The sequence below is a fragment of the Plecotus auritus genome, assembly GCF_963455305.1.
Source record: "Plecotus auritus genome assembly, chromosome: 1".
NCBI classification, from domain to species: Eukaryota; Metazoa; Chordata; class Mammalia; order Chiroptera; family Vespertilionidae; genus Plecotus; species Plecotus auritus.
The window spans coordinates 25,796,206-25,857,153 of record NC_137770.1 but is presented as its reverse complement, the minus strand read 5'-3'; the positions used below and the strand labels follow the sequence as shown (position 1 = coordinate 25,857,153).

General features: G+C 40.8%; 1 protein-coding gene and 1 pseudogene across 2 annotated transcripts; both read right to left on the bottom strand.

Moving 5' to 3' along the window:
* Nucleotides 1–423: 423 nt before the first annotated feature.
* Nucleotides 424–42,717, bottom strand: TMED10 (transmembrane p24 trafficking protein 10). The gene is made up of 5 exons (XM_080678021.1): nt 42,426–42,717; nt 21,423–21,534; nt 14,360–14,433; nt 4,508–4,634; nt 424–3,826 (listed from the first exon to the last, which is right to left on the bottom strand). The coding sequence occupies exons 1-5, from the start codon at nt 42,651–42,653 to the stop codon at nt 3,705–3,707; spliced, it is 663 nt and encodes a 220-aa protein (XP_080534147.1). The 5' UTR covers nt 42,654–42,717; the 3' UTR covers nt 424–3,704.
* Nucleotides 10,878–12,537, bottom strand: LOC308253013 (eukaryotic translation initiation factor 1-like; annotated as a pseudogene). Its single transcript has one exon. The product of its transcript is annotated as a eukaryotic translation initiation factor 1-like (transcript).
* Nucleotides 42,718–60,948: the final 18,231 nt, after the last annotated feature.

Below are 60,948 nucleotides of genomic sequence, written 5' to 3'. Positions count from 1 at the left end.
TCATCATTGATGTTTCTCTTTCTCCCTCTTCCTTCCTCTCTGAAATCAAGAAAAATATATTTTAAAAAATCCAAATGGCCCTTGGCAGAATAAAGGTTCCCCACTCCTACTCTAAAGGAATAATTTCAGTAGCAGTTTCTAAAAGAGAGAAACTACGGAAGAATGCCTGGCTTTCAGAACACTATTTGGTCTTTCTGAAGGTGTATAATTATTTTCATATACATTTATAATTTATATATAAAATATAATAAACTTTTGCTAGCTCACATAAACTTTATCCGGAGTAAATTATAGATAATTATATTTTTTCTTTACTTTATCACATATAATTTGCCATATGTTAAAACTAAGGAATGTGGAGGAATTACTGCCAATTCAAACAAAGAGGTCCTCAAGAGTAACAACAGAAAAATACACCTACAATGGTTTCTGCTAGCCTTTATTTGAGAAAATTTACACAAAAATCCCCATCCAACACAAGTGAATCTGTATAAATCCCACATGCTTCTTTCCATTAAACGAACAGAAAAATGGCTTATGACAATGGTATAACAAAGCTGACTTAAACTGCATCACTCATCTATATTTTATACACCCTGTTAACAGAAAAATAGGCTCAAGAACAGAGGAAACCAGATAACATCCTCATTTTAAAATCTAATTTGCTCTTGATAAATTTTCTAATTTATCAGAGGCAAATAAATTTACTTTTTGATAACATCAAGGTGTAATACCAATGAACTTTATACCAAAAACACAAATGTTCTCGTTGATAGTTTTGGCATGAATAAAAGGAAAGGACATGAAAGAATTTTAGTTTCATAAATCACATTTGGGAACAAAAACATCAGCAAAATAAAATATTTGCCTATTCTATTTTCTTCTTTGACATTTTGTCAGAGCAGAGTACTATCACCAACTAAGTAGCTTTCATTGCTTGTAAAAAGAGGAAAGGCACCAGTCAGAAATACGAAAGCGTATCTTATTAGACCAATGGTACAAAACTTCACCATTAAACGTCTAAGGAAATTTTAACCCACAAATTTGGTCATTCTCTTCACTTGGATGTATCTTCTGTTGTTTAGTAATGTAATATCACAGATAGATTTCCTCTACATCTGCTGCCTTTATGACAAGGATTTCGCTGCAAGGTCCTCAAAAGTAGTTCTTATCAATTCTTAACAGCAGATGGCGATGTTGCACAAATTAATGAACCACTTTTATGCCACACCAGAGAAATGCATACAAGGAGTCAAAAGAAGGGGGGAAAAGGCTTTTGGGTTCACAATAGCTGGAACATTAACAGAACTGCCTGAGATTTTAACAACATAACTCACTCCCTCTTCCACCTTTGGACTTCATCCAGGTCATCACAGCAGTGTTGTTCATTCCAACATGCTGCTGCTTAACTGCAAGCTGCACGGCCCTAAGTCCTATAGTTCTTGCCACTGTGATTAGCCAAGCCCTGTAACAACAGTTAGCAGGGTTTTAAAAAGACAGTACAGAAAGGATGAACTCCCAGCCCCTTTCCTGGGAGAAGTGGGGAAAATTTCAAGTGATAGTATTTTTCATAACTGTTTACAAACATGGTCATTTGTTTCCACATTCTCTATTTATATCAGTATTGGCCTTTAGGTACCTCATACTCATAGTGATTCTTGGCTTTGCTTTCGCAACATGTATTCTCAAGTATTTACTGTATTCATGATGATCATTCCAGTATTGTTTTTTTAATACATCATATGTCTCAGGGACATATAAGGTCAGGAATTAACTCAGTGGCTGGCCATATAAGAAGATTTGGTAAATTTTCTAATTTTTTCCCTTGGTACCTGTTATGTTAAAAATTCAAGCAACCACCATATCTGACAAAGGAGCCATATGTAGGATATATAAAGAATGCTCAAAATTCATTAGTATAAAGAATAATCTAATTAGAAAATGGGCAAAGAACCTGAAAGATATTTCACTGAGGAAGCTATATATGGCAAATAAGCTCATGAAAAGATGTTCAACATCATTAGCCATTAGAAAAATGCAAGTAAAAATCATAATGAGGTCTTATTACATACATCTATCAGAATGACTAAAATAAAAACAACAGCAAATACCGGTGATGATGTGGAGAAAACTGGTTTACATTGCTGGTGGGAACATAAATAAAATGCCCTCACTCTAGAAAAAGAGTAGGGCGGTTTCTTAAAAAAATTAAACATGCTTACCATACAACCCAGCAATTGCCCTCTTGAGAGCATTTATCCCAGAGAAATGAAAATTTATGTTCACATAAAAACCTGTACATGAACATTCACAGAAGATTAGTAATGGCCCCAAACTGAAAATGACCCCAATGTCCTTCAATGGGTAAATGGATAGACAAACTGTGGTACATCAATACCATGAAATACTACTAAGCAATAAAAAGGAACCAACTATGAATCCATGCAACAACTTGCATGGACTTCAAGGGCATTATGCTGAGTGAAAAAATTTAATCTCGCCCTGGCCGGTATTGCTCAATGTTTAGAATGTCAACCCTTGCACCGAAGGGTCAAGGGTTTGATTCCTGGTCAAGGGCACGAACTGGGTCGCAGGTTTGATCACTGGCCCCAGTTGGGGCACATGTGGGAGGCAACCAATAGATGTGTTTCTCTCACATTGATGTTTCTCTCTCTCCCCCTCCCTCCATCCCTTCCACACTCTCTAATAATCAATGAAAAAAAATATCCTCAGGTGAGGATAAAAAAAAAAAGTTAATCTCGAAAGGTTACATACTATATAATTCCATTTATATCAGCGGTTGCCAACCAGTGGTCCAAAAGGTTGGCGACCGTTGATTTATATAACATTCTTGAAATGACAAAATTAGAGAGATGGAGAACAGATTAGTGGTTGCCAGAGGTTGGGTCTTGGGAGTAAGGAAGGGAGGTGGCTGTAGCTATAAAAGGGTAGCAAGGGATCCCTGTGATAGAACTGTTTTGCATTTTGTGGTGGTGGTCACATGAATTTACATATGTAATAAAAACTGCATAGAACTAAATACACATAAATACACAAAAAGAAAATTCAAGCAGTTGAGCACAAATGTTTTAATTCTCTAAAATGAAAAATTTTTTAAAGAGTTATCTATAGTTCAAAGCTCATTTCTATGAGGTGTCACATCCATCACCCTTTTACGAGACATAAAATTAAGAAAGGACACCTCCAGAAGCTACCTAAACATTTCAGCTAACGGTTAAGATAAAGTTAAGGGTGTTTTCACACAGAAATCCAAAGAGGACAATGAGAATGAAACAAGTTCCACATGGTCATTCAAATCTTGGTAAAGGAACTAGAGTGGAAGCCCAAGCTGGTGAGCAAGTGGGAGAAGGAAAGAAAACATGGTTCAAACAGATCACATGAGGAAACCCAGTACAAATGCTGGCTTTGGCATTATCTAGGTAACCCCTATTTTTTGTCACAGGTGACTCTATTAAGTCCTATTGTTGCAAAACCAGTCCAAATCCTATCAAGTTAAAAAGAAGTCCCTCAATGACTTGTTGGGTGTAGGTGGTAACCCATGTCCTCCCACACCAAGAGACATCAGTTCTGGCAAGTAAGTTCCAACGTGCCTTTATGGTGCTGTGGATAGGATGCCTTAGGCCAGGCACGTCCCAGTGATGTTCTGCTGGCTGAGATACAAGGTGGGAGGAGAGCAGGCGTTATTACTCAATCAACTTCTTGGCCTTGAAGAAGCGGCGAAGGTAGAAGACCTGCCAAGTGGCTAGTCCAATGAGACAGAACATTGAAAAGATGCTGAAGTATAGGACCCGAGTGTTCGTTGATTCTAAAAAAATGGTAACAAAAACATTGTAAATGTAACGAAATAAAGCTCAGCAGGCTAAACAATGGCCAGGGAGGAAAGGCAATTAATTAACTTCACTCTGTCCCTAGGCCTAACAGTAGGATTTCAGTTAGCTTTTTCTTAAATTTTCATTATTCTATATATAAATGTTAAAAATTGCAAAGATTAGCCCTAACCGGTTTAGCTCAGTGGCTAGAGTGTTGGCCTGCGGACTCAAGAGTTCCAGGTTCGATTCCAGTCAAGGGCATGTACCTTGGTTGCAGGCACATCCCCTGTAGGGAGTGTGCAGGAGGCAGCTGATCGATGTTTCTCTCTCATCGATGTTACTAACTCCCTATCCCTCTCACTTCCTTTCTGTAAAAAATCAATAAAATATATTTAAGAAAAAAAATTGCAAAGGTTAGTCCTATCAGTTTGATACACAGTAAGCTAACTGAGAATATGGTCAACTGCATATCATGGAAGCAATTTCTATTTCCTTGAAAATCAAACAAGGCTCATTTACCTGTAGCAGCAACACTGAAGTTAACAATTATCTTTCCACACACCACCCCTCCCCTCACCCTTGGCAAAACTGAGAAAAGAGTACACAGAATTTAAAATCTGGTGATCTGATTCCTTTATGGTTCTCTTGTTGAGAAACAAGAACTGCCCTCCCCTCACCATTGGTATCGCGCATCTCCTCCTCTCGTTTCTTCATGTAGGCAAAATCATTAACGATAGATTCTGACAGGTCTTCTAGGCGTCGTAGCTCTACCTCTAAGGGTTTGAGCTTCTCAACTTTTGCAATCTGGAAAAGAAAGGAATCATGAACCCACTCCCTGAAAAAAATCGCTCTGGTCAAGAACATAAGACAACGAGTCTTTTAAAATATTTTACCAAACTTAAAAACTCTTCGATCATTCTAAAGTTAGCAGCTCTTCCCTTCCCTACAAATATTTATGTTTCCATCTCAGACTTTCTTATACTTTAATTTTGACTAAAACCTCGGAAGTACTGTAATGTGGTAGGCTATAAAGATATACTATTTTCGCACGATTTCTGACTTTAATAAAGTACTTTACCTTTCCAATCATGTCTAAGAAATAAACAATATTATTAGCATAATAAGTATGAGTTAAAATATTAGTCAAATGTGTTTTTAGAAGAAAACCACCAAATTCCCAATAGGGAATGCACAGGAATGAGAGAGAAGGCATAACTATAGCATTAAGATAATTAACACAGACTACAAAATTAGAGAATTCTGGTTTGCTCATTTAAATGCCACAATTTTAGATTTAGTGATCCAGAGCCCAGATGAATCTTAAGTCTGCTAAAATAAAAAATAAAAAAAAAAATTGCCCTGCATTTTGTTTTTATTTATTTTTATTTTTTAATTGATTTGAGAGAGGGAGAGAGAAAAATCATTGATCGGCTGCCTCCTGCAATGCCCCTCACTGGGGATCGAGCCTGGCAATCCAGCACGTACCCTAGGCCAGAATCGAACTAGGGATCCTTCAGTCCAAGGGGCTGATGTTCTATCTACTGAGCCAAACCGGCTAGGGCTGCATTTGTTTTTAGAATGACACTGCTCATTATCAAAAGAAATCTCCAGGGACTTCCTGGTATGCTAAAGAATGAGGAATGTGAGAAAGAAATGAACTGTCTTCCCTTCTCAACCTAGACATCTGAAATCCCCAAGATTTGACAAAAGCAAGGATTTTGTTATTCTAATTTTTTTCTTATCAATTTTTAAATTATTATTTGCTTTAAAATGGGGATACTCCGATCTTAAAACTCAAAACCAGCTGGTCTTAAATTTTTCTATATAAAGAATTCTTCAAAAATTCTTTTTCTCCATCTGCTGCTTTACTCCCTAATTCAATATACATTATATCTACAACTCCTTACTTTTTCTTCTCTCTTGTCCAATTCGCATTCCTTGTTCTTTTTCTCTGTTAAATGTTAATAGCTGTTAATATGGAATGAATGGGAAGAGTTTAAGAGTGTTCTAATGTTCCCTTGGCATATCTGTAATCTTCACTTAACTAGAAAACCGCTGTTAGGATAAGGATATAAAAATTGAGTTGATATTTAAGGTACTTAAAATATAGTGATAGATTTGCAATGACCCACCTAAGTTGTCTTTTACTGGATGTACATTGTTTTACATTTGTAAAATGTTTGCTCGAGTTAACGGTGGGACTGACAGCTGCAGAACAGAACTAGGCTAACTGGGTATAAGATCTAATTCTCCTAGCTGGAACCCCAAATGCCAGGTTTTGTCATTAACATATAATATATGTCTGCTGATTGATTTCACCCAGAGCCACGGAACAAGGAAAATTCCCCAGGAAAAAAGATACCAATACAAGAGACATATAATAAGCTGAACCTTAATCTGTTTACCATTTTGTTTTCCCTCCTGGTCTATAGTTCCCGCTCCAAAGCTTCCTATGAGATAGTATAAAAGCAATGGCATGATACTTCTTTAGAGATAAATGATTAAAGTTCCCTAAATAGTAACTTGCAAAAAGAACTGGAAGTGAAACTATGGCTGTGCCTCTGCCAGCTGAAAATAATACCTGTAAAAATTACTCTGAAGACTACTTCTAAGCTCCTCCCCCACTGTGTGTGTGTGTGTGTGTGTGTGTGTGTGTGTGTGTGTGTGTGTGTGTTTCAAATGGCAATAGCCCAAAGGTCTAAAACCTGAAATGGATGATAGAATTAAAATTAATTTGGTATTGAGGTTGCTTTTGTAGTTTAGAGCCCAAAAAACGTGTCCCCAATGCTGTTCCTTTCTGGTGTTTCATTTATTTTTTTAGTTGTACAAGCTACACATAAATATGTTCTCCTGCTGAAGAATTTAAAATATTCAGAAGCACAGGAAACAAAAACAGCAAGTCCACTTTCACAGATCCTCAATTCTCACATCCACATATTCCCTCTCAGTGGTAACCATGATTATGAACTTGGTGTATATCTTTCCAGACCTTGTCAGAAGATACACACTATTTATGCTTTTGTATGAACATAAATGTACACAGAAAAATTAATTTGAAACTATTATAAATAGGATCATAATGTATGTATACATTGTTGTACTTGCTTTTCTTTTCCCCACTTAAGATCTTTCCAAAAACTCCAGCGCCTGCAGATTCACCTCCCTCTTAACTGCTGCACAGTATTCCATACTGCATCCAGGCCATTTTCTATTTAACCAATTTCCCAACCCTTTTCTAGTATAGGTCCTACTGAAGACTCTATTCATAACCAAACAGCCCAGTTCCTATCATCCAAGTCAATTTTATTACCTCAATGAAATCCCTACTCAATCCTGTCCTTAATCCAGTAAATTATTTTCAGACTTCTATGGGTGGGATAAAGGTCTCTTTTCCTGAAAAAAAAAAAAAAAAAAAAAAAAACAAAACCCAAAAAAACAAACCTCTCTGCCTAATAACTACCTTTATTCTTATATTAATTTAAGATTTGGGAAGCTTAAAGAACCTAAATACTGAAAACCAACCTGCTATTTCAATCATCTAACATATGGACACTCAATAGGAAAATCCAACAATAATGAATATATTTGTATGCTTAATCTGAATCTAGAAATCAAAACAAATGTAAAGAGGGGTTTTTGTTTTTTAACATTTAAGACCCTAACAACAATGCTTTTTTTAGTGCTTACTGTGTGCAAGGCACCAAATTAAATTATGACCTCTTCTCAGAAGCCCACAGTCTGGTGGAGAGGCTCACATGAAAAGCTGTAACCGTAATACAGGGCCTTATATGGTAATGTCTACAACAAAGGCACACATTAAAAGTGGAACAGGAATAAAGTAGCATGAGATTATATAGCTGAAAGAATAAAGGAAAACTTAATAGAAGTGGGGAGTTGGTCTCACAAGTTGTGTAGAATTTTGAAAAAAGATGAGAAGGAAAGACATTCAAGGCTGAGGGGAACCTGCAAATCAAAACACAAAGGGAGAAAAGTGCAGGCCATGAGTAGTCTAATTATGAGTAGTCTGATGTGCATGGATATGTATGTTTATGCATGCACTCATATCAATACACACATGTGCTAAGAAGATGGTGGTGGGTAATAGCAAATATAAGTCTCAAAAGTTAGGTTGGAGCTAAGATGATGAAGAAGGTAGTATAATGAATTAGACCTATTAGTATATACCCAGGATGTGATATACATATTTTAGAGCATGTAACCTCACTTAATCCTCATAACCCTATACAAGGTGAATATTATTATCCTTAAATTTTTCAGATGAAGAAATTAAGGCTCAGAGTATTAAATACTTTCCCAAGGTCTCAGAACCTCGTGGAGCTGAAACTGGAATCCATGTCTGACTTTACATTGTATTCGGTAGGCACTGAAATTTGATGATGAAAACCTGATGACCACACCACGTGTTTTCTGGATCAAAGTGAAGTGAATGAGCTATATTAGGTCACAAGGATCTGGGTAGTTGTCCAGTTTATTAGTTAAATTTCCTAGGTTTCATGCGGTTATTCTAATTTTTATAGATTAAGAGAATAAAATTTTAAAACAAATTATCACAAGTATTCTCAGAAAAACCCTCTTTGCTTGCCCAGGACTAAGTATTCAATGAATATCATCAATACTTAATAACATAGTCAGTACAAGCTAACAAAAAAACTTCTATCAAAATCCCCACTGACTGCTGTGCTCTTCTAAACATCTGTTTAATGTTCAAAATGCCTGTAAGAATGTTAAATTGTACATGTTTCATGAAGGCAGACCATTTTTCTGTCTATCTTCTCTCTTCCACAGCTGGAAGGACGGTATGTATTTTGCCAACAGCTTGCTAAGAGCAAGGCTTATTTTATTTGACAGTGTGGATCATCGGTTTTCCACTAAGGGGTAGCATTCCCTTTGCAGGCTGCATCTAGCTGTTAAGTAATCAAAAAAATATTAGTACAAGGGACTTCATTTTGCAAATGAGGAAACTGAAGATATTACAAAATTACTAAGTCCTTTGGGGAGAGGACTACGACTAGCACATCCATGGTCTTTTGACTCTCTACCCATGGTTACCAAACCATTTATTCAGCATCAAAACTGCAAAGCTCTGCTGTAAAATGCAAGTAAAACCAAATCCCTGACCTGCAAAAATACACACACTTAGTATATTCAAACCCTACCTATCTTTCAAAACTTCATCCTGAAGACTCCTTTAGCCACTCCTGTCCACACGGATTTCCTCTTCCCTAAAGCCCTACAGAACTTACACTAGCCACACAATTCAGATTCAATCCTACATTGTCATATTTACATTGTTTTTATTTTTATCCTTTCCCCCTACACTAGTTTGGCCCTGAACTCAAGGACATTTTATTTTATTTATTTTTTTAAATATATTTTATTGATTTTTTACAGAGAGGAATAGAGAGTTAGAAATATCGATCAGCTGCCTCCTGCACACCCCCTACTGGGGATGTGCCTGCAACCAAGGTACATGCCCTTGACCGGAATCGAACCTGGGACCCTTCAGTCCGCAGGCCGATGCTCTATCCACTGAGCCAAACCGGTCAGGGCTCAAGGACATTTTAAAAAGGTATACTTTGTATAGACCCACACACCTGATACATGGCAAACACTTGTAAATTACCTGTTCTGACCATTCTATGAATTCTTCAAAGGAGCCAACTTTCTCATAGCAAATAAGTGCAGGTGGTCCCCTGAAGCAAGCGTTTCCTGAATGTTAAGCACTCTACATCTATTTTCAGGAGGCCCACTGTCTAGGAGTTCTCACTATCAACTCATTGGCAGTGTTTGGAAATGTTAAAAGTTATAAAGTCTTTCCCTGCATATCTACAACACTTCCAAAATAACTGTAAAATTACTCCTTAACCCATTCCAAATCTTGCACTCCTCAAATGATGATTTGAATATGAAGAGTACAGTTATATGTAATTGTACCACTGAAAGGTGTTAACTCTAAAAAACTGCTTCATAAAAACACACGTGAAACCAGCCTCTAGAGCAGGGGTGGGAACCTTTTTCTGCCAAGGGCCATTTGGATATTTATAACATCATTCTGAGGTGAGGCCATACAGAATTATCAACTTAAAAATTAGCCTGCTCTATTTGGTCAAACATTTAATTAACTCACCCCTACTGCCTTGCAGGGCCAGACCAAATGATTTCGTGGGCCTTATATGGCCCGAGGGCTGGATGTTGCCCACCTTGGTCTAGAGCAGTGGTTGGCAAACGCATTAGTCAACAGAGCCAAATATCAACAGTACAACGATTGAAATTTCTTTTGAGAGCCAAATTTTTTAAACTTAAACTATATAGGTAGGTACATTGTTATTAACTTAATTAGGGTACTCCTAAGCTGGCCTTTGCTAAAAACGTCCTCAATCTGATTGAGGTACACTCAAGGGGCCAAAGAGCCGCCTGTGGCTCGCGAGCCATGGTTTGCCGACCACTGGTCTATTTTCCTTGGTAGAGCACTGAGACTCAAAAGAGAAGCTTCTTGTGGTAAGCCAAATTCAGTCAAATTACTTTGCTACCTCTACACCCTCTACCACAGCCCCTGAAAATTTGAGAAGCACGGCAATAAATTTGAAGATCATCCAGTTTAACACAATGAAGATAAAGAAGACAGAACCACATTCAAGGACAAGTCTACTTGCATGTGGGGTATGTGAATCACAGACCTCTTCACAGAAGCTGCAAAGGTCAATGTGCCAAAATAAGTCCAGATAATACTGCCAAACATAGGACTAAATGAAATTTATTAAGATCCTATTTACTCTCTCATAGCCATTTGGCAGTTTCCAGAAAGGGTAGGAGAAGGAAGCTTTTAAAATCTACTGAATTGACTAAATATGTGTCAGGTACCTTACCCATGTTATTTCATTTAACTTATATCAACAAAGGGATTTTGGATCTAATACACAGAACCAGAGTTCCTCCTTCCTGAGGGCATTCAGAAAAATAGACATTTTGGAAAGTCTTCAGCTATTGCTCCAATGAGGGAAACTGTTTTTTTTTTTTTTTGGTGTATCTGTTGATAGCAAATGACTGACTAAAAGAACCCCTGGGCAAAACAGGATTTATTTTGTAAATCATCACCCCAAATTATGTTTTTTTAAAAAATTGATTTTTAGAGAGAAAGGGAGACCCAGCCGGTGTGGCTCAGTGGATTTAGCGTCATCCATGCACCAAGAGGTCATTGGTTTGATTCCCGGTCAGGGTACATGACCAGGCTGCAGGCTCATTCCCAGTGAGGGATGTGCATGAGGCAACTGATCAATGATTCTTTCTCATCACTGATGTTTCTATCTCTCTCTCCCCCTCTCCCTTCCTCTCTGAAATCAATAAAAACATATTAAAAAAGTAAATACTGATGCCAAAGGGCCCAAATCCACTGGAGACAAAGCCTCTCCATTATCTCAAGGGCCTAAAATTAAATGTCTCAAAACCTCTACATATGCTCAGTGCTCCCTGGTAATTAACCAGGGAACAAGTAGTTCTATTGTCCATTTTCTTGTCATAGTCATTAGCCCAGAGACAACTAACAGCTATATCTAAGCAAAGTTCAAGAGAGCGTAGCCATACATTGAGAAAAGGACTGGTCTTTGGCTGTGTCATAACTACTTCTCCTCTTCCATCTCAATTTGATCTGCTTTTTTTTTGGGGGGGGGAGGGGCGCGCGACGTTGCCAAAGAAGTAGTGGGTGGAGTTTTTTTGGTTAAGAAACAGTAATTTAGAGCTATGTTGTAACCATGTGCGTAAAGAAATGCTTAGGACGTGCCAGACTTCCACATCAGGAAACGGCGCAAAGGAAGAGCTGTGGTTTGCTTTCTGCTAGGGATTCCCCTCTTGGGTTAAGCAAAAGGTCAGCAAAGATAATGGCTCTTTCCCAGGGTCAACAAAGTCCAAGGATAATGGAAATTCCACATAGTAGGAATTCAATGAATGCTTGCTTACAGAATGGTCTGAAGTTGAGGATACAGCAGCAGTACCCAAAACCTGAAAATCATTTTACTTATTCTTCCACCTCATAATAAATAACTAAACTTTTTATTAGTGTTTTATACCTTACAACAGCACTCTAATATATGTTATCTTATTTAAATATAATTAAGCTTCTTCTAAATCATGAAAGTTTAAAAGGATTTTTCACTTAACTTTTTTTTTTTTTGGCATGGTTCTTTTCAGTTTATTGCATGAATGAGTTACATTAGTCCAAGTTAAAAGCAGACCCCAAATGGTTACATCATATAAGCTATGAGGTTTTTAACTTGTGACAAGGAAGAGAAGGGAAATTCTACTCATTGCAAGGAAATCCTCACTTTAGTTTCAGTGAGCCAAAAGCAGTTAAAACCCATGAACCTTCAGCTGGTGGTCTTTAGCCAGACCGATCTCGACTAGGAATTGATGTATGTTCTTGCGCTGGTCATCCTGTAGCTGAATTACTTCTCCATATTCTGAATGCTCAATTAAAGTACAACTGCAGACAAATTTCTTCTTAAACACCTTTACTAGTTTCTTTTGATTGCAATCATCAGAGATCCCTTGGACAGTAGAAAGGGTCTTCCTGCTACTTCTCTGTTAAAATTTTTATATGGATATAATCCTCAGTGCCAACAGAAAGCAGATCATCACCTTTACTTGCATCAGCAAAGGAATTGAAAGAGTGTAGGTTCTGGTTAGCAAACATTCGATAATACCATAGGACAGGGGTGGGCAAACTTTTTGACTCGAGGGCCACAATGGGTTCTTAAACTGGACCGGAGGGCCGGAACAAAAGCATGGATGGAGTGTTTGTGTGAACTAATATAAATTCAAAGTAAAGGAGCGGAGGGGAGAGCAAGAGAACCCTCCGCTCTTTCGGCTCCGCGGGCCGGACAGAACAGCCGAACGGGCTGGATCCGGCCCGCGGGCCATAGTTTGCTCACGGCTGCCATAGGATGATTCCTTTACCTCTGGCACACAGAAAGGTGGGTGGGTGGAGGGATCAGGTGGGGGCAGCGGCTCAGTGACTGGGGTCTCATTTTACTCTAAGTTCATCAAACAGAGTCTCTCTTGCTTTGTTTCTTTTAACTAAACTAGCTTGGAGACAGAAACAAGCAAATCAAAGTCTCTATCAGGAATCGTCTTCTATTCACTACTGCATACTTGCTCCTGTTTACTGCCTACAAGTAACTCAATCTAGTTTTGTTCAGTTGAACACTTGAACTAGGAAAAAGAGAAAAGACCGGAAGACCTGCAACCATTGTACTACTACTTCCTGTTGCAGAATCAGTCACTTTCAATCTTCTTCCATTTTAGGATATTCTGTTCCAAATCCTGACGAAAGCTAGAGCAATTTTCTGGTTCCGTCCCTCCTAGAAAATTCTCTTAAATCACTTAAAGCAACTTAGCCTGTTTATTTTAGTTTACATTCTTCAAAAGCTATTTACATTTTCTGTACCCCACCTCTTCTTCATGCCCACAGATACTGTTTGTAAAGACTCTAATCTGGGTAAAAATACTCTTATCTTACTGTAAAGATCAATCCTCTGGTCTTAAATACTCCTTGTGGTTTTTCAAAGGTGTTCTTGATTTGAAGAACCATTTTGTGCTGCCCCCAAAGTCTCTTGTAAGAGATGAAAAAGGCTCAGTCCCCCTTCCCCTTGTTTTATACACACCTCTACTTCCCTACTACCCAAATAAATGTCAGATTTTGTTCTCTATAATACTTCCTGTCAGCAAAAATTTCTCATGATCACTATTCCTAGTCCCTTGCAGTTTTTCTTCCATCTTTCTCTCTTCCTTAGTCTGAAATCATTTTACCTAAAAGCTACTTATGACTATTGTTGTTTCTCAAATGTAGCACAGTTGCTCAAGTCTAAACAGTGCTGAATCCATGCCCTAGATATATATATAAGGTGAGACAAAAGAAGGTTTACAGTAGTTTGTATGGAAAATACAGTAATCAATAAATAATGGGGAGGGTGGGGGCAGGGTGGAGGGGTCAGTGGGGGAAAAGGAGACGTCTGTAATATTTTCAACAATAAAGATAAATTAAAAATAAATAATAATAAAGAAGAAACTCTGTTTCGTGTACTCAAACTACTTTTGTCCCACCCTGTATAGAGTTGTCAGTCTGGGAATAAAAGTCTTAGATTTTAAAAACAAATCACTTTTCTTAACCTTGGACATTAACATTTAAGTGAATTCCAGCTTTTAAAAATTATAAATATATAGATCTATTTGCTGTCTCAAAAGTGCTAATGGCATATGCTTGAGTGTTTTATCACACCAACATTGCTACGCGACAGCTGGTTTAGTTAGTTATTTGGCTGACAACACAGCTAGAGTTATTGTTTAGGGCTGTTAATACAACTTTTTTAATCAGTAAAATTGTAGCTGGCTGTCACATGACTGCTGAGAAAACCATAGCCTTCTGGTCAAAGCACAGCCTGTTGGCCTGAGTAGGTCACAGAAACCTCAAGGCCCAGCACACGACTGCCTCCTCTGGCTGTTACAGTGAGACATACCTCTTCATAATTTTTCGCCTCCACTCCATGCTTCATGTCTAGGATCACGAGTTGGTCAGGTAACCGCCCTGTTCCTGAGAAAGAAATCAAAGGATTCATTGTGCAGAATATTTAAAATTCCGGGAAATCACCCACCCAGCCTCCCTCTCCCTAAACCTCCCCCCTCAATAGAGGGAAACAGATGCAAACTCCTCCCCCTACTCAGCTGCAGAAAATTCCTGGCTCTGGCTAAAATCACAAGCATTCCAGACAAAGCCTCTGTCTGTGCGGGGTGCTGGAAAGCAAAGAGAACATGCTGCTGCCAAACATCTCTAAGCAGGCAGGACAGATACTGCAGCTGGGACTACAGAGGAATAGAAAGAAGGAGAGAAAACACACAGGCTTATTGGACTAGGAAATAAAACTCAAAAGTCAAAATAGTATAAAACGGAGTGGCATATATAGACCAACAAGTAGTGGGGACCAACTTAGGTTGAAAAGATACATTTCCACACCTGAAAAGGTTGTCCTGTCAAATTTTGAGAAAAGGATAATTGGGCATGTACTAAGCTTGGATTTACTTAATATAAACTAGTACTGAAAAGAACACAGGATTTATCTAAGATTTCACTTTAATTCAAACATTTTGGTAAATGTAAGGCCATTTCAATAAATAAACAAAATGTTATAGAATTATTCCCACAGAGCCAAGAAAAAAACTTGATAATAAGAGTACAATTCTCAGGGATGCTTCTTAGAAAGAGAAATGTCTATTTGGTATATAGTAGGGCCAACAGAACCATGTTCGTATTTAAAAAGGTAATCTGATTCAGCTTGATCAAAAAGGAATTCTAATCTTATATCATCAAGTAAGATAAATGAAGACTCCAAGAGACCCAGAAAATTGCTCAGTCCTTTGGAATTCAATCCCCTGGAATTCACCTGATCCTATCTAATAAAAGAGTAATATTCAAATTAACCATCACTCCGCTACACCCACAAGCCATGCCCACCAGCCAATCAGGAGCGAATATGCAAATAAACCCAACCAAGATGGCTATGGCCACAGAGAGCAGGAGGGAGGCTTGGGTTTCCCCGGCAATGGAGGAAGCCAAGCTTTCCGCCTGCCCTTGCCGGCCTAGGCCTCCACTCAAGGCTACAAAGTTTCAATGATACATAAACCCAAACAGAAATGGCGGCAGCCAAGGAGCTGGAAAGAGCAGGAGGCTAGGGTTGCCCCCGGTGATGGAGGAAGCCAAGCTTTCCGCACACCCTGGCCGGCCCAGGTCTCGCTTAAGGCTAAAAGTTTCAATTATAGAAGATACATAAATCCCCCCAAAAAATGGCTGCCGCCACAGAGCAAGCAGAAGGCTTGGCTCCACTCCAGGCTACAAAGTTTCAATTGTAGAAGATAAATAAACCCCAGATCCCAGGGCCTCCACTTGGGTCGCCAGGGGGCGTGGCCGGCCTGCAAACTACCACAGGCCCCTCGCCCAGACTGCCCCACGCCCCAAGGGAACCCCCACCCTGATCCGGGACACCCTTCAGGGCAAACCAGCTGGCCCCCACCCGTGCACCAGGCCTCTACCCTATCTAATAAAAGAGTAATATGCAGATTGACCATCACTCCAACACACAAGATGGCTGCCCCCATGTGGTCAAAGATCCTGCCCCCATGTGGACACAAGATGGCCACCACAAGATGGCCAGCAAGGAAGGGCAGTTGGGAGGGACCAGGCCTGCAAGGGAGGGCAGTTGTGGGCGATCAAGCCTGCAGGGGAGGGCAGTTGGGAGGGACCAGGCCTGCAAGGGAGGGCAGTTGCGGGCAATCAAGCCTGCAGGGGAGGGCAGTTAGGGGTGCCAAGCCAGCAGAGGAGGGAAGTTGGGGGTGACCAGGCCTGCAGGGAAAGGCAGTTGGGAGGGACCCAGACCTGCAGGGGAGGGCAGTTAGGGGTGACCAGGCCTGCAGGGGAGGGCAGTTAGGGGCAAACAGGCTGGCAGGGGAGCAGTTAGGCATCAATCAGGCTGGCAGGGGAGTGGTTAGGGGGTGATCAGGCTGGCAGGCAGAAGCGGTTAGGGGCAATCAGGAAGGCCGGCAGGCAAGCAGTTGGGAGCCAGCAGTCCTGGATTGTGAGAGGGATGTCCGACTGCCCGTTTAGGCCCGATTTCACTGGGACCAGGCCTAAACGGGCAGTCGGACATCCCTCAAGGGGTCCCAGATTGGAGAGGGTGCAGGCTGGGCTGAGGGACACACCCCTCCCCAGTGCACGAATTTCGTGCACCGGGCCTCTAGTTATTTATAAAATAAGAACTGCCTGCATGAAATTAGGACTTTGGGGAAACAGCGCCACATAAGCATTGGGACTCCTGAGACCAAAAGCCACAGAGAATGGTACTGTACCTTCTGCAGCCTGAGAGGCACTGGAGATTTTCTGAAACAGGCTGAAGTCAATGCAATAACTACTCATTGAGAGCTCACTGGGTGCTAGAACTGTCCTGGAGATTACAATCTTTGCCTTCCAATAATTCGATGGGGATCTAACACATGAACATGGGTAACAGTTACAGTGAAAATGCAAAGCAGTATAAAACTTTAAGAGGAAAAAACCCAAACTGGTTCAGATAATCCCAGTTATGGAGCAAAGGTTAGAGGAGGGAAGAGATTAGTTGTAGATGGACCTCACTGAAGAGGGAGCACCTGAAGGGAGGACAAAGTATTCTAGGCAGAAGACAAGCATGAGCAAAGGCTCAGATATTGAAATGAGTAGGGCATGTTTAAATGACAGTAAAGAAGTTCTTTTGGATAGACTAAAAACATCAATTTAAAAGCAATAGAAATAAGACTGAACAGGTAGGATTGAGAAACTATGACAAGTCACCAATGTCTTCTGAGCATTTAAGCCAGTAAGTCTCCAAAACAAAACAACAAAAAGCTGCATCCAGAGAAGCCTCTTCTCCCCAATCCAATGTGTAATCCTAATGTCAGCATTGCCCATAGAGATGCAATGCAAAATTTTGCTCCTCCTTTCTCATTTAAAAAGTTGTGAAATCCAAGCAGCACATAGCCCTACCTGGTCCAAATGGTCAAGATATTCTCTTCCTAAGACTCTTCCCACTTTCCTTTGCCACAGCATAGCATTAGCATTATTCAAACACAGGTGAAACCATAAAGCCACTCAGGCTGGTCCGAGTCCAGACTAATCTCTTGCACAAAACAGCCAACCTAATCCCCTTAGCTGATATCAAGGCCAGAAAGGGTCTCCTTTGTAAGAAGACTCACTTATTTCTATCTACATTTTCCTGGCAAAAAACCAACCTTTTAAAAAGTGTTCCTAAGACTACAAGTTCTCCATATCAGAATAAATAGAGAACACATGTAAATTAGAAATTGAATGATTATGTGTCTGTGTGCATGTATATATATATATTATATATTTTTAAAATTAGTTCCCAGGCATCTGCATGAACAGCATAAGCAGCATATAAGAAAGAAATTCAGAACAAAAGATATGTTTAGGGTTATGGTTAGGTTTAATGTTAGGATTAGGGTAAGGTTTAGGGTTAGAATTAGAATAGGTTAATGGCTAGGTTTAGATTTAGGGTTAGGGTTAATTTTAAACTTTTCTTAAAAGTTAAAATTGGCAAATTTAAACTTTTAAAAAAAGTTTATGTACATGAGACACATATCTATATAGATATATAGGATGTCCCAATAAATGTGTACATGCTTTAACAGCTGATAACTTAATTTTCACTCCTTTTCAGGTCTGATTTAAAATAATGGGTGAAGCCAAACTAAGCTTTGAACAAAAAAAATTTATCCTAAAGTGCTATTAAACTTTTTTAAAATAGGGATACATAAGAGATAAAAGTTTATGGTACAAAATTAGCAATAGTCGATGAATTGAGGACACACAAATACCAAACAAAATGATTCTTGATGTTTGTGATTCCATTGTTTCATGTTATCAGCAGCGCCTGGACCGTAGAACGATCATCAGTTTGAAAACAGGCACTGACAAAAAAAACTTATTTCTGTAGATTCTTTTAAATTTTGAAAATGAACTGTATGTTAAACACTGACTTTACAATCTTCAAAGTGCGTATAAATTTTTTGGGGCACCCTGTATGTATTTTTAAATACTTAAATTTTACATATATATCTTCAAATGTCTAAATAACTAATAATTGATGTACTATTAGAAAAAGCCACATTAACTTCTTTGCTATTTCTGAGACATGTTCAGCATCTCAAAGTGTTTGCTTTTTCTCCAAAGACCTCATTACCATCTGATTTATATTTATTTGTTTATTGTCTGTTTGCTCCAATGAAAATGTAATGTCCAAGAGAGAAGAGACTTCCGTTTTATTCATTGCTGTATCCCTAACACCTAGAACAGTACTTAATATATAGGGCACTTAATAATTATTTGCTAAATGAATCAACTAACTGACTGAGAAATTAAGAAGGCTAGAATGTTGAGGAAAGTACTCTAAAAGAACTAAAGGTAAACTCATGTTTAAATGGGAAAAGAGCATTCCAGTAAATGAGTAAATGTGATATGTTTAGAGGGCAGAGCAAACCAGACTGGCAGGGGGTCTGATGAGTAGTGGAAGATAAGGCTGGAGTGAGAGTATAAGGACTATTAAATACCATGTCACCTTAAGTCCCATCCAGCTCAAAAATTGTATGATTTAGGTTTCATTCTATAGATCAGGAATATTATTGCTACTACCAAAAAGGGAGGTGCCATTTTAGGGGCTCAGCCCATCTGGTTTCCAGTTGATCTAATAAATTTACAATTCTTTACCAAAAAAAGAAAAAGAAAAGGGAAAGCTTTTGAAAAAGAACTAACATAATGAAAGATATGTTTTAGGAGATAAATCTGGAAACCAGTATTTGGATATATTAAAAACAGGGGTATTAGTTACAAGGCTAATGACATAATTCATGATTTAAAAGATTAGAGTTCAGATTTGTGTGGTGACAGATACAGAAGATGTTTTGAAAGAAGTATCAGCATAACTTGATGATAGACTGGAAAAGACAAAAATAATTTCAAAAATATGAGCCCAAGTAACTGGAAGGATGGTGGTAATACTGATGAGAGAGGGGAACTAGTTTGAAAGAAGTTCATGACATCTTAGTTTTGAGGTAAGAGTGGCACAACCATGTCGAAATGTCTAGACTATTGTTGAGACATCTTGGAACTGATGGGGTGGGGGCAGGGAAGAGGTTATCAGTCATGAAATCGCTATTAAAGTATTTAATTTTCTATTCTTAATCTATTATTCCATTTACTTCAGGCAAATACCCTTAGCTTTTAGGCTCAATTTACCCATTCTAGATCAAAGGAGTCAATTCTTGGTTAACTGTCAAAAGCACCAAGTTGATCTGCTATTCCTGGGACTCTACTAGAGCCATTGGCCAAGGTGCTTGCTTTTCTTCTAGGATCAGATACTCTGAACATTCTATAAACGTGAAATTGCCAGGAGTCCTTTTGCTACCATACAGAGAAAGCCTGAGAATAAAGTCAAGTGGAGGAAAGGATAGGAAGTGCTAAATGATAGCTAGAGTTCCAACAATCCTGTTAAAACCCCAATATCCAGCCTAGCCTGAGGTCAGCACCACCATTAAGACTTCCCAGTTTAGAGAGTCAAATGGTCTTCCTCTTCTTTCTCTCTTTTTTAAAAAATATATTTTTATTAATTTCAGAGAGGAAGGGAGAGGATGAGAGAGATAGAAACATCAATGATGAGAGAGAACCACTGATCGGCTGTCTCCTGCACACCCCACACTGGGGATCGAGCCCGCAACCTGGGCATGTGCCCTGACGAGGAATCAAACCGAGACCTCCTGGTTCATAGGTTGGCACTCAACCACTGAGCCATGCCAGCTGAGCCTCTTCTTTCTCTTTAAGCCAGTTTGAGTTATGTTTTTTTGTATCTTGTAGCCCAAAAGGGTCCCAAATAATATAACAAGTATAAATACAGACAGCTTTTAGAATCTTGTGTCCTTAGAGTGAAAGAATAGGAAATGAAGGGGAATCTGCCTTTTCACCCACCACTGATGATCAGAAACCATCAGGTAATCAGCCTAAAAGTTACTATGGGATCTTGGTCTTGAGATGCACAGAAGATTCCATAGCAAGATGTTAGGACTAGAAAATAACAAGTGCTCTGAAGACCGAAACTGCTTTGGACTTTGGAGTATACTGAATAATATTTCATTCAATGTTATCCTATATAATAAAAGGCTAATATGCAAATCGACCAAACAGCGGAACAACATGGGGAGCGCTGCTCAGCCAGAAGCCAGGGTTCACGGCTGGCAGGCACAGCAGTGGTGGCGGGAGTCTCTCCCACCTCTGTGGCAGTCGGACATCCCCCAAGGGCTCCCGGACTGCAAGAGGGTGCAGGCTGGGCTGAGGCACCCTCCCCGGCACCCCCAAGTGCATGAATTTCATGCACCGGGTCTCTAGTTTTGTGATAATGTTGATGAGATGCCATAGGATCTTAACTCTTGTTTATATCAATTAGCCCATGGTAAAACTGGTTTCATTATATGTAGTTTTGCTTAAAGTTGCAGAACCTATCAACAACATTAGCCCTAGCTGGTTTGGCTCAGTGGGTAGAGTGTTGGCCTGGGGACTGAAGGGTCCCAGGTTTGATTCTAGTCAAGGACACATGCCCAGGTAGTGAGCTCGATCTCCAATAGGGGGCTTGCAGGAGGCAGCCTATCAATGGTTCTCTCTCATCATTGATGTTTCTGTCTCTCTCTCCCTCTCTGAAATCAATAAAAATTTATTTAAAAAAACAATCACCAACATTAAGTAATGACTTACTATATTTTCTAGCAGCTATCCCAAATTAAACTCTTTTCATTCAAGCCCAGTGTATCACAGCATTAAGAAAATGCCTATTCCTGCACATGAAGAATGATACTTTCACTTAAATGTGTGTGCACCCCAGCAAGTGTAGTTTTCATTTCCTCTTCCTGCTGGCCTAAGAGAGAAAGTTCATGCTCTTTCTTACTTGAGAGAAGATGCTTAATTCAGGAACAGACAACACTCTGATTACTTACCCTTGCTCTCAAAACACACTTCGAACATGTCATAATCTTCAGTGGTAAAGGCAAATTTCCCCTTGGTTGCATCCTCCTTGGAGTACAGAATATGGCCAGCAGAATCTGTGATCTAAAATAAAAAAGTAAGTAAGAGCAGGCAGCAAATAACACTCAGGAAGAAAACTGATAGAAACTGGAGAAACAGAAAGAAACACTGTCTATAAAAGACATTTATCATAATGATGACCATGTTCCAACCATTCCCAAAGACAGGAATAGGATTAGAGGATGAAGCCCAAATACAGCAAATTTCATTCATTCAAGCAGCCAATCCACACTGTAAGTTAAAATCTGTTGCCACTTTAGAATGACAGTTGAGATACAACTTGGGTTTAGTAACAAAGGTTCACTTTATAGAATGTAGAACAGTACTTCCCCGAAAGGGATATGTCACAAAAATTGAAGTGGACAATTACCAAAAGAATATACTATAAAAGGGATAAAGACACATAAGAACACATCTCCTCTGTAAAATAATTCTTGACAGGGTTGAGGTGGGGGCAGAGAGTGGAATGGGATGTCTGATATAAGGAGAGAAGGAAAAGGCATGCACAGAAAAGAAAATCTGGTAGCTGTATTCCTCCAAATGTCATGTTAATTTGTCAGTTGCTACCTGGGATGGGAAAGAAGCCCAGGGATAAACAAAAAGTTCTCCTAAAGAAGGCATCCTTGGCTTCCACAAACGGTAATGCCTTTCTTATAGGTTGTTAGCTTTAGGTCTCCAAACTTAAAATGCTCCATTCCTTGAGAATGGCCTGTAAAGAAGGGAATTACATGGTAACATGACAGATTGGATCTCAGGCTTCTTTTCTAGAGCACATGGCTGTCTCAGCAGAAGGCAATTTCATTATCTAAGGCAGAAACTATTTGCAATGTGAAACACAAAAGTAGTGGCTTCATTATATTAAACCGGATGTTCTAATGCTGTTTTTAAAACAAGATTCATTTATAGCTGAGATTTTTAAATTTAAAAACTGAGTAGCACACATATAAAGCACTTCACTAGTTATTTCTGAGTAGTGAGTTTTCTTTCAATTTTCTACAAAGGCACATATCACTTATGTTCAGAAATAAAGTTATTTTGTTTTTTGGGGAAAAACATAACTAAAGAATTGTTATCACAGATAGACAAATTTTAAATGATAGGTTCATTAAAAAGGTTTTATGACATCTTCTAAATTCCCTAAAAATAACAGTAGTGCCAAAACCGGTTTGGCTCAGTGGATAGAGCGTCAGCCTGCGGACTGAAAGGTCCCAGGTTCGATTCCGGTCAAGGGCACGTAACTTGGTTGCGGGCACATCCCCAGTAGGAGGTGTGCAGGAGGCAGCTGATCGATGTTTCTCTCTCATCGATGTTTCTAACTCTCTATCCCTCTTCCTTCCTCTCTGTAAAAAATCAATAAAATATTTAAAAAAAAAATAAAAATAACAGTAGTAATAGTAATCAAGTATCTTCTGCCATGAATGATACTGATCATTCATGACTGTCAAGCATTTAAGATGCCTCAATCTGCATTGGTCATTGGGGATACAAGGATGTGTAAGATAGTTCCTATCCAAATGAGGAGAGGAATAAGAAAGGAGACCACTACATCGTGAAGAAGTGCATTACTAGAGGTATGCACAGGTGCCCCAGGATTATGGAGGGTCAGGGAGTGCATCAAGAAAGAGATGACACATGAGCTGAGTCTTCAAGGATGAGTTGCAATCTATGGAAGAATTGGGGTAAAGGCATTCAGGGTACAAGAAACAACAAATATGAATGCCTGGGGTCCAGGAAAAAACAAAACAAAACAAACATGGTATCATCATAATACTAATAGCTGGTATTTATAGAGCACTTACTAAGTGTCAAGTACTATGCCAGGTGCTTTATATGCATTTTAATTTAATCTTTACTATAACTCTATAGGTAAGAACTATTATTTTCCCCATATTCCACAGGAGGAAAGTGAGGCTCAGAAAGATTAAGTGGCTGGAGAGGTACTGACACGATCATGTAGAACTGAAACAACATGCTAAGGAGTTCAAACTTCACTTAGTACAAAGTGGCAATGAAGAATTTGAAACAAGAGAGTGCTGTGATTCAATCTGCAATTCAGAAAAGATGAATCTTATACTACTAGGAAGACAGACTCAAGAGGAACAATACTAAAGATAAGAAGATGGGTTAAGACACTATTCTGGTACTCCAGATTAAAAATGATGAGGGCTGGCCAGGCTGATATAGCTCAGTGGTTGAGTGTCGACCTATGAACCAGGAGGTCACGGTTCAGTTCCCGGTCAGGCCATATGCCTGGGTTGCAAGCTTAAACCCCAGTGTGGGACATGCAGATTCTGTCTCATCATTGATATTTTATCTCTCTCCCCCTCCCCCTTCCTCTCTGAAATCAATAAAAATATTAAAAATAAAATAAAAACTATTAGGGTGGTTTTGAATATAGAGAAAAGGTGACAGATTTGAGGGATTTTTAAGGAGGGAGGGACCACAGGGTAAGACCAAAAAATAAATGCCCTGAAGAATCAAGTGAGCAACATAACGGAGTCTAATGGACCAGTATAAGTCCATAGGGTATGGCTGACAATGTGGAAAACTGGATGGGTCTGTCTTAAGGAAGAAAACAGTGACAGCCATGACATGCCAGGTTTTCAAATCATCCAATTTTTCAAAAGAAGTTGTGGACATTTTAACTTTTATTTGAAATCTAATTTTTAAATCCTCACAACCAATCCCAACATTTGAAAAACTAACTCAAGGCCAAATAAAAGATGTCTATAGAACCAAGTTCTTCTGAGCTACCAATTTCTGATCTTTGCATAGGACAGAAAGAAAACTGACTGAAATTACATAAAAGAACTGGGGGACAACACTAAGATCTCAGCTGAGATCATGGACCATAGATTTCTAACAACCAGGATGCAGGAGCAGAGAAAAGTATTAAGTGATTTAGGCTTGGGGTTCTGCAACTGAATGGTTTGGAAGTCCAAGGAGATTAAGGAATTATGCTATAAACTTTTTATACATATTCTTCAATCCTCACAACAACCCCATAAAAGCCGTTCTTATTATCCTCATTTTACTGACGAGGAAACTTAGTAACTTGTCCATTATCACAGAGTTAATAAATTGTGTATGTGCATTTGAAGCAGTCTAAAACCCATGTTCTTTTCACATTCCATGTTGCATCCCCACAAAAGGAATGTCTGAAAGAAGTGGTATGCAAAGATGCCAAGAAAGACTAACAGAATCTGATGAATTATTTGGGTCAGTGCATGTCAGAGAAATTTAGAGTCCTTTTGAGTGGGACACGGCACTTTTCAGTCTGTATTCTCCTCCTTAGAGGTTAGCAGGCAGCCACAAGGTAGAGTCCTTGATGTCAGCAATAACTAATAGATAATCTGCAAGCGAATACATAGCCCTAAAGATTCCAAAAGACCTCAACTAAAAGAAAAATCCTAATAAAGAACTACTTTAGAACATGGGAAACACATTATAGGGCAAACAGGTCTGGGAATGAATAAAATCCCAGTGATGTGTAGTCACCAGTGTGGTGCCACTCTTCCTCTCCTCAGAATCTATTCACCCATCAGATATTCACACTTCCCCACTTTCCAGCCCCCAAAAGCACAATGACAATTCCTAAGAGTAAAGAGGAATCTCAAAAAGACAGACCCTAGGAATAACAGGTTTTCACATTCTAAGCTGATCTAAAAACTCTTAATTTGGATCTGGCTTCTATGAATAAAGTTACAGAAAATGTAGACCTTCTCCAAGGCACACCTGGATAAAAATAAGTTTCCAGATTTGCTCAGTGTACTAGCTTAATTCTTAAGGGAAAAAGGAAAGGATTACAGGTTGCTAGAAATGTTTAAATGTAAATGAAACCAGTAGAGGACAGCAGGAAATAAACATCAAGGGTATAAGTACTGAGGAGTCACCACAGAAGTCATCATCTTCAGTCAGGCAAGGAAAGAGGCTCGGTCACTGACCTACAACAAACAGCCCAACTTAATCGGGCTTACAAGATTTGGCACACATTTTTGCCATCTTATGTCCTAGAGTAATAATTTATGATCTCTTTGTATTCTCCTAAGATATTAAAAGGGTTCTTAAGGTATTGGCAAAAATCCTTTATTGAGTAACTTGCAAAATGAATCAAGAAGTCTGTCATGTTTTTCTGAAAGGCTCTGATACAATCCACTTCTCTAACTGGTACTTGGAGGGATAAAAACTGTTTAAATTTTCCTCTACTTTGTACTGAGGAACTATAATCCTGGTAGAACCTCTTGCTTTGTAGTTTCTTTCTATAATATCTGAAAATGTATTAAAAGTTCAATATGGGGCAAAAACTCAAATGCTTTACAAGAGGCTGAAGATAAAGGACCCATCACTGCATGTACCTTCTTCAACATGAAATTTACCTTCCAGAATAGTGTATGATAATGGTCACAATTCCCTTGGGGCCTCCACATTTCTATATTCCTTATGATATTGAGTTGACAGAACTATATATGAGGGTATTTGTCTAGAAATTTGGAAATCCATGCAGACAACTTGACAGCTTAACCTTCAGGTCATGCTCTAACAGATCCTAGAATTTTTCTGAAAATCAGTCGATTTTGCATGTAGTTCATAACTGTGCAGTTATTTTGGGAGCCAAGTCACTGATCTTAAGGATAAAAAAAAAAAAATCACATGACCCCAACATAATTACATAAATCAGCAGGTAGCTAAAATTAGGGTATAGAAAACTGGGCCAAGCTAAGTGACTAGCCAGAACTGGCAAAGTCTATTAGGCCAAAATGATGGTTTCAAATTTCTTTTAATTAAGATGTTCTAATTATAGATCACCTTAAAAGATCACCTGGTTTCTCAAGAATTGAGACTTTATTTTTTTTCTTCTTAAATTTTACTAGAGAACCATCTAGGTAGTGTTAAATAACTGCCACTTTCACCTACTGGAACAGCAAGCCCTTAAAGGATTCCTTTCTTCACTTTTAACAATAAAAACATGTATAATACACATTGTAAAGTTCTTAATTAAACAAGGGTAATATCAAGCTATAAAATTTGCCCATATAACATCAAAGGATAGGAAGTAATAAAGATTTGTTTCTAGATAACACTTTCTGAAGAAAAGCAAACCAAAGGTCACAACTTAAAAAGTACTGGAAAAGATGTTAATTGTATGTGCAGAGTAGCTGATGTCAAGAATATGTGAATATTATCATACTGAAACTGTCAAATATGTGAGACTAAAGGCCAATGGGAATATAAACTCATTTAGAACTAAATTTTCTTGGACCATTCTAGGCAGTGGCTGGAAAAAAGGTTCTTGAGCAGGTCCAGCTTCTGAAGCCTGCTCCTATTCCTTTACCAAACAGTCAAGATAATAAATACCTACTTACTTCAAAAGGATTATAAAGTAGCTTAGGCCCAAACACTAGGCAAATAAAGCAATTAGGAACAAAAAAGAATAGAGTTCTCCTGGAAGAAGAAAACAAATAGGCACCATCAAGTACCTGAACTGAGCAAATGAAATCTGCACTATAAATTTGACTCAAGTTTTCTGGAAGCCAAGATTAAAAGATTAAGAGAAACACAAGTTGGGTTACATATAATTTATTTTCTGATGAAATCTCACAAATTTATCTTCAGAGATAATTTTCCTGGAACTAAACAGCAAGAACAACTTATCAGGAAGGTCCTTGCAAAAGGACAGTGACCAATAAACTCTCCATTTTCAACCATGGCCTTCCTACAGTTCAAATGCGTGCGTTTAGTAACCTTCCACATGATCTGGCTGACCTAATGTAGACGAGGGACCTGAAGGAACTAGATGAATGCTCCTGTGCTCTGGTTCCCTGTCCTTCAGCACTTCTCTCCCTCTTCTGTCTCCTCTTGCAGCTCATAGAATTCCCAGCCTTACTCTAAAAGTTGCAAGAAAGCTGAGACTACTTTTGGCCACCCACTGTTACCACAGTCTGAAGAAGAAAAAGGTAAAGATAAAAATTATGAACAACAAATACATGTCTATGAACAAGTGAATATAAAAATCAAGTGAATAAAACATCTGAAGGACAGAATGGACTGGAGAATATAATAGAATCAGGGACATAGAAAGGGAGAGGACTGACAATTCTCAGGGGGGAGAGGGTGTGAGGGGTGTGGGAAGAGATTGGACAAAAATCTTACACCTATGGATGAAGACAGTGGCGGGGGGTAAGGGCATGGGGTGGGGTGGGGAATCAGGTGGAGGGGAGCTATGGGGGGGAAAAAAAAGAGGAACACCTGTAATAATCTGAACAATAAAGATTTATTTAAAAAAAAAATGGTGCCAGGAAAAGAAGTCTTAAAAATAATACTATCCACCTAGATCTCATATCTTAATGTCATTCTTCAAAAGAACCAGGTCTCCTTGGAGAAATGGCTGATCCTGAGATTGAGGCAGGAAATATACAACATGAGCCTGGAGCTTGTAGTGCCAAAAAGGAAGGAAGTGCTCAAAAACAAAACAAAACAAAACAGAAAAACAAGAATGGAGATATGTCAAAGGGATACAGGAGCCACATGAAAGTACTCCCAATAGTCAAAGCTGAAATAATTTGAGTGCCCAGCCAGCATGGCTCAGTGGTTGAACATCAACCTATGAACCAGGAGGTCACCTTTGATTCCAGGTCAGGACACATGCCCAGGCTGCAAGCTCGATCCCTACTGTGAGTCGTGCAGGAGGCAGCCAATCACTGATTCTCTCTCATCACTGATGTTTCTCTCTCTCTCTCCCCCTCTCTGAAATCAATAAAAATATATTTTCTTTAAAATGAAATAATTTGAGCAACAAAAAAAGGTAGCATTTGGATTATAATCCAAAGTTTAAAGTAAATATCCATAAATCCATACTATTATAAATTAAACAAACAAACAAGGGAGAAGAGACAGATCTCCTGTGCAGGAGACTCTAAATAATTTATGTAGAAATAGCACCCTCAAGGAAGTTAAGAATAATTCCCCACTGCCCATAGTGACTTCCCTGCAAAGAGCACAGTATGGAAAGGGAAAGGAGTGATCTGAAAATGGAGAAACCTGACAAACACAACCTCAGCCAGGTGATCACGGTCAATATCAACAGTGATTAATCATGTTGATGGCAAGCTCCCTTGATGTGTGATGTGATGAAAATGACATTTTACCTCTGTAATCTTCCTCCCCCAGATCCATAATCCCAGCAGAGGGGCATCCTATAAAATACTTGACTAATACACCTCAAAACTCACAAGGTAGTCAGTCACAAACAAGAAAATTCTGAGAACTATCAAAATCTAGAGGAGCCCAAAGAGATACGACTAAATGTAATATATCCAGGATAGGATCTTGGAACAGAAAAAATGACATTAGCACAAACTAAGGAAATAGGAATAAAGTATGGACTTTAGATAATAATAATGTGTCAATACTGGTTCACTTGGTGTGACTAATGTACATACCAATGTAAGATGTTAACAATAGGGGAAACTGAATGTGGGGTATATGGGAACTGTACTATCTGCACTGTTTTTCTGTAAATCTAAAACTGTCCTAAAATAAAAAGTTGATTTAAAAAAATAGTGTACTATCCAAAAGAATAAAGTCAAGAACACATATATATACACACACATATCTCCAGATTCTCAAGAAATTCTTAGTCTATTCAGAGGCAAGCAAGCAAACATTTTCACATATTTTTTATGAGGTATATTACAAATAGTTAATTTGAACAAGTCTAAACCTACTCCTGGAAAAATGACATATGATCCATGGAAGAGGTGGCAAGTATGTGTCTTCCTACTGGTATAGGTCACACAGTATTTTCATTTGTTGAATCAGCTTCATATCCTACCAGTCCAAGAATATGGTTGTGTGTGTGTGTGTGTGTGTGTGTGTGTGTTTTTAAAAAAAACCTTTTCCTGGAATGCTACTATAGCAGCAGAGGTCAATCAGCTTGTGGCTTTGCTGTAGTTGGTGAAAATCTGATGGTGTAATCTCCTTCAAATAGGCTCCTACCTGTACTCCATCAGGTTTATGATCAGTCTGTAGTATAATACTGAATATACAATGTGTACATATTATTTTAAGGAAAGCCATCAATTTTGTAGATCCTTAATGACAAACTTGGGAATTTAAAAACAGCAAGTCCCTTGTAGAGCTCTATATATTGAATAAAAATGAAGTGAAACAGTGATACCTACCCTTTTTTTCCTTTGAGACAGTAAAGCATAGCAGGTTAGACTAAAGGTTCTAGAGTCAGACCTCAGGTCTGTGTTCAAATAAGAATTGTGCCACTTACTAGCTGTAAGGCCCTGGTATGTTCCTTAACCTCTCTGTGCTTCATATGTAAAATAAGGACAACAGTGTGAACTTTATGAGGCTATTGTGAGGATTAAATTTAAAACAAAGGGCCTGGAACAGGGTCTGGCACATGGCAAGCACTCAATAATGTTATCATTGTCATTGTTCGAATTATTATTATAATTGTTTGTTAGAGATAACTAAAAACTTCATAAACATTTAGAACACCAACCACAGTTCCAACCTAACAGTGCTAATGGATGGCAAACTAAATAAAGTTTGCTACATTGACTAAATCCCGGGATGGTTAGGTCCCAAATGGGTATTGCAGGAAAACAGAAAAAGACAGATAGGTAAACTCTTAAGGAAGTAGCAGCAAGATTTAGAACCTGAAGAGTTACCAAAATGCCTAACAGAGCAGGTATTCAACAAAACCTTTAGCTAACAGGGATAGCAAGAAATACAAGATGACTCCAGTATTTCCTGCATGTATTTTTTAACCTGATGAGTAATAAACTACCTGGGGGAGGGAAGAGGGGATGGTGTGTGCATATATAATGATCAGAGGTTGTGGGTCTATACTCTTCATTTACTCTAAGATATAAAAAAAGCAGAAAGAACTCCCAATCATTGAATATGTTGTCGTTTTAGACTAGAAAAATAATATTAGAAATACCTTCAAGAGACTACCACAAGTCACGGCTGTTCTCTAACATGAGGAACATGGACAACTCTAACAGCCTAGAAGCTATTATTTAATGGCATAAAATGAATTTATCCTGATCATTCAAACAAGAGCAAATACCAACTCCACGTCTGAATCCCTGAAATCAAAGGATCACATCTAGAGCTCACCCAGAACAAAGTCAACTTAGACCACAAACAGCATTTAGCAACACTAAATTCTTTAAAATTTCCAACACAAGTCGGCGATGGCATAGCACAGAAAAGAAGTATTGCTTAAAAAGAGGCTTGTCGAAGTGTTGAAAACTAGAAATGGAAAATTTCCAGGCACTGGTATGATTATGGATAGATGGTCTCTTCCTGCTTCTATCAGCATTTGCTACTAACTCAACATATGCAATGCTTGACTGAGGAGGGGGAGGAGCGGTTGGGGGACAAGAAGAAGGGAGAAAGAGGAAGGGAGAAGGAAAAACCAGTTACTGCCCTAACAATACTACTGCGGGGGTGAAGCCAGATCAAATGTGTTTTTTTTTCATACTGTTCCTAAGTTATTTACGGTAAAAACCTCCAGTATGTCCCTTTTAGGCACAAACAAAGCCTTGTTCTTTCTTAACAGCTAGTCCCTTGACTTCCCACACGTTATGTAGAACAATGAGGTCCGGCACAGGATAAAGCAGATGACATCAACCTCCCTCAAGTCAGAGATTTGTTTGGGAGCCCAAATTCTGGTTTGTGGCCAGCTGGCTCATTTTACAGAGGGCTCTACTGTCCAAGCTGCTAGGCTGCATAAGGGTATGGAGGCAATGGCTCAGGATCAACCACCAGTCAGCAATTCACACAAGAAACAGCATAGAAGTCACCGCACCCCACTAGATTACCTCTATAAATCTGTTCCATTTCCCTAGAAACTGGATTCAGTCTTCAGATGTCATAAAAAAGATATGGCATACAATTTCAAATTCTAAGCCGCTCCCTTTCTCTAGATTAGTTCAAAACAGATATGACTGTGGATAACTGTTCACTGAATAGGAGAGATTTAAATGATGTATCAGACCTTGTAGTTTTTATGGAGAAGAAAACACAAAGTCAGAATTTAATTTAAAACTAGAAATTTTGGATGCAGTTAGGAAAGAAACTAGATTTTAATACTATTGAATGCTAATGTACTAATTACCCTTCTGTACTAAACCACCTATTTATTGACCTGTTTCTAACCCATTGGACAACAGTCACAGCAAATATAAATTTGAAAGAGACATAGCTTTCCCAACAAAAAAAGATCAGCCCTCAGTATAGACACTGGTAGTAATAAGCTGAAATATAACTGTTCCAAATAAAATCATCTCAAAACTATAATGCATGCACGCACACACACGTCTTTTATCTTTTCATACAGATTTTAGCGGAGGGATAGGAGCTTATAAGCCAATGGTTTCTCAACTGCCAAGAAGCGTCTTGAAAATTTTTAGGCTTAAATTGTGATAGGCCTGTGATTCAAGGCTGAACTCTTCAAATGATCTATTTAGCTTTCTCATCTATAAACTAGTTAGAAAAGATAGGGACCATAATTGAGTAAATATCCAAATTTAAAAATCTCATTCAGCAAAATGAATTGTTAATTTTCTCTCTTGAAAAATGACAATAAAAAAATGTAGACCAATTAGATTATTTGGAAGAGGCTGAACAAGTATAAATGACTTAAATTATTACCGTTGGGCTTTTCTTTCCTTTCTGGTGATGATTATGACAACTCCTCACAGTTGCTTTTTCTCTTTCTGTAATTTATTTCCAAAATATAAATCACCCTTAGACAACTCATCTCATCCTAAAATTAATTCATCTTCCAATTTCCACTATTAACAAGCACCCTAAATAATAAATGGTACTGGAGCCTATTAAACTATGATGGTATCATCTAGTCTTACTGAAATGTGATTTTCAATTCAAAATCAAGAGTTGAGATTCTGACCACACAAATACTCCTTATGCCATCAATCATTCCCTAGCTCTATCACTTGATTTTTCAGTATAGTACTTAATCACTACCTGCAATTATGTGTATTTAAGTTGTTTTTTCTCTGTTCTCCACCAGAGTTCAAGGACCTTCTTTGCTGTTCATTTCCATATGCCCAGCTAGGTCTGGAATATACTAAATATTAAATAAATATTTACTGAATGAATGGAAGAATCACCAACAAAATACTCAGAATTCCTCCCATTAAACTATTCTTTAACTGGTCGCTACAATGATATATGACTGGGAAGTCAGATTAGCAAGTCAATTATTATTCAAGAGAGAAGAAACAATACTAATATCTATGGCCTACCATAATGAGCCCTGTGCAATAAAGAATACATTTCAATAAGTCCTTCTAACAATGCTTTGAGATCTATTATCCCCATCTTATAGATAAGGGCCCAAGGAAGAGTTAAGTCATTCCCCCAAGACCAAGCACCCTATAAGTGGTGGAACTGCTGGGATTTAAACCCGAAACTGTCTGACTCCAGGTCCAGTCTCTTTCCACTGTACCACGTAGCTTCTCAGTAACACTAAGATATTTAACTTAGTTGTACAATAATGCATATATAGTACATTAAACTGAGGACTCAAAGGTGAGTAAGACATTAAGGAGTTCACAAAATAAGCACCATATTACATGAAAAGTGCCTTGCCAAACAGGATGTAATGGGAGCAAACAGGAGGGGAGTGCGGGCAAAGACTGGTCCAAGTTAAGAGAACATTGTATTCAAAGAACTGCAAGGTGTTCAGTTCGGCGAGAGTTGGGAGTGGGAGGAGGAAGGGAGAAGGAAAGATCAGAGATGTGGCTAGGACAGTGGCAATTCATTTATGTTCATTTATCCCTTATACTGAAGCCCTACTATATGCCGGGCACTGTATTAGACACAAGCATTTCAATGATGAATGAGATAAATCTCTGCTCAAGGAGCTTGTAGTCTATCTGAGGAGATGGGTAAACACACAGTACAGCATAGAGTGACATATGATAACACTGATGTATTTACTGGACATTAAGGTGCTCTTTGATAGGAAGAAAGTGAATTAGACAGCTCAATCAAGGCACTATATTCTTCTGAGAGAGACTGCTTCATTCAGAACAACAGCTAAATGACAATCCCAGTTGACCAGGTTTTGCACTACACAAAGTCTCCAGTTCTAACCTCAACCCAAACTACTGCTGCTTGAACCAGAGATGGACATATGACGAAAGAGAAGACGCAGAATGTGGCCTGGCATAAAAGGAACCGAACCAATCAGATTTTTATGCTCAGGAGCTGCATTTCAGAAGTTGAATGAGAGAATCATTGAGGCAGAGTCTGGTCCACAAGTGGTCAAAATTTAAAAGAAAGCACAACTGAGTGAACAGATACTATGAAAAAGGTTGCAAACTGTGATTAAGAGCTGGATCAAACCCACAAATGTATTACGTGGCCTATACAGTATATTAAAATTTTAAAAATAATACCTAGCTTGTGGTTTCTAAAATACCACTCCTCACAAAAAGGAACCAGAACTCCTTGGAAGAATAGCTGCTTCCAGATCAGGGGTTGGACATATAAAAGATGTGCCTAGGACACTTTACTGTCCTACAAAACATAGAAGCTATCAAAACCTAATGGGATTGTGTCAAAAGGATAACAGAGCCAGAGACATGTGAGCATAAGGAACGAATGCAACTGACTAAACCAGCCTTGGGCAAACTACGGCCCGCGGGCCGGATCCGGCTGTTCTATCCGGTTCTCTTGCTCTCCCCTCCGCTCCTTTACTTTGAATTTATATTAGTTCACACAAACACTCCATCCATGCTTTTGTTCCGGCCCTCCGGTCCAGTTTAAGAACCCATTGTGGCCCTCAAGTCAAAAAGTTTGCCCACCCCCGGACTAAACCAATGACTCTAAAAACTAAAACAAACAACAAAAAATAATTTCAGAATAATAGTTAACCCTCTGGACTACAGTGGAAATGACAAGGGCAAAATGCCTTACTCTGAAAAATGTCAATTAAAAGAACTGAATTCTGCCCTGTGGTTAGAGCATCAGGCAGTGGACTGAAAGATCTCGGGTTCAATTCCCAGCCAAGGGCATGTACCTCAGTTGCAGGTTCGATCCCTAGACCTGGTCGGGGGGCAAATGGGAGGCAACCAATTGATATCTCTCTCTCACATCAATGTTTCTCTCGCTCTCTCACCAATTGATGTGTCTCTCTCACATCAATGTTTCTCTCTCTCTTTTTCTCCCCCCCCCCTCCATTCTCTCTAAAAAAGAAATATCCTTGGGTGAGGATTTAAAAAAAAGAAAAAAGAAATGAAGTCTGCATTTTTCCTGCCTTTCCTATATGAATTATAAATTTTAGGGTAACCAAGTGGTCTTAAATTCTTTAAGAATAATTCCAGCCAATAAATATGGAAGGAATAATAGAATTAGAAATAATGAAACAATAAATTCATACAAGTGATCAATGGACTCATAAGAGAAAAATTAATGGGAAGCTTTGTAATGGAGGCTTCAGGGCACTACCATCTCAGTAGGCAGAATAATGGCATCCCCTGCCCTCCCACACCATCCAAAATTTCCACATCTGCCCAGCCAGTGTGGTTCAGTAGTTGAGCGTCAACCTATGAACCAGCAGGTCACACAGTTCGATTCCCAGTCAGGACACATGCCTGGGTTTCCAGCTCAGTCCCCAGTAGGAAGTGTACAGGAGACAGCTGATCAATGATTCTCTCTCATCATTGATGTTTCTATCTCTCTCTCCCTCTGCCTTCCTCTCTGAAATCAATAAAAAATATATTTTAAAAAATCTTGTGAGGTGTGATTATAGCTGCATAACATTGTGATTTTGTTCATCGTTTTAAGAAATTCGTGCAGCAGTATGCAGGACTGAAATCCATGAATCTGGGATTTATTTTAAAATAATTCAGCATAAAATGAGAAAGGGGAAGCAATTACAATGAAAAAAGTGAGGCAAGATCCTATTGATTGGTGAAACTAGTTATTGGGTATATGGCCAACTGACTGTGCTCTTCTCCATAAAACTGAAAACAAATAATGCCAAAACCAATGTGAATTAATTGGTGACATTTAAAAATCAGAAGCTTTCATATAAAAATCTGGATTTCTGACTTCGTTTGAAAAATCAGATATGGCAACAAAGCCCATATCAAGAAATGACCATTGACCACTCCAAATTAAGTTTCCAATACTCAAACTATCCCCCATTTATCATCACTGCTGTCCTTTTTCTTATTCCTGGCTTAGTTCATGCATTTATGTTACTTACTTGACAACTTAGTTTAGGACCCCAGGAGTGATGTGCTTAAGCTGGTGAGAGGCAAGAGAACAGAGCAGGCATGGGGAGATAAAATGAATAATGGCAAAGTGCTAGCATATAGATATACAGACTCCTACAGCTGACATTCCTTCAGCAGCTTTGGACATAGATATAATTCCCATAAGGCCATGCTACACCATGCTTCTTATATTTATTAAGTGCTTACTAGAAGCAAGGCAGTATGCTTGACATTCCGGAAAATACTAACATGAAAATAATTCCTGCCCTCAGGATACTAACAATCTAATAAGGAAGACAAGGTATAAACGTAAGTGGTTACATTGTAAGATGAAAATAAGTGAGTTTAGGACACTGTTCAGAGTGCCTCATATGTAAAATGCAAAGTATGGAGTGACAAAGTATATAAAGCTTCAGGAACAGATCATGAAGTGCACTACAGGGCATGTTGGAATACTGAAACTTCATCAGATAAGCACAAGTAAGCTGCTGAAGGATTTTAAAATATAATTACAAATCAGATGGGGCAGCATTGCAAATGAGAGTAAAGTCTCTTTCACTGAGGAGAAATCAAGATGGCGGCATAGGTAAACACCTAAACTGCTGCCCCGCACAACAATTTCAAAACTACAACTAAAAGACAGAAAGGACACCATCCAGAACCACAGGAAAGCTGGCTGAGTGGAAATTCTACAACTAGAAGGAAAGAGGAAAGCTCACGGAGAAGGAGTGGCAAAGAGCTGAGGTATGGAGACACGCGCGCAGAGAGGAAGGGCGGCGGAGTGCCTGGCTGGCTTTCTCTGGTGGAAGGGGGAAGGAAGCCCCCGACTGCACTGAACCCCAGTTCCGACTGCAATGAACCTTAGTTCCAGGCGAAACCCTGTGGACCCAGGCTCATACAGGGGGAGTCTGGACTGTCAGGTAGAGAGAAGTGACTCAGAGACTCAGGGCAGCCACGGCGGGCAGGGGTCTGGAGGGGCGAGTGTGCACAAAGACTGACTGGAGGTTGCCGCAGGCTATCCCTAGCGGAAGGGAGTCAGAAGCTCCTGACTGCACTGAACCCCAGTTCTGACTGCACTGAACCACAGTTCCAGGCGAGCCCCTGGGGACCCACGCTCTTACGGGGGAAATCTGGACTGTCAGGCGGAAACTCGGGAACCGTGGAAGGCAGAGGTCTGGAGACTCCCACGCGCAAGGGCAGGGCTGATGGGAAGCCAAGACTGTCTGCTCCGCCCTGAGACTCCACCCCTTCCAAGCTGAGCACAGAGGCTTTTGCAATCTGGCAAGGCTAATCCTATAAGGCTGTCTCCAGCACCGAAAATCACCCAGTGTAGACACAGCTGATCCTCACAGCCAACTGGCCTGGAGGTCTATTCTCCTAGTGATACCAACAACAATCAAGACTTAACTACAACAAGGCTGTACACACAGTCCACAAAGGGGTGCACCAAGAGTGTCCACCTAAGGTTACCTGGGGAGGCCGACCCACTGGGCCATATAGGAAACCTAGCACACAAAGCCACCCTACCAACTCAGGGAAGCAGTGAAAAATGGGGAGATGAAGAAACAGATCACAAACAAAAGAAATGGAGGAAAACAAACGTCTGGATATAGAATTCAAAACCACGGTTATAAGGCTTTTCAAGAATATCCTAGAAAAGGCTGATAAATATAATGAAACCCTTGAAGATATGAAAAAGGACCAACTAGAAATTAAGCATACACTGACTGAAATAAAAAATATTATACAGAGACCTAACAGCAGACTAGAGGACCGCAAGAATCAAGTCACAGATTTGAAATACAAAGAAGCAAAAAACACTCAACCGGAAAAGCAAAAAAAAAGAAAAAAGAATCCAAAAATTTGAAGATAAGAAGCCTATGGGACAACTTCAAGCATACCAACATCAGAATTATGGGGGTGCCAGAAGAAGAGAGAGAGCAAGATACTGAAAACCTATTGGAAGAAATAATGACAGAAAACTTCCCCCACCTGGTGAAAGAAATAGACTTACAAGTCCAGGAAGTGCACAGAACCCTAAACAAGAGGAATCCAAAGAGGACCACACCAAGACACATCATAATTAAAATGCCAAGAGCAAAAGACAAAGAGAGAATCTTGAAAGCAGCAAGAGAAAAACAGTTAATTACCTACAAGGGAGCACCCATACGATTGTCAGCTGATTTCTCAACAGAAACTATGCAGGCCAGACGGGAGTGGCAAGAAATATTCAAAGAGATGAATAGCAAGAACCTACAACCAAGACTACTCTACCCAGCAAAGCTATTATTCAGAATGGAAGGTCAGATAAAGAGCTTCACAGATAAGGAAAAGCTAAAGGAGTTCATCACCACCAAACCAGTATTATATGAAATACTGAAAGGTATTCTTAAAGAAGAGGAAGAAGAAAAAAGTAAAGAGAAAAATTATGAACAACAAATACATATCTATCAACAAGCGAACCTAAAAATCAAGTGAATTAAAAACCTGAGGAACAGAATAATCTGGTGAATATAATAGAATCAGGGGCATAGAAAGGGAGTGGACTGATAATTCTCAGGGGGAAAGGGGTATGGGGGGTTCATGAAGAGAATGGACAAAAATCATACACCTATGGATGAGGTCAGTGGGGGGGAGGTAAGGGCTGAAGGTGGGGTGGGAAATGGGTGGAGGGGAGCTATGGGGGGAAAAAGGAGAAATAATTGTAATAATCTGAATAAAGATTTAAAAAAAAATAAAAATAATAAAAAAAATAAAAAAATAAAAAATAAATAAAATAAAAAATAAAATGCCAAGAGCAAAAGACAAAGAGAGAATCTTGAAAGCAGCAAGAGAAAAACAGTTAATTACCTACAAGGGAGCACCCATACGATTGTCAGCTGATTTCTCAACAGAAACTATGCAGGCCAGACGGGAGTGGCAAGAAATATTCAAAGAGATGAATAGCAAGAACCTACAACCAAGACTACTCTACCCAGCAAAGCTATTATTCAGAATGGAAGGTCAGATAAAGAGCTTCACAGATAAGGAAAAGCTAAAGGAGTTCATCACCACCAAACCAGTATTATATGAAATACTGAAAGGTATTCTTTAAGAAGAGGAAGAAGAAAAAAGTAAAGAGAAAAATTATGAACAACAAATACATATCTATCAAGTGAACCTAAAAATCAAGTGAATTAAAAATCTGATGAACAGAATAAACTGGTGAATATAATAGAACCAGGGGCATAGAAAGGGAGTGGACTGATAATTCTCAGGGGGAAAGGGGTATGGGGGGGTGCAGGAAGAGACTGGACAAAAATCATACACCTATGAATGAGGACAGTGTGGGGGGAGGTAAGGGCAAAGGGTGGGGTGGGAACTGGGTGGAGGGGAGCTATAGGGGGAAAAAGGAGAAACAATTGTAATAATCTGAACAATAAAGATTTATTAAATTAAAAAAAAAAAAAAAAGACAAAACGACAAATCCAGAACCACAGGAAGGCTGGCTGAGTGGAAATTCTACAACTAGAAGGAAAGAGAAAAGCACAATGAGACTCAGAGGAGCTGCTTGCAGAAGGGACAGGTACCAAGACGCGCGCGGAGAGGGCTGACAACTGAGTACGTGGCGGGCTTTCTCAATTGGGAGGGAGACAAAAGCTCCTGATGGCTCTGAACTCCAGTTCTGGGCGAGACTCTAGGGACCAAGACTCATTCGGGGAGAAACTGGACTGTCTGGCAGCAGGTGAAACTCGAGGGCGGCTTTCTCTCAGAGGTGCTTGCAGAGATTACCGTGGGACACTGAGACCCAGGGGCCTCTTAGGGCAGGGCTGATGGGAAGCCATTGCTGTCTGCTCTGCCCTGAGACTCCACGCCACCCAAGCTGAGCACAGAGGCTTTTGCAAGTCTTGTCTCATAAGGGTGTCTTCAGCACAGAAGTTCTCCCAGCGTAGACACAGCTGATCCTCACAGCCAATTGGCCTGGAGGTCAATTCCTCCCAGTGATACCAACAACAATCAAGGCTTAACTACAACAAGACTGTGCACACAGCCCACAAAGGGGTGCACCAAGAGTGTCCACCTCAGGTAACTGGGGAGGCTGAGCCACTGGGCTCTATAGGACACCTAGCACACAAAGCCACTCTATCAACTCAGGGAAGCAGCCAAAATGCGGAGACAAAGAAACAGATCACAAATGAAAGAAATGGAGGAAAACAAACAACTGGATATAGAGTTCAAAACCACATTATAAGGTTTTTCAAGAATTTCCTATAAAAGGCCGATAAATTTAGCAAGACCCTCGAGGATATGAAAAAGGACCAACTATAAATTAAGCATACACTGACTGAAATAAAAAATATTATACAGAGACCCAACAGCAGACTAGAGGATCGCAAGAATCAAGTCAAAGATCTGAAATACAAAGAAGTAAAAAACACCCAAATGGAAAAGCAAAAAGAAAAAAGAATCCAAAAATTTGAAGATAGTGTAAGAAGCCTCTGGGACAACTTCAAGCGTACCAACATCCAAATTATGGGGGTGCCAGAAGAAGAGAGAGAGCAAGATACTGAAAACCTATTGGAAGAAATAATGACAGAAAACTTCCCCCACCTGGTGAAAGAAATAGACTTACAAGTCCAGGAAGCGCACAGAACCCCAAACAAAAGTAATCCAAAGAGGACCACACCAAGACACATCATAATTAAAATGCCAAGAGCAAAAGACAAAGAGAGAATATTAAAAGCAGCAAGAGAAAAACAGTTAATTACCTACAAGGGAGCACCCATACGATTGTCAGCTGATTTCTCAACAGAAACTATGCAGGCCAGACAGGAGTGGCAAGAAATATTCAAAGTGATGAATAGCAAGAACCTACAACCAAGACTACTCTACCCAGCAAAGCTATCATTCAGAATTGAAGGTCAGATAAAGAGCTTCACAGATAAGAAAAAGCTAAAGGAGTTCATCACCACCAAACCAGTATTATATGAAATGCTGAAAGATACTCTTTAAGAAGAGGAAGAAGAAGAAAAAGGTAAAGATAAAAATTATGAACAAATACATGTCTATCAACAAGTGAATCTATAAATCAAGTGAATTAAAAATCTGAGGAACAGAATAAACTGGTGAATATAATAGAATCAGGGGCATAGAAAGGGAGTGGACTGACAATTCTCGGGGGGAAAGGAGTGTGGGGGGTGCAGGAAGAGACTGGACAAAAATTGTACACCTATGGATGAGGACAGTGGGGGAGGGGGTAAGGGCAGAGGGTGGGGTGGGAACTGGGTGGAGGGGAGCTATGGGGGGGGGGGGAAAGACGAAGAATTGTAATAATCTGAACAATAAAGATTTATTAAGAAAAATAAAGTCTCTTTCACTGTTCAAATCCTCTGATTCTGTGCACAACATCTGTTGAAGAGCCAGAAGTATGACCCCCAAAATGTTATGCCATCATGGCTTTCTTGGCTAGACATTAGTTTGGTACCTGAAGAGACTAATAAAAGGATGGGTCACTGAGCAGTAGCCCTGAAAATAGTTTTTCTCTCTATTACCACTACTGGGTTCCAAAACCTTACACAGAAACGATGGTCTTCTTATACCTAAGTGCTATTAAAACGTAAAAGTTTCTTACTATTCAGTCTAAGATCCATTCTGTTAAAAACAAAAATAAAACCATGTGCTTATCGTGAGTGAACAAAATTACCTCAAACGCAATCAATCTTGACTAAACCAAATGATATTAGCATTTCAAAGATCACTCTAATGACAAAATGGGGCCAAACTAGCATTCTGGTAGTAGTTGTCACCACTAGAGTATGGTTGAAATTTACAAAGAGCTTGGCCAAGTCCAGACTCCGGGGTACCAGGAAGGAAAGCACTGGAAACTGAGACCATTTGATGGATGGTGTCTGTTTTAATTGACTAAATTTTAGTCAATTACAGGAATTACAAATAAAAAGCAAGGCGAGAACAAAATTCCAGCACTTTTCTTTCACTTTACTTAACTTCCAAACGAAGACTCAATTCCAGCTCTGGCATCAGTTTATTTTACTACTTCTTTGAGCCTCGGTTTCCTTATGTGTAAAATGAAGCTAATAGTACCTACTTCATAGAGGAATGTACGAACTAAATGGAGATGTATGTACTAGTAAAGTAGCACAAGATCTGACATAGCTAATGCTCAATAAATAACAGGTTTCATTATTCACAGTAAGCTTCAACGCCTCCATTATCTTCCCTATCAAGGGTGATATCTAATTATATCTCCACTATCAAGCAGGTTTTGCAGGTCTCAATGTGTCTTTGTGTCAATCCCCACAAGTATGCAACATCTAAAGACTTCTTTGGAGAATCAAGTTACAGTTCAAGGTACCTAAGACCAAAACCGATACGGGTCCCGCCAACGGCCAAAGTGGAGGTCGCCCCAGCTCGGCTGTCACCACATCCGCCAAGGCCTCGCGCCCTTCTCCGGGTTCCCCCGCATTGGCGCCCAGCCCCGCTCCGCCAACGCCAACCATCAGGGTGAGGGGGCGGTCTCCACTGCCCGCCCTTTGCGCTCCGGGGAGGCCAGGCCCGACACCCCCCACCCCCATCCTCAGCCTCTCCTCGCCTACGCCAGAGGTCTTCCCGTCCCGTCCCGTCCCGCCCCGCCCTTGGCCGCACCTTGAGGTGGGTGCGCAGGCCGCCAGCGCCCCCAGATTGGTCGGTGATCTCGTATGCGCCGGTCACCAGCAGGTCCTTGTGGATCTCCTCGCGGAGGCACTTGCGGGAGTTGATGGGCAGATGGAAGGAGATGGCGAGAACCGAACTGGGGCCGAGCAGGAGAGGTAAAAGCAGCAATGCTAACTGGCAAGGGCCACGCTGGGCTTGTAGGCCAGACAAACGAGACATGGTGCCGGAGACTGTTAACACCCGGGCCTCGGCCGCGGCGGAACCGGAGGGCCCACGTGACTCACCTCTGGCCTGCCGGTGGCGCAGGCGCCATTTTGGAGACTGGCAAATAGACAAAAAAACATATAGTAAATCTTATAAAAGGGGAAAAAAAGATATGATACCACGCCACACCAACAAGTTAGAGTGATTAAATAAAATTTCTAGAAAATTTCCGGGAAACTTATTTTTGTTGAGTTCAGTGACTGTTCAGTCAACCATAACAAGTAAGGGCAGACCCGGAAGTAATTCTCCTTTAACTTGCGGAAGCAGTGCTTGCAAGTTTTAGGGAGGGTGTGATACCATAGCAACCAAGCCCCAATAGGAAACAGCCACAAGGCCCTTTGCTGGGCCGGTCGGGCTGCCACCAGGGCGCGCGGGGCAGAGGCGGAGGCGGAGGCGGAGGCGGAGGCGGAGGCGGAGGCGGAGGCGGAGGCGGAGGCGGGGGGGGAGCGGGGGGGCAGGGGCGGGGGGGGGGGGCGCAGTCTCCGTGCTAAGCCGCCTAAATGACAGCTGGGACATTGACCGCTTGAGAGGAAAACTTCGGGAGGCTGAGCGGAAAGATTCTGTGGCTGTGAGGCGAGCGGGGGCCGGTGCCTCAGAGAAGATCTAGAGGTCACCTGGTAGATGTGAACCGGCAGGCGGCCAGTTCAGGCTCCTGAGTGGGCTATGTGGGCTGCAGTAACTGTTTGCTTTGTGAGTGTGCATCTTATTTAGCAAACATTGAGCGCCTACTACACTAGGTAATGTTCAAACTAACTTTGGGTTTTGTATTTCAATGGAATAAAACACTGTTTTAATCCAGTCTCAGAGAAGGACCTAATTCGGTTTATCAGAGGAGCATTGTCAAGGGAAGGCAAGTATTTGTGTGTTTTAAATTCACAAACATTTTAGGGACCCAATTGGCTAGTCTTTAGTAAGGAAATTTACACAGTAGTCATGCTTTTGTTTAACAAATATTTACTGAGTACCTGCTATGTGCCAGACGCTATACCATGCGGTGTATACCAATATGTCTATTGATTGGACAAACCACTGTTGGGATGCTATCAGATATTCAGGACTGAAGAAAATATAAAGATGAAAAAGGAATACACACCAGCCTGTGTTTGAAATCATCTACTTTGGTTAATGTTTACTGAGCATCTACAGAAATACCCAGAGTATGGACTATCTGCTCTTGGTAATTTAAATGATTGTTCTTTATTTATAACTGCTTGCAACCCATGTAGTTCTTTTCCTGGAACTGAAGTCCCACAAACAAAACAAGAACAAACATAAAGGAGCAATAAAGCATTTTAAAATTCGACAAATAACATGCTACAACTATTTTATGAGGTGTCCACTTAGGAACATTTAGTTTATTTTATTCCTGATCTAAGATAAGATTGCTAGTCTACTGGTATGTCCTGATAATTTTCGCTGGCCTTTCCCCTGCAGTGTAGGGAATCCAGTACCAAGCAGTTATGTAATTCATTGTTTATAATCAGTCCTGAGGCTCTGCTGACCATCAGCAAGAGATTTGCAGTCCATAAACTAGCTGTGTGATTTTTTTCTTTAAATTTCTATCTTACATTTAGATAATAACATCTATATTTTTAGCTGTTTTCACAGATCTCATTTGATATTTTCGAAAACCATGTGACATAGACTGGACAAGTCTGTTCATGTCAGAGATAAGAAAACAGGTTCAGAGAAGCCAAAGAAATTCTGAGAGGCTCAGAGTTTAAAAGTGACGAAGTCTGTCTAAGGGCCTGAGCGTTCTTCAGGAAGGCACTATTATTTATTATTTAACAGAAGAAGAAATTGAGACTTAGAGAAACTGTTACTTTCCTAAATCACAGGTCTCAAATCCTTTCTTGTCCTGTATTCTCACTTATCCCAGTCCCTAACTCTTTCCTACCCCCTTCCCTCATTTATATTTTTCTCCTTAGCACTCACCATTATATAATATAATATACATTTTACATATCATGTTTATGAATCTGTTTCCCTAGCTAGGTTATCTGTTTTGTGATGGGCAGGGATTTTTATCTATTTTGTTCATTGCTTTATCTTCTGAATCTAAAATAGTGCCTGGCATTTAGAAGGCAAAATAAACAGTAGTTCAATGAATGCAAGATTGATTCCTTAGCTCCTAGCAGAAGGCCTAACAGCAAATACCTTACATTATTCCTTAGCTGTTTTCACACAAACCCATAATGTATATAAAGTGAGGTTTCAGTTTCATCAACAACATGCATATCTTGTATTTGAATTGAAAAATGTGTTCTTGTTTTCATATAAAGACAGAAAAAAAAATCTCCCCTCTATGCTGTGGAACTACAAGGTTAAGTAGATACTCCTAGGGAACCTAAATTTTTCAATTGCATCTGCATGAAAAATGTACCATTTTACATCACTGTGGAGAAACGGCCTCATTCTGAATTGTAGAGCAAATGGAAAGTGTCCCAACACATTTCTTCCTGGCCTAAGAGTCCCCTGCCATCCGCTCATCCTGAAACTTCCCCAGCCAGACCCTCCTAAGATTCCTGAAGCCTTGAGCCTCTGGAAGTAAAGAAACGTCATGAGGGCACACCCTCCACCCAATCTATCCCTAATCCACCGATTTCTCAACCTTCTGTTTGTATGAGAGGGAGCATTTTTTAAAAACACACCTCACCCCAGACAAGGAATTCAAAGCTCTTATTAAAAATCTGCATTTGTAATAAGCTTGCTGGGTGATTCTGTGCCCCCATCCCAAATCTGCTTCTTTCTCATCTCGTAAATTACACCACCTTCTACTTCTTCACTGAGGCCATCCTTGTTTCCTCTTTCTCTTACCCTCTCCCCACACAGAGCCAGTTCATCAGCAAATCCTACCAGTTCTGTGTCCTAAATTTATGGCAATCAGTTTCTACTTCTCTCTGAACTAGGGGTTGGCAAACTACTGCCCAGTAAGGCAGACCAAATCCAGCATGCAACCGCCTGTTTTTGTATCTCCCAAGGGCTAAGAAGGATGTGCCTTAGAGAGTTTATGTGGCTCACCAAACCTGAAATATTTATCAGATCCTTTACCAAAAAGTTTGCTTCTCTCACCTAGACAACTTCCCTGTAATCATGTTCCTTAATATACCTTGACTGTATATATTTTTTAAAATGTAAATCAGGCCTTAGCAGGTTTGGCTCAGTGGTTACAAACCATTAGAGTGTTGGCCTGTGGACTGAAGGTCCCGGGTTCAATTCCAGTTGGGCACATACCTCAGTTGCAGGTTCAGTCCCGGCCCTGGTCAGGGAGTGTGTGGGAGGCAACCAATCAATGTGTCTCTCATATTGATGTTTCTATCTCTGTCTCTCCCCTTCCCTTCCACTCTCTCTAAAAATCAATGGAAAAAGATCCTCAGGTGAGGATTAACAACAACAACAAAAAGTAAATCAGATCAATCAAAATAAAGCCCACATACCTTACCACAGTTCAAAAGGCAGCAGTGGTCTGCTCCTGCTCTAATCTCAGTGACCACTTCCTCCCAGCACACCCACCCATTCAATCTCTAGGCTTTCCAAACAGCTTACATGTCTACATGCATCAGAGCCTTTGCACTTACTGTCCACTTGGAGTTCTCTTGCCCAGATCTTGTCCCATGGACTCTGGACTCTGCAGGCTGCTCCTCCTCATTCAGGCTCCAACACCCAACATCACCTCTGAGAGAGCTTACCCTGTGTAAGTAAGCCTGTCCCCAGGTTACCTTCTATCACATGATCTGGTTTTATTATCTAAATAGCACTGGTCACTATTTGAGAGTATCTTGTTATTTATTTTCTTGTTTATTACCACCCAGCCCCACTGGAATTTAATCTCCAAGGGAGCAAGGTCTTTGTTTTATGCCTGATAGATCCCTGAAACCAGACACAATCTGTAGTGGGTGTTCAAAAGATATTTGCCGAGTGAATAAATGAAATGATACAACATATAACCCACTTAGCACATCAACATAGAGCAGTTGCTCAATAAATGCTAGTTCCTCTATCTAGTATTTTAATTGCCATTTTTCACGTGGAGAAGCTGAGAGTCAAAGCTGTTAAGTGACTTACCTCAATCCATACTATGAGTCAGGGTTAGAGCTGAGAATAGAAACGAGAGCTCTTAACTGCAGACTAGTTTTCAGACATAATTGTCATTACATTTGATAAAACATGATACTTATTATTTAGTTCCCACTCTACTAAGAAGTTTGATATTTCAGGGCAATATTTTTCTACCCTCATTCACATTTATAATTCAGCTTTTTTTGGATTTTAAGTGAATATAAGTCTTTTAGAACATTTATGAAGATGATAATAATATAAAACTTGTAGCATCTACTAGTATCTCCCTTGAATTCACTTTCCTTGAAAAAACAAGATTTATCTTTCTCTCCAGATTTCCATGGTGCTAAATTTTTATCTTCCTGGGTGGGAAACATGAACCCCAGTACTAACTCTCCATGACAATTAATGTCCTTCATCAATGTTGCCAAGATAAACTATTAAGACCCTGCCTTATATTCTATAGCCTATAAATCCTGACTGCCGGCATCAAAGTTATTCTAGTGATATATGTGAGCTGAGAGCACTACGGAGTCAGGATTTAACAAAAATTTCACTAGGAACAACTTTAGAGATGATGCGAGCAAAAGATACAAAATGTGTCCCAAAAGAATCAGTTTGGGAAAACATCAGAACCATCACCAATACCCACAGGCTTTGAGAGCAAAACCAAGTTGAAAAGGATAGGAGGAGAAGGGAGGCATCTCCTCTGCCCCATAAGCACTGTTTGCTTATGGAGAACACCAGCCCCAGAGCCCAGTGCAGAGAGAGCAAGTCCAAGAAGGCAAAATTCCAAGGCAGAAATGAGATGGGGGGAGGAATCCCCTGAACCAGTTGAAGTGGAGGAACCAAGGGACAAAAAAGAAGAGTTGCAAAGATGGGACTCCAGGGGAGAAGGAAGTAGGGTCACGTAGGGAAGAAATGGGAAAAATGTCTAGTACTTTGTGAAGTAGCCCCTGAGTTGAGGCCTTCCAAAGGAGAGTTAATAAAGAGTCAGATGGCATCTACCCTCAAGCATGTGGTTGTATTGCACTCTACACCTGGACACAGCCATGCCTGAAGACTATACACATACAGATCCTCATAGCGTTTGAGATTTTTTCAAAAGCGCTTGGAGACCTTAAAGTTTGCTAGAGCAGAAAACTACACTGTTGTTAGCCTTCACTCCTGGTTCTAAGAAAGTTTTGGGTTTCCTTTCCAATGCTTTTTTTTTCCTTGATAGGCCATTAAGCAGTATCTGGTATCCAGCAGTCTCTGAGATCCACCAAAACTCATTCTCCTTCAACAAAAGCTCCGTCTTGTGAGAGATATGGACCATGCAGGTGGAAAGAGCACCAGCTGCAGACACCTTGATAATGTCATATATCTTTCCCTTTATTAGCTACATGAATCACCTCTGCACACTAGAATCTTCTGAGCAGCCTTAAAAAATTTCCAGTGCCCAGGGCCCACCTAGGATCCAACCAAGAGCATTGAAAACAGCATTTCTGGGTATGGTCCAAGGGAATATCATATTTCAGTGGTTCCCTAACTTTGTTGCACATTGGAATCATCTGGGGATCATTAAAAAAAGTACAGAATGTCCCCCAGACTTTGATGTAAATGGTATGGGGTACAACCATGGCATCAGGGTTTTTAAAATCTTTCCTGTGATCCAATATGCGTCCAGGATTGAAAATGAATGCTCCAACTTAACCCTTGCTCACTCCTATTTTAGTACTGAGTCCTTCAATGCTTTTCAAGTGACATGTGCTCAATAGATATTTCTCAGTTTGATTTGCATTCCTGTGTCTCCTGCTGAAACTCTGTTGCCCTTTCTTCTAGAATCTGACGTGAAATTAGTCCTCTGGTAACTAAAGTATTTGGAACACCAGCTTAGGGACAAGGTTCATTCCTCTGCTGGCTGTGTTCTCAGCTCCAGTGTTAGCCAAGAGGGAGGAATGGGAAGCAAGGGCTTCATATGAGGAGGGCGCTCTCTCCGCAGGCACATGAGGGAGCCTTTTCTTGTCCCTTGCAGAAAGTCATTGTGGCACGTGGACAGAGGAAGTATTAATAAGCTTTCTAAAGAGGTACTTCTCCAAGATCTTGGTGTTTCATAGACCACAAGCAGTGCTGTCAGTTCTACAGATGGCCAACTTCTGCATTTTGGAGAGCAGCTTCCGAAGATAGATCAACTTGCATCCCTAAAGCAGAAGACACAGCTATGGGGAAGGGAATCATCAGAGTCTCTAAGCCAGATGTCAAAAGCCACTACCCACATGTTGGTCAGGGACAAGAAAGACCGGTCTACCAAGAAGTCATTAGAGACAATCGACTCTTTGGAATGAAATTGAAGTGACAGCATTACAGATATTATAATAGCCAGGGCTTCATGGCAAACCCACACTGAGAACCATGGACTGGCATTCCAATGATGTATGCTGTAGACAGCGGTCCTGGCTCTGCCCTGCTGCCCACTTACTGGGTCACTTTGAGCTGGAAATTATACTTTCTAGGTGTTGACATCTTCTTTGTAAAATACAAACCCAACAACTAAAGACAAAGCCTTTCTTTGACTTCTTACAAGCCTACTTCCAAATAGAAGTTGCAAGCTTGCAAAGGTGATGCCACTACATCATTACTAGCTGTGCTCCACCTCCGCCTTTATGGTCTGCTGTCCTGGCTGGGGACTTGGCAGTCATAGCTGAGCTGTCCTCAGGCTGAGACCTCCACAACTCTGTGTCTAATTGCAAAGACCTTTCCAGGACAAATGGTATGACTAGGATAAAAGCCTCTGTATTTCTTAGTGCTGCCCTTATAAGTTAGCATGAACTTAGTAGCTTAAAACAACAGAAATATATTTTGTCAGTCTGGAAGCCAGAAATCTAAAATCAAGGTGCCAGCATGGACGGGCTTCATCCAAAGCTCTAGAGGAGAAGATTTCCTTGCCTCTTCCAGCTTCTGTTGGCTCCAGGTACTCCTTGGCTTGTGGCTGCATAGCACCAATTTTTGCCTCTGTCTTCAAGTAGACTTCTTTTCTCTCTGTCTCTCTTATCTTCTCTTATAAGGACACTTGTCATTGGATTTAGGTTCCATCCAGATAATCTAGGATGATCTCATCTCAAAATCCTTAATTTACATCTGCCAAGATTTTTTTTTTCCAAATAAGGTCACATTCACAGGTTCCAAGGGTTATCATTTCAACCTATCTTCTGTGAAGACACAGTTCAACCCAATACAACCTCCAAATAAAGAAGGGTAGAGGGATGTACAAAATCCTATCCATCCTTAAACCCCAAGTCAAATGTCACCGATTATCTAGGAGACATTGCTACTTCACATTACCTAGATATCTCCACTGGGCCATCTAGTTATTCCTGAACTGCCTCCCCCCCCCCCCCTTCTCGCCCCCGCCACTTCTAGATCACCTATATCAGAATCCCCTAAAGATCTTGTTAAAAATATAAACTTCTGAGGCCCTTCGGGAGCCATGGGCTTCGGTGCAGACATGGCCAAGTCCAAAAACCACACCATGCACAACCGGTCCTGAAAATGATGCAGGAAGAGCAACAAGAAACCACAGTCACAAAGATATGAATCTCTTAAGGGAATGGACCTCAGGTTCCTGAGGAACATGTGCTTTCCCAAGAAGCAAACAAGAAGGGCCTGAAGAAGGTGCAGGCCAACAGCGCCAAGGCCATGAGTGCATGTGCCTAGGCTATCAAGGCCCTCATAAAGCCCAAGGAGGTCAAGCCCAGGATCCCAAAGAACAGCAGTCACAAGTTCAAGTTGCTTACATCTCTTACCCCACGCTTGGGAAAAGTGTTTGTGCCCACATCCAAGGGTCTCAGGCTCTGCCAGCCAAAGTCCAAGGCTCAAACCAAGACCCAGACTACAGCTGTGGCTGTATCTACAGCTCTGACTCCAGCTCAGGCTCAGGCTCCCAAAGATGCCCAGACCCCTACGAAGGCTCCAGAATAGAGGCCTCTGTCTGATGATGTGAGGACAGAACTGGTGTGAACCCTGGGCTGGTGTCCTTCTGTGCTGTTTGTACAAATAAACCTGAGGCACTGTCAGTCAAAGAAAAAGAAACAAACAAACAACAAATTTCTGTTCTTGCTGCAGCCCCTACTACTGTCACTGCTGCCAGAATCAGGCTTCCTGGGAGTGGGGCCCTGGAGCATGCATTTTAGATCATCTCCCTGGGACATTCTGATGCACCAGAGGTTTGGGAAGTCCTGTGAGTCCATGACCAGTTCTCTGATGTACCTCAAGATGTCTTACATGTATTTAACTGATGAGAGGCAGCATGTAGTAAATGTGTGGCCCTGGAGTCAGAATGCCTGAGTTCTGCTACCCAGTAACTGTGACTCCAGGCTATTACATACACTCTCTGTGCCTCTGTTTCCTTGTGTAAATGAGAATAATTATAGTGCCTGCCTCGTGAAGTTATAGTTAGGATTAAAAGAAATAAAACATAAAACACTGAGAATAGGATCTGGCACGAGACATAGGAATGCAAATCAGTACATTTAAGCTGAACTTATGAAATAGAACAGATTGGCAGTTGCTTATTTTTTTCTTTATATTCCTGGAAACTTCCCTCCCAAGAACATATCTTGATCTTTCCATCATCATCAGTTATTACTATGTCTGACTACTGTGCTAAGTATGTACTTTATCTCATTTTGCCCTCACAACAATTATATAAGGCAGATGATATTATTATCTCCCACTTTATGAACAAGGAAACTGAGGGTCAGACAGGTTAAGTAACTTGCCCCAAGTCCTTCAGGCAGTGAAAGGTGAGGTGGGGGGGACCTAACCGGTTTGGCTCAGTGGATAGAGCGTCGGCCTGCGGACTGAAGGGTCCCAGGTTCGATTCCGTTCAAGGGCATGTACCTTGGTTGCGGGCACATCCCTAGTAGGGGGTATGCAGGAGGCAGCTGATCAATGGCTCTCTCTCATTGGTGTTTTTAACTCTCTATCTCTCTCCCTTCCTCTCTGTAAAAACATCAATAAAAAAATATATTTTTTAAAAAAGGTGAGGTGGGGGATGTGAAGTATCGGTTTGGGTCCCTGCTATCTCTGCTACCTTGTACTTCCACTCTCACCCCCCGAAGGCATTCCATGACCCTCATCAGGCCCAGCCATCCCTGAACCAACTTTCTAAACCTCCCCCACAGCTTCCCCACATCAAGTTCCACCTTTTCTGAGCCTTTCAAACCATGCTTCCCCGTGCTTTGCCTTCTTAGTCTGGTGCCCTCCAAGGAGATGTCCTTTTTTTAGAGGTTTTGAATCAAACTTCATTTCTCTTCCATCTTCCTGGGAGTGCCTTCAAATCCTACATCTGCCCCCAGGGTCTCCCAAAACTAATCTCCGCCTCACATACAGCCAGCTACTCTGGTGGGTTTCTCCTACAACCCAGGTGACCCTTGTGTCCATTGAGAACCTGCTTTCCTCTACCTTCAGGTCTGTAGCTCCTTCATGTGGGGACCCCTGTCGACCTGGAGGCCAGAGAAGCCAACAACCAGTCAACCCTTAGATGCTGTCTTGATCCTCCCTAAATCCCAGGTCTCTGGCCACTCCTACCCTTCCCTCAGCCCCTGTCAGGGCGGGACCTCTCACCCTGTGCCATTCTGCTGTCCACCCACCCCTTTCATGTCCTGGCCCAGAGCATGGGACCACCACCAGGCACACAAGCCTTATCACTACACAAACACTTCCTCTTTCCCCCAGTACTAGTTCTCACACAATAGGTAATCAGGGTAAACTTCCTCTGACAATTTACTGAGCAAACACTCACTGTGTCCCTGCCATAGACTAAGACTCATGGGGAACCCCAAGCTGGTTCCACCTTGAGGAACCTTGACCCTGGTGGAGCTGAAGCACAGAAATGAGTGTCAGATGTCCTGATGCTTCGTGGCCCTGCACACCTGCTCCTTACTAACTGTCTGTGCCTTGGAGCAAGTTAACCTTTCTGATCCCGAGTTTCAGTAGCTATAAAACGAGAATAATGCTGCCTCACTTGTTGTGAGAATTAACTAAGATAAGATCCGAAGAGGGTCTGGTAGAGTACCTGAGTTCCTGGGGGAGGGGAGGGAGGACGGGAAAGGACCTGCCAGGAGCTGAAGAGGCTTCCTTCAGGTGGAAGAGGAATGTGGTTACAGGAGTGGTTCCTCCAGGGACTGAATTTTGCCTTGAAAGCAAAATGCCATAAAGAATGGCTTATTCTCTATTCCCCACTCTTTTGAAGTCTAGAAGTAGATGTGGTGCCACCTTTTAAATAAAAATTGAGTGGTCCCTGCATATGACAGGGTCAGCCAATCAGGGTGTTGAGGAACACAAATGTGGGGTGGTGACCATGGTTAGTCATAACATGTCCATATGCAACAGCAAGAGAACATTATGTGATACGTTGATTTCCTAGACAAGTGCTAACTCTGTAGACACAGCCTTAAAAGGAGAGATCACTGGAGGCCTGGAGTAGTTGGAAATTCCTCGCTCTTGAGGAATCAGTATGCAAAATCACAGCAACCAAGGCAAAGCAATCAGTGACATGTCAAGACACAGGGGTAAAACAGTTCCCTCCCTACACCCCTTCATCAAAATGTGCAAGTACTGCCCGGTTGCTGTGGCTCAGTTGTTTGGTTGGTTGGGCGTTGTCCTGTGCACTGAAAGGTTTGAGGTTTGATTCCCAGTCAGGACCCCGATCGATGTTTCTCTTTCCCTTCCCCTCTCTCTAAAAGCAATAAAAACATTATTTAAAAACAAAACCAAATGTACAAGTAAAAAGGACAACCTTTCAACCTCCATGTTTGATTCTTTCTTAACACTTTAGGGCTGCTTTGTGCTCTGGCTTAGGTTTGTAGGAAACATGGGGGAGGAAGAGGAGAGAGGAGCCAGAAGGGCTGGACACTGGGAGAGGGCACTTGGCGGTATGAGGGAGACAGAATGATGCGCAAGGAATAGCAAAAATTAAAGAAATGGCTCAGGTACCCTCCTGACCTCAAATGGGGTGACAAGAAGAAAGTGAGATGCTGACCATCCCTCCACTGAAGGAAGATTCTAGAAATGTATACCAAGAGGACACAGCTTTAGTGCAAGGACAACACAGTCTTCATGGGGCCTCAGCAGGACCTCGGTTAAGGTACTTTACCTCTTTGAACCTCAGTTGCCTAATTTCTCAACGAAAATAACATTTGTTTTATGGAGCTTTTGTGAGGACTGCAAATTAAAGAACACAGAGCCTGCCAGAAAGTGGGTGGTAAGTCCTCTTACCCGCTCTCAAGCTTCTAGGAATACCTTAGAAATACAAGACTGACTATATTTAGGGCCTGGCTCCCTCCCCTGCCAACCCATGGTTAAATTAGAATAAAACTACTTATGCTAAAGCTTCTTCCAGTTTTCGAATTCTCCATGTGGAGTGGGTCGGGGAGGACAGTCATCAGTCGTTTCATCTCCTGGGAACTTCTTGCCGACTCTGAGCCGCACATGCAGTGCCCCTGGGTGCCAGAGCCTTTTAGATGGCGCCCATAGGAGAGTGGGGGGCGGGGAGGGGGGGGAGAATTCCCAGAAGCCTGACCATTACTTTCCTAGCCAGGGTTCCTATTGCTGGGTTCCTTCACTCCTTTTTGCTGGGATTTGCCTTGGGTGTGGCAATGGGGGTAAGGGAGGGTAACTTTAGTAGGAAAAAGAGAGCTGCTGGTTGGCTCCATTAAGTAGGTGTCCAGGAAAGCTACCCAGAGGCTGATTTCAGCTCACCTTGAAAAAGGGCGCTATAATAACAGGATGTCGGACCTTGGAACGGTGTCTGGGGCAGCAGTGAGAGCTTGGACCCTGGAGAGTTAACCCAGACACAATGATTCTCAATTCTGAATGCATATACAAGGTCCCAGGGAGTTTGGTAAAAAATCCCATTAGCCTGGCCCCCATCTATGAGATTCTGATTCTCTTAGCCTGTGGTGCTGGCTGTGGATCCTTGGAATTTTGTTAACAGTGCCCCCAGGTGATTGCACTGGGCAGGTGGGGATGAGGACCTGGGTTCCCAGGCTCCTCTGTGCTTTCTAACTCTGGAGTCCACACATCTGGTAGGATGGGTGTGTGGTCGTCTCATAGACTCGCTTCCACCCTGGCTCCTTGCAATCCATTCTGAGACTCAGCAGCCAGAGCAATGCTTTTATTTATTTTATTTTTAAAATATAGTTTATTGATTTTTAGAGAGGAAGGGAGAGGGTTAGAGAGTTAGAAACATCGATGAGAGAGAAACATCGATCAGCTGCTTCCTGCACACCCCCTACTGGGGATGTGCCCGCAACCAAGGTACATGCCCTAGACTGGAATCGAACCGGGGACCCTTCAGTCCGCAGGCCAACGCTCTATCCACTGAGCCAAACCGGTTAGGGCCAGAGCAATGCTTTTAAAACATAAATCAGGGCCCTGGCTGGCTGGGTAGCTCACTTGGTTAGAGCATTGACTGGATATACCAAGGTTGCGGGTTCGATCCCTGGTCAGGGCATATACAGGACTCAACCAATGAATGCATAATTAAATGGAACAACAAATTGATGTTTCTGTCTCTCTCTCTCTCTTTCTTTTTCTTTTTCTCCCCCCTTCCTCTTCCTCTCTGAAGTCAATAAATAAAAAACAACAAGAGAAAAACAACCATAAATCAGATTCCATCCTTTCCTCACTTTAGCATCTCCAGTGTGTCCCATTTCTACCCCAGCTCCTCACCACGGCCGGCAGGGGCCTACCATCCCCTCTCACCCTCACCGCTCTTGCCACTAGACCCTTTCTGTTCCTCAAACACACCACGCTATTCCTGCCCTGGGGCTTTGCCCTTGCTGTGCCCTCTGCCTGGGCTGCTCTTCCCCAGCCCGGTTGGTGGCTGGCTCCTCCTCATCCTCTGGGTCCCACAGGCCCCCTATTCAGAGAAGCTTCCTTCACATGCCTAGTCCATGTGGCACTCCTCCCAGACATGGTGCCTCCTTATCACATTGCCAGGAATACTCCCCTACTAGAAAGTAAGATCCTTGAGAACAGGGAACCTGTCTAACTGGTTTATCACAGTGCCAACACAAATGGATCCTCAATAACTGTTTGTTGAACAAGTGAGTGAATGTGTACATAGTATATGTTTATATATTAAAATTGTATGTTATGTGTATATACCTGTATATAATATGATTCGAGGTCTGCAGTGGAAATGAACAGATGGTATTAGGGAAGAGGGCATCAGAGCAGAAGGGAAATGAACATGTTTCGAGCACTGACCATTCTAGGGCTTTTCAGACATTTGATCCTCACAACAACCCATTGTTAACAAAATTCCAATGACCTACAGCCACCATGGTCCAACAGGATGAGAATCTTGGAGATGGGGGCCAGCATTATTATCCCCATTCTACAGATAAAGAAACTGAGACCTAGAGAGGGGAAATAATTTGCTTGAAGTTAAACTATAAACAAGTGCCAGAGCAGGATATAAACCCAAGTTTATTGGACTCCAAGGCTGCCTTGTTCATTGAATCATTCTTGAAGGAGGAATTACCTTAATCATTACCTCTCTCCACTATCAGGGAATAAAACAACCTCTGGTGAATGGGGCCCCAGATAGCAATGGCTAATTGTGACTAGAGCTAATAACGGAGGAAGCAGGACAGATAAGGAAGGGACAGAGAGTTTACTAATAGTCCTATTGCCAGGTCAATTTAAAATCAACCTTGTTTCTTAATTTTATTTGTGATCAGTTAAGAATGTGCACTCCTTTACTTATTTAAGTTCCCAGAACTCAATTCTTATTAGTAAGATTTCCTGGGCAATCAGGATGTCCTGAGGGTACAAATAATCTTTCTGGACACTAACATGCTTAACCCAGAGGGTTATAGCATATGAATGAACACATAGGAGTTTGGCTTCCTTGAACATCAGTGGGCTAGTTCTGCTGGGCTGCCTATCTTAAACTTTGAGATCTAATTTCTAGCCAAATAATAGAGCATACCCTTAATAATATAATTTAAGAATATCCCAGAACTTGCTTTCACCCCCAGATTCTCTGTAATCCTAATCTCTGGGAAGCATTTCCACTCTGAGCCACAGAATGCCTTTTCTTCTTCTAAATGTTAGAGCTGGTTCTTAATTAAATCTGATCAGAATACCAGTATATCAAGCCATCTAGCATGGGGCAGAGATGAGTTAGACACCCTCCTTGCCCATAAACATGCAAATAGTCTAATAACTGGCTCTCATGGGATTGTTACATGAGGGCTTCAGTTTAGGGAGGGGCCATTCAGTGAGATATAAACACAATGTGGAAAATCTGTACCACAGGATGAGAAGTTTGTATCCTTCATTCTGTAGACAGTGGGGAGCTGTATCAGTTAGGGCTCCTTGGTTTTATAAAACAGGAACCAATTCTGAGTTAACAAAAGAAAAAGGGGGCAATCTGTTAGAAGGATATCGGGGAGTTTACAGAATTGAAGGAAGAACTGACCAGGCAAAAGGGGATCTCCAGAGGATGAACTCATGACTCAACTTCAAAACTCTCATAAAAAACACACGACAAAAAACAGAATAATTAATAAACTAGTTTTAAAATTCAAAAACAAATAAACCTTCAAACCTGTCATCCGGGATCCCCACTCAACATCCAAATTCCCAGGAAAGAATCTGATTGGCTTAGCTTAGGTCTTATGCCTACCTCAGAGTATCTGTAATTGGTTGTCCACCAGAATCTTGCAGAACAGGGAAAGGGAAACTGTTTCCAAAGGAAGAGATGCTGTCTAGACAGACAAGACATGTCTGTTCTAGTAGCCCGATATGCTTCTGGGCATAGGAATGATGTGATTAACTTAGATCACATGTTATAGGTGCTTGAATCAATAGTTTTGTTTGATCCTTTCAACAACCTAGTAATGTGGGCACATTTATTAATCCCTATATTTAAAAATGAGGAAAACTGCAGTTTTGAGAAGTTACATGACTTTTTTCCCAAGAGGTAAAGCTCTTTTGGACAGGATGTGATTTTCCTGTTCTTTAGAGTCATTGGTTTGGCTCTAAAGTGTTTAAAGAAAGAAAGAGGCAGGAGATGGGTTAGCAAGCTTTTAGAGTTAACCACATTGGAAGGAATGAACTAGGTGGGGTCAATGGGGAATGGGAGGAAGCAACTAGACGTGCGGCACAAGGGCTCAAAAAGTAGTTTGCAAACTAGACTATTATTTTTTTAAATATATTTTATTGATTTTTTACAGAGAGGAAGGAAGAGGGATAGAGAGTTAGAAACATCGATCAGCTGCCTCTTGCACACCTCCTACTGGGGATGTGCCCACAACCAAGTTACGTGCCCTTGACCGGAATCGAACCTGGCTCTATCTACTGAGCCAAACCGGTTTTGGCCAAACTAGACTATTATAACTATCGGGCTAGCTTGTTAAAAACACCTATCCTGAAAATCTATCGTTGATCTGAACCAGAATTTTCTCTGGGTGGTGACTGGGAATCTATAATTTTAAAACACACACCCACCCTATAGTTGTAGTCATTTTGCAATATATAAGCACATCAAATCAACATATTGTACACCTTAAGTTTACACACTGTTATATGTCAATTATATCTCAATAAAGTTGGAAATAAATTAAAAAACACACACACACCCACCTCCCAGATAGGTGATTATTCTGTAGCCAGCTGGACACTGATCTGTAGATGGGCATTTGAAAATCAATGACCTATTAGACCCTTTTTTTTCCCTCTAAATGTCCTCTAGTCCAGTTTCTTGTCTTATCTCTGCTGTTGCAGTTAAGCATTATCAAGGTATATATTTTGAGTAGTTGCAATTTGTACTCATTACATTTAGAGTCATATATCTGCAGTATCTCTTCTGAGGTCTGAGGGATGAAAACAAGGACAGAAAGGTCGGGTGGCTCCTAGCTGTCCCCTGATTTTGTTAGTGTGTCTGGGGCTAGTGGCCTTTGATAGGGACTCTGGGGAGATGACTTCGCCAGCTTTCCCTTTGAGGGGAATAATCCTGGATTCTTATCCTCCCTTTCGCTATACTAAGTCTCCATAACAAACACACCCAAGTCTGTTATTTCTGAACTTATGGCTCTGTGCTGAACACATGCCGTTCCTAGAGCCAGACTCATTTTGCAGCTTCTCCTCCCTACCCCACCCTTTGGACTCGCTGATGAGCTGATCCAGCCTTGGCGCGTGATAACTCCCAGGTTCTGAGTGTTCTCTCCATAGCATTGCAGAGCAGTGTAGACTTTCAGTACTGAAAGTACTGGAGTTAAAAAGAATGGTGGTCTTTGGGAATGGGGTGCAGGTTGGAGAACAGAATTTATGGTCTCAAATTCCTCCCCGCCGTATGTACTGGGAGGAGACTCATAAGAATGAGTAACTAGAAAAAGGGTTTCCCTAACCTCAGCCATTTAAATAACATGCTCATGGTTTTTTGCCAGATCTGTGTGCCATCTACCTGTTATTTACTTAACATTTTTCATTAGATTAATTAACATGTTTTGCTGGAGTACTCACCACCCACTCTAGCCTTGCCATAAACAACATTTATGAAGTCAGTGATTCATGAATTCAGGTCTGATATGCTGCCTGTAAGTTTTCTTCTAATATGCATTAAAATAAATACACACCTATTAAAATTATGTAAATGTCCACCTGCGTACTATCTAAAATCCTCCCATAGAGGGAGGGATACGTATCATTAGAGAAACATAGTTGTATCTCTATGGAACATAATGTATCATTTGGAAACATTATCTTAGAAAAGCCCACATGCTAAGAGGCATGTGGTTCCAGACCCTCAATTCATCACAGTTTGGATATCTACCCTAACCTTTTTTTTTGAGAGTCTATTTAGTGAAAAACTATGCTTTTATAACCTTTTGCTGTAGAAGTTAAAGTTCAGAGCTGGAAACAAAAGCCCCCCAAGATCTTTTAACCAAGAAGGAAATTAATGATTTTACAATTACCAGAAAGGCTGGAAGACTTAGCACCTTCTTGGAATGAATATCACAACATTGCAAAACGGATCTGCCAGGGGAACTGCAACTCCTCCATAATTAGGAGGCTACTAATGAGATGGCTCAGTTTAAGAATTCACCATCACAGTTGTAATCCAAGGATCAGGTACCACCACTCCGTCCTCTGCCTCCAGTTCCACTTGACACTCATGGATCTGGAAGTTGAACACTGGACTACTGCTGTAGATGTCCACATGGCCTTGACATTGCTTATCAGCAGAACATTGTCAAAGCATCAGGAAGGTGACCCCTGACTCTCTTCTGTCTTTTATCTCTCATAACTGCATCTAATTGATGGACCCTACTTTGCACCACCCAGAACCCTAGTGGCAAGGGAGTCTGAGAAACATAGTGTATTACTTTCTAGCTTTTAAGAAAGCCCAGTAATAGTGGGACTGGATGCTAAGAGGCAATTTATTGTATTCTGTTCTGCTGCTGATTCCCATGTGAACTAAGGAAACACTAAGTCAAATGAAGAAAACAAGATCAATGCAGGCTCTTATATTACCCACCAGTTGCTCTTTTGTGAATTGGAGGGGTGTGTGTGTGTAAAGGTAGGTTTTGTGTAATCTGAAGGTATACATTTGCAAACTTCACTGCCTGTAGAAGGGAAGTCCAGCAACAGCCTTGTGATCTATGCCTTTTAGAAGTGGGCCTTAACATCCAGCATGTTCTGTGATGACCCTCCACTCCAGTCAAAGAGGTCTAGTAATTGATAAGAAGCAGCCAAATAGTCCTCCTCCCTGCCTTTCCTGTCAATAGGGCCCTGAAAAGCTGTTTCCTCTTACATGAATCTTAAGTTTTCTTTAAGGTCCAATTCTGTGCTCCTTCCTCACTTCCTGAAGCAGGCTTTGCGCTCTCACACTCGGCTCCCTCTGTTAGTAAAACCTATTCCGTTCAGTTGGGACCTGGTATCCATCCTCTTGAAAACCCTTTCAGGTCTTCACTTCCCTGTGCTTCCGTTTTACTCAACTCTTGCATGCACAGCATGTGAGACGGGAGGAAGGAAACCACCTTCACCCTTACTGCCAGGGAAAGACAAAGACTTGGCAGGAGGGTGGTCTTTTTTTTTTTATTTAATATATTTTATTGATTTTTTACAGAGAGGAAAGGAGAGGGACAGAGAGTTAGCAACATCGATGAGAGAGAAACATCGATCAGCCACCTCC

Coding starts and splice junctions, on each gene's coding strand:
- TMED10 (XM_080678021.1), bottom strand. CDS start 42,653: ATGTCTCGTTTGTCTGGCCTACAAGCCCAGCGTGGCCCTTGCCAGTTA. Junction 4,635..14,359: donor AGGCGAAAAATTATGAAGAG/GTATGTCTCACT, acceptor TTTCTTTTCCAG/ATTGCAAAAGTTGAGAAGCT. Junction 3,827..4,507: donor GGAGATGCGCGATACCAATG/GTGAGGGGAGGG, acceptor CCATTTTTTTAG/AATCAACGAACACTCGGGTC.